Source organism: Streptopelia decaocto, assembly GCF_964273445.1.
Source record: "Streptopelia decaocto genome assembly, chromosome: 2".
In the NCBI taxonomy this organism is placed as follows: Eukaryota; Metazoa; Chordata; class Aves; order Columbiformes; family Columbidae; genus Streptopelia; species Streptopelia decaocto.
In genome coordinates, this window is record NC_138655.1 from 14802643 (window position 1) to 14874731 (window position 72089).

The 72089-nt window shown below is 40.6% G+C and overlaps 1 protein-coding gene across 1 annotated transcript; it reads left to right on the forward strand.

Annotated features, from left to right (window-relative positions):
• Positions 1–354: 354 nt before the first annotated feature.
• ENPP2 (ectonucleotide pyrophosphatase/phosphodiesterase 2) lies at positions 355–55541 on the forward strand (the record flags this gene model as incomplete). Its single annotated transcript, XM_082046026.1, is given in 27 exon segments — positions 355–468; positions 470–511; positions 513–545; positions 843–945; positions 6780–6935; positions 9087–9212; positions 11194–11254; positions 11843–11940; positions 12425–12504; positions 13593–13712; positions 22930–22985; positions 24971–25036; positions 25769–25841; positions 34381–34492; positions 35985–36110; positions 38429–38460; positions 39263–39390; positions 41461–41548; positions 41691–41778; positions 42452–42624; positions 42910–42961; positions 44157–44293; positions 44780–44915; positions 46120–46197; positions 48880–49012; positions 49631–49787; positions 54929–55541. Coding segments are annotated over 27 exon segments (2739 nt in total). The 3' UTR covers positions 55100–55541.
• Positions 55542–72089: the final 16548 nt, after the last annotated feature.

The window sequence follows — 72089 nt, forward strand, 5'->3', positions numbered from 1 at the left end:
CGGCAGGGTCAGCAGCTGCGGCCGCCTTGTCGCCCCGTGCGCCGATCGCACCGCCCGCAGCGCCGGGTGACACGGGAGGATGGCATCGCGATTTGCATTTTGCAGCTCCGAGTGAGCTTCCCCCTCCTTCTCTGAGCCAGATGGACACGCATTTGGTTTCTCTTTTAACCATGTTACTTTTGCGAGGAGAATAAAGGAGCAGGAGCAGCTCTTGGCCGCGGCAGCAGGAGCCAGCCCGGCTCTGCCAGAGGAAACCACATAAAAGCGGGTGTGTGTGTTTGGGGGGAGGGCGCAGCGAGGGGATGATGCCTGGAGCTTCTTGCAGTCGGAGCTGTGATTTGTGAGTGAAACATGATGAAATCACCCCCTGGACAAATCACACGAGCCTGTCAACCTCACCAGGTGGGATTACTTGTAGCTAATAGCCCGAACTCCCAGAGCAAACAGAGCCCTGCGCTCACTATAAAGAAAAGGGGACGGTGCCGCTCCGGTTTCTCGCCAGTTCTCTAGTTATGGCTCACAAGGGCTGCGGCCACTCGCACCAGGTAGGGGAGGAGAGGAGCGTGTTTGCTTTTAGAGGAGGAGTAGCCCGTCGTCCTACAAAAAAAAAAAAAAAAAGGAGCGTTTCAGCTTCAGAAAGAGATGTTTTATTCATAAACCCCTTCTGGTTTGTGTTACTCTCCAACGGTGACGCTGTCAGCTGCTGCTTCAGTGATGGGAACTGCAGGGCTGGGGAGCTCGAATGTACAGAGGAACATCTCTGCCCCTTTAATCGTAATGCTCGTAGCTCCAAAGTCCTGCTTTTTGCCCAGTTTGCTCACTTTGCTGTTTTACTTTTGCAGGTTATATCTTTATTTGCTTTTGCCTTTGGAGTAAATGTCTGCATGGGATTTACAACACATCGATTTAGGAGATCTGAAGAATGGGATGAGGGTCCGGTATCAGGTACAGTAACAGACATGAATTGTACATCGCAATACCCTTGTGCTATATACTGTGGTTAGAAACCACTCTTGCTCTGAAACAGTAGTTTGCTTGTTCCTTTTCCCTCTAGGATATAGGGAAGAATAAATAACTCGCCGAGCCTGAGTCAGTTGACCTTTGGGACTCACCTATAGGTCTCCTATTTACTTAAACTTTTGCTCTGTGTGCATGTGACTACGGAAAATCTAGCTTATTTTAGGACTGAGCACTGTCAGTCTCACAGAGACCGATCTCATCACCTCCTCCGTAGCATTTACTGTTTTGTGCTCTGCACAGTTTCCTTCTAGAGCTAAGAGAAACTCCCCGATGGGTTTAAGGGTACTGGTTTTATTTTGGTAGCTATTAAAGTGGTTTCTGGAAACTTGATTAATGCTTTCAAGAGGCACTGGTGAGAAAAGCTTTCGGGATTTCTGTGGCTCCTGAGGTCATGCTGGTTTGTGAACAGTAGACGGCAGACAGCTGACGGCGGAGAGGGCCGGGGGGAGCGGAGCGGAGCGGAGCAGGTGTTCGCACAGATGTGCTGTCACCCAGTCGTCTGGTTTTCTTTCGCCTCCTACTTATTTCTTTGGAGGAAAGCAAGAACATGCCACAGGACGGACTGTTGTTTGTGTTCTGGGGCTGTATAGGGTTTTGTGAGCTCAGGCATAGTTCAAGCGGAAAAATATATGAAATGGAAAACTGGTCTTTTTTTTTTTTTTTTTTTTAAAGAAAAAAAAGTAGGCTTGACTTGTGTCTCTGTTCTTTCATTTGGCAGGAGAAAGGAAGCCTGTAGTCATTGGCTTAGGGCTGGTTAATGTAACTGCAGTGAAATGGTTTCATTTGCAATACCCATTTGTAATGATAGGTTATGAATTTTAATTCTAAATTTGTTTACCAGGGCCTGAGTTTGTTGTGTTCCTGGAAACAAATCTGTGTCCCTCTCTCCCTGTCTTTCACAGGAATTGGTGGTCACTGGGCAGAGGCATTTTAGGTAGCCAAAATGATAGCGGCTGTTGCTTTTTGATCTATATACAACAGTAAAAAAAAAAAAAATTGATTGAAAACCAAATACATTTATATTTTTATCTTGTAGTGTGTTGACTGCAGAGCAGTTGCGTAGTGTGTGTAATAGTGACGTGAAGGATTTGCGTTTCATGTATTCCAACACCTGCCTGCCAGGTGCTTTGTTTTCACTGGTGACCATCTCGGCTTTAGGGCAGGGCTGCTGGGACAGTTTTTACTGGAGTCCCAAACGTCTGATATTGGGGACCCATTGCAGGCCACCAGTGCCAGCTCTGCTGAGCCAACCAGCAACATTCAACACTGCCAGGGCTGGGATCAGTAGCTGTTTCCAATAGCAGGAGGCTTGGCTTAGCTCAGCATTCCAGGAAAATAGAGAGAAATACAGGATCGCTTGCAAGAGGGCAGAAAATGGGGTAGTTTTGGTAGTCTACTGAGAATTTGCTTACAAGTGGGACTGGACCAGCACCTGGCACTGAAGTAGTCCAGTCCACAGTGTAACAACAGAAAAGTAAAGAAGGGTTTGTCCTTTCTGTGTTTATGCAGCTTCGTTACTTTTATTGTAGTTTAAAAAAAAAAAAGGGTGTGATAGCAAAGGATAAAGTATTATAGTCACATTAGTCTAAAGGAGAGAGTAAAAGTACTAAAAGTACCGTGATCAAAGAAATTATTTAAGCTTTCCTGATTGCACAGCTTCATGAGAAATCCAGTGCAATCAAATATTCAGAATAAAGGATTGGTATAAATGGTTTTTTAACTTCACTCTGCCTCTTGGCTTATTTATTTCCAAGTTTCTTCATGTTTAGAGTTAATTATTTTGGACTGACAAAACACTCTCTTTACCAACCATTATTGTATAGACCAATTTGTTATTTCTCCAGAGGTATGCCAGGATTGTAAGAAAATTCAGTTTTCATCTAGCATACAGCTCTTCTTTGAGTCAAACCCAATGTGAGTCTTTTTTCCTAGTCCCTTATAAATGCAAGTCACATAACTACCGTAGTGCCTAAAACACATCTTGTTCTTTTTACAGTGTACAGGTACATAAGCCTCTATAGATTTGAGATGTTTAATATTTGTACCTAACAAATTATTTTGTTGAAATACTTTTTTTACTTAAAATTTCTGAAAGACTTTAGAGAACCAAGGCTCCTGTTTCTTCATAACTTTGCCTCTGTAACTTATTTGCTTTATGAGCTTTGTAGACACCTTTGAAATCACTTTCATGGAAAATGGCCTTAGTAGTCTCTTGAAGCATGTTCCTTGGACATGATAGGCTGATAGCTTAAATTTTGGAAGGAGAAACACTAAAGCTTTTCTGTCCCTTGTCTCACTGGATTTTCAAGGATGTCATTAAAACTGGGGTCATATCTTTCTTGTATTGGAACAGTCAGGATATATTTTTTACTTTGTGATGTTTCATGGAAATTTTATTCATGGCAATAACATTCTGCAAAAATGAAATGCAAGTTTATAATATGAATGTTATCTAGCAAAACTGGTGTTCCAGGTGTTTTCTGTAGGTATTTGGTTGATCCATATAATTTCCATATAGGATCTACAGGATCCAAAATGGCAAATCCTTACCAGGTAGTCTCCTTCCTGTAATGACTGTGTAAGAATGTTCATACTCTGTAACCCTATGACTGAAGTACTACTGGAAGTAAATGGATTTAATTTTTTTTTTTAAATATTGTAATCATATAGAATCAGAGCAAGTAGTCTGATATAGCACTTTCCAAGGTAAATGTAACACATTTAAAATGGAAATGTAAAAACCTCCATGCACTGAGTTGGGAAGGCACTATTGCCCTATGTAACTTTTCTCTCTAAGCTATGACGTAAGACAATCCTCAAATGGTTGTTTTGAGCTTAGGTGGCAAAAAGTGCATGGAATGTGGAATGTGAAAAGCTTTATATATTAAACAAAGAGAGGAGGATCTTCATTTTGAGGTCCTTCTGCCTGCTGCATGGTCTGATTGCATGAGCTGTGGAATGATGCAGAAATTTTGAAAAGGTTTTTGAAATTGCATATATTTGTTCTGTACAGGGTTTCTGTTCGTTTGAAAATGCTCGCCAGGGACTGAGCTCCTTATGATATATTTTCAAACTATTCTGCATGCACCAATACCCATGTCATGGCATTGTGCACGACCTGAAAATCATGGTCTGGCTGTAAAGGCAAGGTCAAGCTGATAAACAAAGAATGATCTTAATGTTTTCGGAGATCAGAGGAATTAAACCAACTCCTTCTACGTGTTGCTTTATGGAAAGTGTCCTACACTGACTGAGGAGGTGTGACTTGAATTTGCTAAGTAATTTGGGGTAATTCATCACATCAGTAGTAAAGCGGTTGTCAAGAGATGTAAACAAGTAACAGACAAGGTAGCTAGGCTACACCTTTCTTATGAAATGGAAATCCTACTTGCAGTTACAGAAGATGGAGCTAGAGGGGACTTTGAACAGCTATGTAGACCGTCTCTATATCCCAAGACACAGTCAGCTATCACTGAAGTGCTCCTGACAGATCTTGGTCTAACCTGTCCTTCCAAATCTCCAAGGCGAGATTTCACAGCCTGTGGGCAATTTGTTCCAGTGGTTTCCTGATAAATGAGCTGCTCTTTACAGCAGTTACGCATTCCTTGAGCTGCAGTTGACTTTGTCCTTTATGTAATCTGCAGTCAGATTTACACCTTCTCTTTCCTAAATGCATATTGACATGTGATTTTTTTAACTTTCTGAAATGACGTCCCTCTCATCCCTTTGAAATGAAGAGGGCAATGCCAGTGTGAGGGACAGGTAGTGTATGCACTAGTATGTAATGCCTTTGAGGCCACAGTACTTTTGATTTGCAGCTTACTGGATCTGTGATTCCATATTACCTAGCTTCCAAAAGAAAAGTTGTAGAAGAGGTTAAATAACATGGAAATATTTTTTTAGTAACAGATTTTCAGAAGCATTTGACAGGAAGCAGCTGTCATTAAGAATAAGGAACAAGACTTTATCTATCTGAATATCTGAGTGTCAGCATGCTTTGAAACACTTTTCATGTGATTAATTTCTAACATAGCTTTTTGACCTATTTATGTGAGCAAAGAAAAGACTGATCTGTGTGTTGCCAGCATAGATACATGACCTTTAGCTCCTTAGAACTCCAGATGGCCAAAATATTGATGACTCATTAAGAGCATGCTTGCAGGGTATGTACCTGGAGGCTCTGACTTCACAGTGTGTATGACGTTACTTGCTCTGAGAATTACTGACCTGACTGAAGAAAACACAAAGGCAGAGAGAGAGAGACACAGTTGTCTACTACTACGTTTTCTAGAAGTCATACACATGTGCATTGCCACTGCCATGATCCATGACTGCAGCCATGGTAGGTTTGTTTTTCTTGCTTATTATCTTGCTGTAGGGTTGATTTGCTGCCAGGTTTGCTCCCTGTAGTAGTTTATATTGGTGTCCAACCAGTGCCAGTGCCACTCCAAGGGCAGTGATGGAGTAGTAGTGCTGGGGATGGGAGCTGATGGGACATCAGCTACTACAAGGTCACCTCCAAACTCTCCCTTCATCTTCTTTTCCATCCATTCTCACAGTGTTGGGATAATGCCATCTTGTTTGCGAAGAGATTTCCCCTCGGTTTATGTGGAGACTAAGCTTTCAGCTATGTAAAAGATTCGGGGAAAAATATGTAAGAGAAGAACAGAGCAACTGTTTCCCAAAAATGCCATTGCATCAATCCTCTTAAAATCATACTGCTAATCATGGTTTGCCAAAACCAAACCATGGTTTAAAAGAAAACAAACCCCAAGACAATTTCAAAGACATAATTTCAATAGGTCTCTCCAGGAACAGAAGGCATTGTGAAATTTTCCTTGGAATACCTCTGTTTTTAAAGAATAACATACAGTTGTTATTTTATTTCATAAAATACAATTAACCCTAGAGAGTAGCATACAATTTTCCTACTTCATATTAGATGCTATGTAGGATTGTCTTATAGGAAAAGTATATAGAATATATAAAATGCTAAGTCTTGAGAAAAAAGCAGAGAAGTACATATCAGCTTTGACAGTAAGGGCCCTACTAATAAACAGATTGATGTCTAATACTTTATTAATGGTTTTCAGTCTGGCAGTCCTCAATTTAGTTTTACACATCAAGTATATTGATTTCTTACATAAGTCTATATTTTCTTAATATTTTATAATTGAATACTCTGCAGAAGCCCACCAAAAAGCCTTGCTTCGCTTCTCCGTTAGTTTATAGTTTTCTTTCACACTTGACATTGATTTGGCGCCTTCCAGAATACCAAACCAAGTTCTGCTGACTGCATGTAGATTAATTGCCGTCCTTTCCTATGCAAACTGCCCAGCCAGCCATGAAAATGTCACTTGGTTTTTCTGAAAACAAAAGCCTACTTCTGAGGAATAGCTGCAGCCCCTGGAGTGGGGCCTTGGAGATTTCAGTACTTTTCTACTAATGATTGCTTGATTGTTACAGAGGTAAAGCCAGGGCTATTTCTTTTCAGAACATTATCAGGGCTTCTTCCTCCTTTCCACCTCCCTGCCTTTTTTTTTTTTTTAATTCCCCAAAAGAGCAACCTTTTTCAAATTTGTTCTTTTTTTCTGTTTGTTTGGTTTTGTTACTTCAAGCAACCCTTCTCCTCTCCCTGCTCTCTTCCCTTTCCCATAGCAGGCACCTGAGGTCTCACTCATCCGAGTGGCTCAGGGCTGAGCCGCCCATCCCACCGCTGCCAGCCTAACAGATGTTGCCCTGTTTCTTGTTCCACACAGTCCTGTCAGATTCCCCCTGGATCAGCACCTCTGGCTCCTGCAAAAACAGATGCTTTGAACTTCAAGAGGCAGAGCCTCCTGGCTGCCGCTGTGACAACCTGTGCAAGAGCTACAACAGCTGCTGCTTCGACTTTGATGAGCTGTGCTTAAAGACAGGTATGATGGGTCTCCTGTCTCACACCACCAGGCACTGCTGATACCTGGTTCACGCCAGGGGTCAGAATCTGCCTGATAAACCAGTGTTCCCTCTCCTCCTCACCTCACCTTGCCTTGCCGGGCAGGCTCAGCTCAGCCCAAAATGCAGCCCATGTTTCCTTGGGAGGAGCAATAGGGATAGGCAGCTCTCGCTCCTCACTGCTGGGCTTGGGCTATGGTTTCCAGGGCAGAAAAAGCAGATTATTATTCATATTACATGAAAAGTAGATATTTGATACTCAATTAAAAGCAATAATCAGTGTTCAGGCACCAGTCTGACCACCAGGTTACAGTGAGAAAAGCAGTGGTAAAGGTTGGAGATTGGTCAGTCTGGGTCAACCACCCTTTTTTTCTCCCAAGTGATAACTTCATATTGGAGCAATTCTTGCTCACTTGTGGGCTGTGCATTGCAGTTTCTCATGAAGGTGCCTTGGAAGTGAGGAGTGTTTCAAGTGATGTGGGTCCTCTTGGAGCAAGCCGGAGGTGACAGGCCGGGCTTGTTACCCTTGCCCCAGACTCTGATTTCCAGATGCCAAAATGCTTATAACATACAGGTAAAAACGTTTGACTTCAGTTCATTGAACCCTGGGGAATGGAAATACAGAACTGGGTTCATTTTCTTCTTTTTTTTTTTTTTTTTTTTTTTTTCATGAGTCATAGGCAAGGAAAACTTCAAAGCCAGCCATGAGTTATGTTTCACTTCTTAGCATAGTGCATTTAAATTATTAGTTGTACCCATCTCCTTGAATGTTTGCACAGTGGTCAGAGTTGACACAGGTGCCTTCTACTTTTGCCATTAAACATTTCATTGATTTATCAAAGAATCACACTTACTAAGCAGCCAATAGAGAAGTCTAGTGGTTAAAAATATCGTTACCCATGGATGTGCCATGCTTGAGAGTCCTGACTTCTCCAGTTCTATTGTAATGATATTATTTTAATAACTTGGTACCAAAAAATGGTGAGCTAATCCAGTATGAAAAACTACTTTGGTTCCAGGCCGAAAACTTCTGCATTTTAGGCTGATGCTGGTTTGCTCCTGATGTAAATAACTGTAGAATGAGATGTTCTTCTTGGAGACTTTCAGCACAACACAAGATGTTTGCTACCAAAGGGTAGATTTTCAGTTCCTCAGCCTCCTATGTGCAGTGCACCATGACCACATATGTGTATGGACACCTGCATAGCTCTTGGGACTGTTGTGTGAATTGTCATGTGTTCCCATTGGCATTTATTAAGGCAACTATCACATGTACAGTCTGTAAAAATTACATATTTATAAAACAAAAAAAAAAAAACAAATGAGAAAGGAGAAAAGGGGGTAAAAGGCATTGCTCTGATGTGATGTGTTTTTACTGGGTGCATGTTCTCAGAAGTTGTTTTTAAAGTTTCTAGTTGGCTGGGCCAGGATGTGGAAAACCATACGCTTACATCCTTAGGCCCTATTCTAAACTACAGCAATGTAGTACCCCTGAGAGAGCACCCTTATTTAGTCAGGCCCTTAGATCCTAATTTCATTCACAAGATGAGAAGAGCTGGAGTGTTTTAAGGCATCTGTGCCATGCTCTTCCTTGAAGAACAGCTCTTGTTCTCATAACTTTGCAGTTGGTGCTGAATCTCACCCTGTGGGTGAGGAACTGGTGGGAGTTAAGCATCAATTTGCATCCACATAGTCTCTTTTCAACTCTCTCTTATTTCCTACAGATTGAATTTGAGGACTTAAGTAGTTGGGAATTGAAGAATGGATTACCTAAGAAACACCAGAATTCTTAGTTTGTGCTTCAGGCTCCACTATTTATCTGTCAAGATCCTTTCTTGTCTCCTCCTTTCCACTTCTTCTGGCACTGAGGTTGTACAAAGCCTGGAGCACAGCACCTGAGGGTAGCAGAAGCACTTGTGTGTGGGTGGAGGAGCCCTCCTGCACTTGCGGGACACAGGAGTCCTTTTTGTTTCTGGTTGACATGCCTACTTCAGAGGTCTTGAAATCACTAAAATGGGGCCATAAACTTTACATCCAACTTTAACGACTAGAGTGTTGTCATTATGGCTTGAGTGAGTACTTTTTGTTTTGATTATAATCTCTCATTCTTGCTTACCTTGTGCATATTTTAGCTCGAGGCTGGGAATGTACCAAAGATCGCTGTGGAGAAACCAGGAATGATGACAATGCTTGTCACTGCTCTGAAGACTGCTTAAGTAGAGGAGATTGTTGTACTAATTACCAAGTCGTTTGCAAAGGTACGGCTTTGGTCTTTCTACCTCTTATCTTTCCAAACCCGACAGAAGGCAGCCCTGTGGGTAAAGAGTTTTCTTCTACAGGAGGAACCCTCTCCTTGGTTTGCTCTAATTTTTCAGAAGAGGGGGGGAAGAATGGGGAATAGCATTTGTAATTTTTGGGGCACTAGCAGAAGTGAATACTTCTAATTTTTTGATGGCAGAAGGATATTGTCTTTGCCTGTAGAGATACTGATAGAAAGAGAAGAGGCATAGGTGGATAAAGAAGAGTTTAAAGTGAAATACAAAACTGTTCAGATGCATTTGTCTGCATCCCAGGGAAAGCAGGGAAATCTGATGGTTTCAGAATGGAGCATTCCTAGATATGTTATCTCTGCCGCAAAGACCTGTCCCCACCCCCACCACAGAAGCTGCTGTTCAAACTACTTGGCCTAATATCTGTAGGCTTTGTTTCTCATGGGAGGAGTAGCGAGAACGGCCTTCGGATGACCATGTCACCTTCTAGGCACACCATGGCTGCTGTACAGCTGGCACTGGTTGGTGGGCGAATGTGCTGTGAAGGCTTAATTTTCATCTTCTGTCCTGATCCTTTGGAGTGTGTCCTACCTTCTGTAATGTCTCCCATTCAGATAAAGTCTTCTGATGCTTGATAATGAGCTCTAAAGGTTCTCGCTTTCGTATCTTGGCTAGTTCTTATTTTTTTCATTGATTAACTTTACTGGTGGAAGGGTTAGAGTTTGAAATTTTTCTTCCACACCATTTTGACCAACTGTAAATGGTCAGAAAACTATAACAGTCCAGATCTATACACCGAAAATGGGCTTTTCTTCTTTACCTGAGTTGTCCTGTTAGGAATCCAAATAAAATATGTATCTTCCAGCAGGTCCCCACAGATTGTTCTTTCCCTTCCCAAAGAAACCCAAGGCTCAGACCACCTAAATACTGGTATAGCTTTGTTACTGCCTTTTTTTGTGAGCTTCCTCTTGCAAGGGTCAAAATAGATGAATTTACATGTCTCCAGCTTTAATATACATAATCTTTGTTTAATTGGCTAATAACCAATTATCTCAATGACCCTGGCACTCTGACAGGAGTAAGCCTTATGTGAGAACAGTGTTTCCTCTTTATTCGTGCATTTGCCTAGCTGAGGATTGTGTGTGTGTTTAGTTTTGCGTTGTGTTTTGTTTTGTTTTGTTTTCTTGGAAATTGTCCCTCCACCTCCTGTCATGGTCAGCTGGAATTGCTGCAGTACATGTTTCCTGCAGATCTTTTCTATGGTGCTTTTTGTTTTGTTCTTTTAATTGAACTGCAGTTCCTTTAATAGTGTCAGGTTCAGGAAGTGAGCCTCATTAGCTAATAATTTGTTTTTCAATTGACCTGTGAAAGTGCAAGTCATAAGCCACTCTATAGTCAGCATTCAGCAGTGAAAACCTTAAGAAAATAGTTGATTACATAAAGTAATTTTAACTAATCTGGCTCTGAAAGAGTATTAATGCTTTTTTTAGCTGTGTTTGAATTTCACCTGATCCATGAGCTGATCAGCTCTCTAAACAAGCTGGAAACTATTTAGGGTTGTTTTTCTTTCCTGGAATGAATTTTGTTTTGTGTCTTTAGCCAGCTGAATCAGCTCATGGAGACAGCAGAGCTGGTGGGGAAGGGGGTGGGAATTCACGGCCAGAAGCAGCACTACCACTGTGCCTAAAGCATTACTACTGTGTCCTGTGGTCAAAAGGATACTTTAAATTCTAGTTTTAAGAACTAGTCCTAGGAGTGCAGGTTTGGATGTTCTTGTTGAATGGAGTATAACCAGATAATTTGTTCAGCGTTGTGAAAAGACCTGTTCATTACTCATGGGAAGTAAGGCAAGACAGTCTATTAACTGGAACTAGACTTTCTTTTTTTGACACTTTCTGTGAAGCCTATAAATATGTCCACAGATTTTGTTGTTGTTGTTGTTGAAACTCCCATGTGACTTTTCTGGTAGGAGAAACCCACTGGGTGGATGATGACTGTGAAGAGATAAAGGCTCCTGAGTGTCCAGCAGGGTAAGTGTTTTACACACAACTGCAAAGTGCAACAAGGCCAATGGTCTGTGTCATTAGGATAGTCTGGAGGAGATAGGAGCCCCTACTTCTCTTGGTGACAGTGACAGCTGCTTACCCCCACAGCAGATGACTAACATTAAAAGCCCAGGTGTGTCCATCCAGGACACATCTCTGCCTGCTCAGTGTCAACTCTCAGTAGCATTAGGAAAAAAAAATGTAATGAAATAACCTGAAATACTGTCATCTTTACTATGTGAGAACGAGCTCTGATTCTCAGAGCACACTCAAAATGCCACATGCTTCTGTTTGCGGAGAGAGAAGGCCAGCTGCCACGAGACATGTGGTTTTTAACTACAGATTGTATGCTAGGGTGGGTACTCATGCATACTTATTTTACTTTGCCATCTACTTCTGTACAGACGACTTTTTGGGCTATATGCTTTTAGCTACTCAGGAAAGAAGTCTTCTATAGACATACAGCATATGCAGTAACTGTACTTTAGATTCTCTGGAGTCTCAGTGAGCAAGTGGAAATAAAACAAAATAAATTGAAATTTTGCCTTTCACACCTGCTGCTTTTGCCTTTAGCTTTGTTCGGCCTCCTTTGATTATCTTCTCTGTTGATGGTTTCCGCGCATCATATATGAAAAAAGGGAACAAGGTCATGCCCAATATTGAAAAACTGAGTGAGTATATCTCTTTTCTTACAATAAACAAAAGACAATCTCTTGCAGCCCAGTTGTTTTCAATGTTGATTGAGTAACAGAAGTCAGCGTATACGTGTTGACCCTCACATTTGTGTAGCTGTCTGAGGTTCTGCGGCCAAAGCTCATTGTGAAACTGTGGCTTTAGTATATTTGTCCCTTAAAATTAGCCTGCATTTTCTCATGTTGTTTTACTTAGCAAGATACTTCCAATGTCTCTGAAAGGAGGCTAGCTCAGAAAGAACACACTCTGTGGAAATGCAGCTGGTTCTGTAGTACTCTGGCTGCATTATTTCAGTTATTTGCTGTGAAGTACAAAGAGTGCACAAGTGGATTTACTACTGTCTTACAGGAAGGCCTACCAATGTTAAGCAGCAGAATGTTCATTTAAATCAGTTAAAATTTAACCAATTTCTTCTGAGAGCTTCACTTTCTAATGTTTGCTTTCCCTATCGATTTTTTTCAGGATCTTGCGGAACACATTCTCCTTACATGAGACCTGTCTATCCTACAAAAACCTTCCCCAACTTGTATACTCTTGCTACAGTAAGTCCCTGGGAAGGACTTTTTGATGATAAAATGTTGTATTGCAGTAGAAATGTGAGGGTTGTGGGAAGCAAGGGGTTTTTTTTGTTTGTTTTTGTGTTGTTTGTTTGTTTTGTTTTCTCTTTGGCCTGCAGTTATGTTAAGAATTTTCTTCAGTATTTTTAAGTCCTGAGATAAAGTGTATCTCACCACTATACACTGTGTTGTAGCTTTCCTGTTCTTTCTTATACCTGCTTTTGCAGCTATTTGTACTGCTGTGTAATTACAGGTGCCAGCTTTTCTAGGGGGAAAATAATAGCCCTGAAATCCTACTCAGAACACAACCAACAGTTGTTCCTTCAGTGGAGTAACCGTCTCCACTCTGGGATGCAAATGCTCCTGGGTGACAGTGACAGTGCTCTCAAAGCTGGGCCAAGGGACTTCCTACCTGCAGCTGCATTTTTTTTTTCTCCTCCTTTTTTTTGATTCCTGCCGCCTCTGAACACATGTTAAATGGGAGGAAAAAGGAAGGGACAGATAAACAAAGGATGGGAGAAGCCTGGGCGAAAGGGATAATACCAGAAACCTCTTACATTGCCTTTGCTGCTGGACAAATTGTGATATAAGGCCATAGCTTTGGGTGACTTGCCTCACTTTTTTTTCTTGGAAATAACTTATCTCACAAAGGCTCTGGTGAAGATAAAACATTATAAAATGGAAGCGCTAAGTGTTACTCTTGCAACCAGAGAATGAATTACTGTTTCCAGAAAGGGAATTCATGAAGAGGAACTGAAAGTTCAAATCAATCTTCTTTTCATAAACTTTTGCTTACTTTAGATGGCCTCAAACTAACTTTTAAGCAGTGAGAAAGTACTTCAAAGTATCAAGTAACAGGAGTTTTTGTGCTTTTTAGCATAATTCAATCATCTCCTACTGCTTTCATTACTACAGCCAGTTTTAAATGTGCTTATCTTAAAAATACAGCCTTTTCTGGTGTGCAGTTAGAAAGATACCTGTTTTAAAATCATTTAGTGGTATTTGCAGATAGCTGTGAAGAGCTGGATTTGTGTGCATTAGAGTTTAACTAATTAATCTACTTTTGCACAAAGGGACTCTATCCTGAATCACATGGAATTGTTGGCAATTCGATGTATGACCCAGTGTTTGATGCCAGCTTCAGTCTTCGAGGGCGAGAGAAATTCAATCACAGATGGTGGGGAGGTCAACCAGTAAGTTTCAGATTCCCTTCTCTTTATTCCCTCCTCCCACTCCTCCCTTCCCTCTGTTCTGTGGAACATGGCCAATAATAATTTAAAAAATACATCTGTGAACAATTTGTACCTAATCTTCCCCCCTGGCTAGCCCTGTCTATCAATTTAATGTAACATTTTGAGTTGGCTTTTGCTTTTCAGAATAATAAAGCCATTGATTATGGAAAGGTGCTTGCATTGATAAGTATAAATTAGATGTGGCTAGGAAAAAAACCTCACTTCAGGCAACAGTTTAACATAAATTACTGTATTTTCGTCATCGTAGCATAATGTTTCCTTTTCATTATGGGTTTCCCAGGTTTTCATCCTAGTAATGTTCTTGTGGCAGTTTTAGTATTAATGTTCTGTCAGAGTAGCATGGAACATAATTATTATTTGCTAAGCCCACAAGCAATCGCTGTTACCTGACTTGCTGCAGAGGCTGGAGAACTTTGTGAATTCATTTATGCTTTGAGCAGAGCAGCTGTGGCTGAACTAGGTCTTCTCTCTAAGGCTAGTGTGGGACTTGTGTTCTCTAGCTCTGAATCTTTATTCTGGGCAAAGAAATGGCCTCCTTCAAAGTATTCTGCATTACTCCTGCTAAGAAGGTCCTTTTGCTTCTGCTGCACTTTCCCTCATTAGTGCACCCTGTGGTGGTTTGCTTTGCCAACAGAAGCAGGTTTAAACTAAAGTAGTAAGTTTTATGTGCAAGCAGCCAAGATGCATGCACGTTTCATTGCACTGATTGCTTAGGGAACTATAGTTTAAAAGCTCCCTGGCTGGTTATCCCCACAAAAGAGTGAGGTGGGGAAATCAGAAGGGATTTGGGAACACCATAATTCATCATTGCTGTTTGCTAAAGTGATCAGTGTCATCCCTCAAATCTCTTAAGACAGAAATATCCCAAGAGACTAAAAGAAGTAACTCGGATGGTTTCAGGCTTAGCAAGTGTGCATGTGTTATTTGTCTGCATGTGGTTTTAGTCTGCAACAAAAGTGACACAAGACAATTTAGAGCTTCAGGCAGATGTGTGACAAGCAGATGTGTCTGACTGCAGCTGAGCCAGAATGAGGTATTTGTGCTCTTGTAAAATTTGTCATCATAACAGTGAGTGTAGTCACTCCCTTGCCCAGCTATGACCCGGGTTAGCTTTTAGCCTGGGCTGTGTGGAAAGGACGGGGTGACGAATGTGCCCAGCTATTGTCCTCCTAGATACGAGTGAAGAAGCAGGATCAAACCTAGGAGCAGTGAAAGGGTAACATCTTCATCTCAGCTACAACCAGAGCCACCCAGCTAAAAGCCCTGCATGCTGCCATCAGGCATCCAGTACACGAACAATATTGTGTCTCAACTGCTGTGTGACAACTTGTTAAGCAGCTGTACTTTAATTATGCATTGCAAATGTAATTGTGCATCTTACCCTAACCATTATTGTGTAGGAGTTAGTGGGGAACTAATAATTTGGGACTGTACAAATGTCTCTATTTTTAAACTATGATTTTTTTAAGTACAATATGAGTCTATAAATACTTTATCACCTGCTGTGTTGAGTAGGGAATACTGGTAATTCCCACACCATCCATTAGAAACACTCATGCTGCTCCAGAGAATGAAAAGTTTTTTCTGGATTCTAAACAAGAGTCAGGAAAAACGTCAGCTGAGAAGAGTTCAAGATAGTTACACAACAGTAGATGACTATATGCTGGATGAAATCCTCAGAGGACAGGGGGGAGTGTTGCATACAAAAGTAAGGACGATTAAAATAAAGCAGCTGATCTGAAGAAGTGTTAAAAAGGAAAAACACACAAATAATGTAATAAACTGGAAATGTCTTTGAAGAACTCAAAACAAATGTATAGAGGAAAGGCTGTAATTCAATCTCCACACATTTGATATGTGGGAAAGCTCGAAGTTGGGCCAACCTGATGAAGTGGCCATAGTAGCTGGGTAAGGAGATTGTAGATCTCTTGCAGAACTATGATATAAACGATACTTCCTCTGCATGTGGAGGAATTGCACATTTGATAAAATAATTGCAGATCTTGATAAAAGAAAAAATTATCTCCATCCATATACGGATTAGATACAGTACCTTTCAACTCCTTCTTATAATTTTCTCTAAATTCACATTGACATATACTGCCAAATATAGCTGGGTATAGAAAGACAAGCCAGAATTAAGGTAGCAAGGAGGGAAATCTGGTCTGCTTATCACAGAAATCTTATCTGTCATATCAGATATTAATCTGGGTCTTTTTTTTAGATCTTGGGTCTCAAACTGGAGTACTCAAACAACTTCAGAGTGGTACTTCGTTTGCACAGAATTGAGCATTATTATGTTTCTGCCCAGGAAGGCAGAAAAAGTGTCTTGGACCCTCAGTCTCGTATTATGGCTAAAACTGCCTAGAAGACAGTGTTATTTAATGTTGGTAATTTCTGAAACTCCTCCTTTTTGCTGGAAACTGGCCTGTTGTATATGGCTTTGTTAAAATGTGGGGGTTTTGGTGTTTTTTTTTTTTTTTCCATTTTTAATTACTTGTTCAAAGGCTCAGCATCTTGCTGGGAAACAGCCAGATTAGCATGGACTTCAGTGGGATTTGGCAGACGAGTAGCTGAATGTTTGTACACCAGGAATTATGAGAAACTAATTTTAAGAGCATTAGGAAAAGGAGAAGGGGGGAGAAGGTAGCTTGGAAGTGTTTCGAGGAGCTCTAGCTGGTTGTGGGACTTCGTGAAACCCAGTCAGCTGATCTAGTGTACAACTTTGATTTATTATATAAGCTTTAAACCACCTTGTTTTCAAAACAAAAGTGTTTGATAGGAAACAGGCACAAAACCACTCCTCCTGTTGCTACAGTATCTCGCAGAAATGGTGAGTGTCAGGGCTCATATTCCCAAGGGGGAAACTAAGTTTGCTGCTCATTTTTCATGACACTAAGACTCTTTTTTTTCATCCCAAGTAACCTTAAGCACTATATTAGGCCCCAGCTGCCTTTGGCTTCTCTTAAGCTGTAGTTTTCCATGTCTTGATTTGGTGTAGTGAGCTGAGGCTTACACTAAAGAAAATACATTGCTTTTTTTTTTAGTGATCTTTGTGATCTTTAGAAATAATCCATTGGCCTCCTCAAGGTCAGAAGATGACAGGTATAAAACTGTCAGTTTGTGGTTAATGGGAACAGAGAGGTTCCTTCAGAATGTAACCCAGCTTGGATCTGAGTTTGGCTCCAAAGACACCCCTTTCGTCAGAAATTAAAGTATTAAATGTTGTTTAAGGCACGTTGCATGAAGCTTTATTATCACTGTCAACCTTTTAGAGTGAATACAACCTTCAATAAAGTTGTTGAGGTAATCCTTAAAAAGGGCCATGACATGACGTTCTTAGGTAAGTGACAGCATGTTGAGAAGCTGTCTTCACAGTCTGCAAGATATGCCTGTAGACACTGATTGCTACACATCTTAACTGGATATTCCTTATTTTATATAGATTTCATGTTCTATATCTATCTTTGGGATAGATATAGAACATGTTGCTTTCCTGTTTATTGGAAACTTATTGGTTTTGACTAATGATAACATGAAAATAATAAGTTCTTTCTGTACTGGCTTAGTCAGGCTGAACGTTGATGGGATAGTTACGTCTGAGGAGCCCAGGCTCTGCAGAAAGCTGTCATCTGCCTTTTTGTCCTGAACGCATTTTGCAATCACTTTGTCGATTGGTGAGGGAAGCAGAAGGAAACATGTCTATAATTGTCTAAGTATTTATTTTTGTCTAGCTTGAGCCATGAACAAGCAACAGGGCTTGTTGAGTCTGCCTAATTATTTAATAGGCTTCCTGTACCAAAATTTTCTGTCTAGGCAAGAAGGCAATGCTCAGAACAAAAGCAAACTCAGAGCTTTGAAAACTGAGTAAGGAGTGTGGAAGTGGCTACTCTATGTTTTACCTTGTTGACAGGACAAATTGCAAATGGTGCAGGAGTGTAACATTTGGCACCACCCTGGTAGCAATTCTGCATGTTTGCACCAATCTGGTATGCATTTCTTCACCTGGGAAATGCTGTAGTTTCCCCCTTCCCACCTTTACCTGGACGTGGAAGGGATTTCCCATTTGTGCACTCCCAGCTCTCTGACACAGTGAGTGTACGTGCTTCCTCCGCTCTTGGCATGAATCTCCTTCCCTGGCTGGCGAGCACAAGCATGTTTGCACAACTCAGCCCAAGGGCTGGACTTCAGAGCCATCCCTCCCATCAGCCCTGACCCGAAATGAGCTGCTGCTGGTCCTTCCATAGTGCAACAAATACGGGGCAGCCTTTGTGAAGGTGTGGGCTCTTATTTATTCATGGAAGATTAGAAGTAGAGAGGTGCCCCTCTTTCTGTGCACGTTATCGAAGACAATTCAACAGGTATCTTGAATAACTCTGTGTAGTGTCTGTGTGCAAATTTGTCTAGTGGTAAGAAGGGAGAATTCAGGATTTCCATGTTCCGTATGGCATTGCCAACTCAATAGTGCTTAGCCTGTCTATTTCTATCAATAAATAAAGGAGAAGATTTGTAGTCAGTCAATCCAGAGGATATAAAAATGACAGTAATTCAACTTACAGGATATGTTTCATATACATGTAGAAAAGCGTGTGTATTATTTGCCAATGTACTAGGGCTGAATCTGTGGGCCCATAATTTAACAGGTCTTTCTGCATTGGAAAAGTTAGATATTTGCTAATTCCTTTGTTGTGGTATGAAGACAGAGTAGTTAATCTTTTTTTAAAATATTTATTCTCCTTCTCTCTGCTTAAGCAAATTAATTCAGAAATATGGTCTTTATATAGCTTGTAATGCAATGAGGCTTGTCCCATATGCAAACCAGGGGCGTACATCTGACAGAGTTAAACAGTTGACTATAAAATTCTAACACATTAACAGTTAAAACCAACATATTTACATATGACAAATAAATTACATAAGCTCACAAACGGTACTGACCTTGCAGCACCTAACACAGCAAACTTGATAAGTGACCTGAACAGATGTGACCAGTCATAGAGCGTATATAGCACATTGCATTTACTTGCTCAGTACTGGAACATCTAGGATTAATTAACTTTCAGGCTGTGACTCAAGCCAACAGAGAGGAAATAGAATAACTCTTGTTTCCTTCTTAATTTTGGTTGTTTTGAGTAGACAAGGTTGAGAGGGCATCAGCTAACTATTTTTTTTTTTTCCCCTGTTCTACATTGGCTGACAGCATAGACCCATGTTAGCCTGCAAGAAGTATGACTTGTAGTTTGAGTTGGAAAACAACAAATTTAAAGACAGTGAGAGATGTTCACTGGTGATGAGGCGGCAGTAACCGTTTGCCATGCTTTTCTGCTACAGTTGCTGTCCTATAGCTGATGGTGGTAAGGAAACTTATGTTCTCCTATCAGCTGCTCCAGTCCATTATGTAATTTTATCTAGCCTGTAAAGAGTCTGGCTAACCAAGGGCTAGTAGAGACTGCTACCACTAGATTCATGAGCAGTCACAATTCTAAAACACACTGGAAATTTTATTTAAAGCTTGTTCAATGCAGATAGAAATTCTTCTACCTAGATGACTGCTGCTTATCTGCATGTTTAAAGATGACTTTGCAAGTGTATCATTATGAGTAGCAGCTTAAGGTATGATGTTAAATAGTGTTGAATGTTCTTATTTTAATTTGAAATAAACCAAAGGTGTGTGGGTGGTTTTTTTTTTTTTTTTTGTTTGTGTTTGTTTTGTTTTTTTTTTTTTCTTAAAAAAAATAAAAGGAGAGGGGAAGGTCCAGTCGCATTTTGTTGTAACCTTGAGCTGAACCAAGAGCTACCTGGAAAACTCAGGATGGAGTCGTTCAGGCTCACTTCTCAGATGTTGTTTAGAGTTTGACTTCAGTGGATCACTGTCTTTGCTGTTGAGCTTATTTCGAGTGCAGCAGATACGTGTCCTCATCCAAACACTGATGCCAATGCAAATGACTGGGGAGCAGGGAGGGTGCAGTTTTTCCCTGTCTGAAGTCAGCCTGGGTGCCTCTGAATTTCTCTCCTTTACTGCTCACTTGGGAGTGCCCAGTTAGGAGTGATCTCCACTTGCATTACTCCTGGTTCAGAAAGGTGTTCACGCTGTTTTCACATGGCACTCATGAAGCACACTTTATGCTTGTCAGGAATGAAAAAATAGCTGCCACCTTCTTGCAGGCATGCTGGGTACCTTGGCAATGAACACAGGGCCTAATTATTCATCTGTCAAGATGACTGCAGTTTTACTTGGTTGGCCTTTTGGCACATGCTTAAAAGTACTGCCTAAATAGACAGAGTCATGGGTGATTTCAGCAGTGCTAAGTCAGGAGCAGCACAGATCTGGGCTGATTTGGCCAAAAAGGCAGGCAGGACCACTTGGACTTGTGCAAACCAAAGCACTAGAAAGTCAAGCTAGAGTAACAGATGCTAAAATCCAAATACTGAATTCCCTGGATTTAGTTTATTAGTACCTTCCCAAACATAGCTGCAAAATCATTTAAACCTTAGCAGGAACACAAACACTTCCAAAGAAAAAAAAAAAAGTCGGCTGCAGCTCTGCAGGGACAATGGTTTTCCAAGTACAGCAAGACTGAAAAGCGTAACAGCAGTGGAGCTGACACTCCTCATGCTGAATTTGTACTTGAACTCTTTTATCTGCCTGATGGGGTTCTACTCTAAGAATAAATCTGCAATGCAAAGCAAAACAAAATTGCTTTAATTGTGGGCCCCTTTTCACCTGGGAAACACATGAAACACTAAAGAACATGGAGTAGCTTCTGCCCTAGTTAGGTAGAGGGTCCAGGCTGAAGTTATATATCCTGTGCTGATTTATGTGATACAAACAAGCCTGTGGATGCATCCTTGCATTGCACTCACACCTCTCACTGCAGCGTATGGGCTAAAACAAAAAGAAGGAAATTCAGGCTAGACACGAGGAAGACATTTTTCACAATGAGGGTGGTGAAACAGTGAACAAGTTGCCCAAAGAGGTGATAGATGCCCCACCCCTGGAGATATCCCAGGCCAGGCTGGACGGGGCTCTGAGCAACCTGATCTGGTTGCAGATGTCCCTGCTCATGGCAGGGGGGTTGGACTAGATGAGCTTTAAATTTCCCTTCTGACCCAAACTATTCTATGATTCTATCATCAGTGGGTTGTAAGCACACTTCCTCATCTCTCCTTTTCACCTGCATCTTTCTGTCCTGACAGGGCCAGTATTATGCGACCATTTCAAAACAATATCCCCGGGGATATTGGGGGAGGAGGATATTTTGCAGCCACATCATGTTATGGTCCATGTCACCATGCAAACCCCAGTGCTGATGGAAATCTGGGGCTGCAGAGGCTGTGGTAGATGCCTGGGGGGCTCCACATTTGGTGGCAGCTTGAGCATAGATTTATGTGAACCAACTCTGAAATCAGACTTCTGAGAAGAAACACCTGAAAGCAGAGAAGGATGGGCTGCAAACCTGTGGCCATTCTGCTCCTTCTCTTTCTGCATTTATTTAGTAAACCACCATTTCTGTAGAGTTACTACAGATATATTCTCCCCTGGAAAAGATGATACGTTACCAAAAAGTCAGAATGCAATGAAAACAAAAGATCTTTTATAGCCGTGATTTCAGTTTCACTGGATTGAGTCCAGTAAGATTTGGAAGAGTAGAAGATGAGAGATAAGGAGTATGTCCAGGGTGCTGGAAAGGAAAAGATGACCAGTTTTCCCATAAATAAGATAACAACATCCAAATTTAATTGCTGTTAAATATAGTCTCAGACTGTGCCAAATTTATTTCAATTTAGACTGATGCATTGGTAATTCAGGCACAATATTTGAATAATACGTACCCAGATGACAGTTTATAAGTGCCTGTTGAACAAGGTTGAGGGGTCTTAAAAGTATTTTCAGAAAGTTGATTTAAAGTAAACCAAAGATTTTGTAATTATTAAACAATGGAACTATGTTTTGGCCTAATTTTCTCATGAAACAGATAAATTGCAGTTTGCATAAATAATGGGAAGAAATAATCTAGTTGTGTACATAATGCTGGCCTTTAAGACATTACCTTTTTTAAAATGAGTTTTGATATAATTTGGATAGTTCCTTGCAAGAGAAATTTAGTTCTGTAGAGCTACAAACTGATATTGTTTGCTTTCCTTGATTGTTGACCTTTCTGACATTTGGTCATTCTCATTCTCCTGTCTTGTATAGCTATTCATAGAACAGAAAATAGAAAGAGGAGAGAGAAGAGAGAGAAAGGTAACATAGAAAATGAGGGGTACGGTGTGGCTTTCATTAGAGAAAGATCAAACAAACCAAGTATACTCTTGCTCGGAAAGAAATAAATAGAGGGGAATATCATTAATGCTGTGTAGAAGTGGGAAGAGAAAGGATTAATAACCTGTTTAGTATCAGAACAGTACCATAACCCAGTGAAACTGTCAGGTTTAAACCAAACCAAAATAAAAATACGCTTGTGCAGTGTATGACTACATTGTAGAACTTTCTGCTATAAACTAATTTATAGCCAGAAAAGTATATTGGATTTAAAGGATTGAAAAAAATGATTTGAAAAATTCATGGGGATTGATTCCATCATTTCCATCAATCACCGCTTCAGGTGAGCTGAAAAAGTTCTTAAACATCTATGACAGAAGGGGTCCCTCCCTACTTCCTTGAGATCCCCGCTCACTCATCTGCATTCTTGTTTTAGTACTCTTTCCTAATGCATTTTTTGTTGATGGCTGCTGATGGTAGAATATGGGGAAAGAAAGACATTTATTCACATGCTGGTTAGTGTCAAGCCATGTTCTTACCCTACTGAGTATCCTCCAAAACTTGAATGCTAAAAGGCTCAGGTGAGTAATGGCTGGTTTTTGAAAATTAAATGGAACACTGGAGAAATTCCTCGCCATAAACCTTAATGCTTTGTGTTAAAAGCAACACTGGGATTTAGGGGTGAAAGTCTACAGGGAAGGACCTCGTCCACTGCTACAGAATTTGCATAGGTTTGTCACTCCATGGGTTTGAATTAGGGACACAGGCTGAAAACTGCAATTTTTACTTCTAGGCTCTGGGTAGAAGAATGTGTCTTGATAACAGTTTCTTTTGATTTTTGAGGGTCATTAAAGATCTGAACACATTCTAATCTTCTTATATTTTCCTCATTAGATTTGGATTACTGCAGCCAAGCAAGGGGTGAAAGCTGGCACGTTCTTCTGGTCTGTGTAAGTGCCCTTTCTTTTCTGGAGATTTGTAACTAATATTTCAGAATTAATTTGATGCAAGGGTTTATTAAGTCTTTTTCCTTACTCGAAGCATTTAGTAACTTGGAGACCATACCTGTAACCCTCCTTTATTTCACTTGTGCAATGTTTCTGATAACTAAACCTGGTGCTACAGGTTGCTTCTTTAAGTTCGTACACTGATTTTTAGCATTGTCTGAAGAAAATATGTGTGATTATGTGAAAAATTATTTAATTTCATGGTGTGTTGTTTTGCCTCCTTAGTATTGCTAGCAACGTTTCCCAGTCCTCTGAGTGTTTGTGGAAGACTCTTTTATTGTCCTCTTATGTCATCTGACATCAACAGCATAATTGACTCAAAAACCTAACTCATTCATTTTACAATCCAGTCTGACCTTTGAGTTAGATATCCAGTTTTTCTTTCCTAAAAGTCAGCCTTGAGTATCCTTGCTGTTCATTCTTTTATTTAATAGTTCCAAATTATTTTCCTTTGTCTCAGCTAAGATGTATCTTCCTAACCAAAAATGAATTAATTTTTATAATTTCTGAGTTCTGAAGAATTCATGGGGATCAATCTCTCTATTCCATTTTAGTGGCAGAACAGCAGGATCCAATAAAGTGGGCAAACTGTCAAGGTTGAAGTACTAAGGGGGTTTGCCTATTTTTTGCGATTCCTTTAGGAATAATACTCTTTACTACTCCAAACATCATATAGCATTGGTTTTGTCATATGAATGATATGTCATGTGAATGGAAATATAAGGGAGTAAGACAGAAACTTCATGTATGAAAGAAATAAATATACCTTAAAACTGTATTATTTACTTTGGGACACAGAATATTTTTGGGAGAATTTTCAGGCAAACTCTTTTAGGAAAACAGAACTGTTGAAAACATCTTAGTCACAAATGACTTAATTGAAATAATGTTTGGTTTTTTTTGATATTGCACAACTAATAGAAATTTCAAAACTGGGCAATACCCAAGATTATTTTTCTGCTTTACGATATTACCTTGTTTGTAAATTTTAGCAAGTTCTCTGTGTAGCTGGAGACTAAAGACCACTGTTGTACAAGGTATTAAAAGCTAACTTGCTTCAAAATGGCTGTTGGCATCTCTGTTTATCAGATGTTTCCAAATAATGCTGAATTCAATTCAGCATGGTGAATCCAAGATGGTTGTGTTTGATTCCTGCCTTGGGAGTCTGCTATTGATCTAGTGGAATCTGGACTGACTTTGCTTTTGTCTTAAAATAAGTGCGTGGTCTCTGGCCTGCCAAGCTTTCCTGAGATGAGATATTTGGAACTTGAACAGCTGTTTGTAAGGTTAGTCACTCTCATAGCAAGAACTTGGCCTCAGCCGAGTAAGAAGTCTCAGGATACAAGCGGCAAAATGATTCTGTTCTGCAGAGGGAGAAACTGTCAAAGCTGTGCAAGTCACTATGTGATGGCCTGATGTTTCAGATTGCTCCATTTTGATTTACCCCAGCCCAGCCCTCAGTTCAGTTACTATTAATTCAATGGGAACTTTTCCATTGTCTTCAAGATGACCAGAGCAGGATGGTTGTTTAAACCTGTACTGATGTGAGCAATTTAATGGTTTATACTCATGCCAGCCAACCAATGGTAACACCATTGTGCATGAAGAAGGTTCATCTGGGTTAAAGCTATGAGAATGGATCTTTATTCACTCATATTTTGAGCAGTTCGATTTACTGCCTTGAGCTCTGACTCCAGTTAAAAAAAAATAATAACCTTTTGTTGTTGTTGTTTTTGAATATGTGGACATCCAGGAGAACTTAAATTGCCTCTGTTTGCAAAATAAGAATCAGTATCAACCTAGAAATAAGATAGAGCATACTGAAAGCAATTGATTTGAATCACGTCAGAATCAGTTCAAAACAAGACTTTATTAATGCTTTTTGTATTCTATGATAACAAGGTATATTTTTGTATTTTGTGGTCCAGTGTCATCCCCCATGAGCGCAGAATTTTAACAATACTGCAGTGGCTAACCCTTCCAGACAACGAAAGGTAATTCACTCATTGTCTTCTGCTGTTAGGTAACTGCTAGCTTGACTTCTCTTTAAAAGTACCTGGAAGAGTAAGGGGAAATTTAATTCTAAAGATATTTTTTGTCTATTACCTGCTGTCGTTGATTTAAGATTTTGTTTTGGGTTTTGTGTTTAGTTTTGTGGCATTTGGTTTTTTTTATTTGTTTATTTTTTAATCTCCACTTTTAAACATCAGCATTTTGATTCTTCTCAATAAATCTATGGTATGAATTTATTCCTCATCAAGAGGCATTTAGTTTACATGGATTAACTCGGATTGTTCTTATCCTACTGAGTTTGTAAAGGTTTAACAGCCTTACAGGCAATGGCAGTTGCAGAACTGGACCCTGAGGACTGGGAAAATGTTAAGATTTTAATTAGGAGTATTTTGTAGTACACAAGTTCCCACATGCTGCTGGCGGCAAAGCTCAGGCGAGCTGCTGTTGTGATCTGTCCTACAAGACTTAGAAAGAACGTGTGTCCTCAGATGGTGCCCCATGTGCCTCCCTGCATGTGTTCTTGGATTTAATAAAACTGTAGAACAACTAATTGCTTAATCATACTGTGGAAACATGACTGAAAAACAGTTCTTTTTCCATAAAGCGAACTCTCATTGGAAGCTTGACTTGATTTGACTTGACCTAATAGGTATGTGGTTTTTTTGTTGTTGCTGAAGGAAAGCTATCCTGAACAAAACCTTGCTTTCTTTCAGGCCTTATGTTTATGCTTTCTACTCTGAGCAACCAGATGCTGCTGGCCACAGATACGGTCCTTTCAACTCAGAGGTTAGTACAGACTCTCTCCTGCAGAAAAAGCACGTGTCTCAGATACGTTTTTGGAATAATTGTCGCTGCTCAGGAGTATAATTTTTAGCAACGTTTTTCCTCCGGTTTCTGCAGTATGCTTCCCCTCTGCCAGAGAAAGCAAAGTTATTGTCTAAAGGATTTATCATGTGGGATTCACTTCAGAGAGAAGGAACTGCCCGTGCCTTTCAGGAGGCTGATTCTCTGTTATATGATGATGCAAATGGAAAGATTTATTTGGCAAAGACAGGAGTGCAACAGCATAATTTAACTTTCCTCTAACAATTTATCCTTCTTAAAAGTAATAAAAATATAACACAGAAAATATTGAGGAAAAATGCAGAGGAGAAAAACCTTTGTTTAAAGCTGACAGCCTGCAGTAGCCAAAGTAATAATTCCAGTCTGTCATGAACTGTAAAAAGCTGCTATTTCCAGTCTCATATAGGCCCTATGGGGGTTCAGAAAGCTTTGCCAGTACTATTCCCTCAGGACAGGGCTGTTGAGTTTGGTTAAAGTTTTGAAGCACCATGAGGTATTTTAATAAAAATTTATGTGCAAAACACTACAGCGGTTTAACCCCTTCTTTGAGCTTTGGGTAGCTGCCTGGGACCAATGCTTCCCTGCCAACAATGTCCAGGTGACAACAACTTAAAGACTCTGCACTTGTCTGGGATTTGTGGGCAGGAAAAGTAAATTCTGCGCCTGAATACCCTACTGCTTCGGGTGGCTTGGGGTTGGCATCTCTGATATCTCTGACATCTGGCAAAGGTCTCCTAGTTTCAGAGCAAATGTATGCCTGCAGATTCCCATCACAAGACTTTGAGTTTTTATACATGCTTTAAAAGGGTATTCAAAGATTGCAAATCTTTGAGAACTGAAAAGAGTGTCAGAGACCTACTCTTTGGAAGCTGATACAAATCTCTCTGAGCAGCCAGGTACCCAGCAGTAGTGTCTTACTTGTTTAGTATACATCTGATAGCTGTTCTCTGCTGGAGAAGTGAGGAAAGAGAAGCAGCGTTAATCTTTTTTAATATGCTTGAGTTATTTGGGCTGTTTAAACAAGTTTGCAGCAGTTATGAACCTGCTGTGGGTGTCATCCCTGTTGGAACAGCGTGAGCTGTGGTCCCAGAGCAGCGAGTGTGAGGAATTGCTCCAAACCAGTGCTGAAACACCACAGTGGATAGGAAGTAGTCCTCCTTTTTCTGCATAAGCAGTAATTTAAACCTGCCAGCACTCTTGCTTAATTGACAGTGATTGGTATACATCTCTGTGTTTTCCCTTGGCTCAGAACAGGAGAGGTGTCTGACTCCGTAAAGCAAGTTATTGGTAATGAGAGCTCTCTGATTCATGGATATATTACTCAATGATGCTTCACAGCTCTTCTTATTGAAGTGTTACAGATGTGTGGGTTATGACTGACAACTCTGATTTTATTTATCTGTAGACAACCATTTCCTTCTGAACAGAGTTGTGGGGCTCTTTCCCTGGACTTAACGGAGACTAAGAAGATGCTGGCATGACACCTGTCCTCTAAATTGTAGTCTTTAACAAATCATTTTAGCATCCAATGTGCTAATATATTTTCAGGTTAATTATAAGTGTCTAAAGAGTGACGTGTAAATGTATCATCATAGTAAAAGTCAATATAAAAGCAAAAAGCCCCCAAAGGCTCTTATTGTTTGGGGGATCTTTTGGATGGTTATCTGAAGGTTGACCTCTAATTGCAAAGCAAAGCCTAGGCTCTTAAAAAGTGTGAATTAGTAGCTTATGAAAGTTTTACAAATAAATTGATTTATGCTATTTGTGTTAAACACAAGAATAGCATGAAATTGATTTTTAGCAAATTGAGAACAGACGAGTTAGCAGATGAGCATGGGTTTGCAGTTCAAACAGTGGCCATAACTTTGTGAATGGAAATTTAAATAAATGAATACAGCTGTGTAAGTATACAGACCCTGAGACTTGCTAGAGGCCCGGTTTCAGGATAGAAAAGCTAGGAAGTATGTTATATTATTTCTCTTGACACTGTTTTCAATATAATTTTAGGAGCTATAAAAGGTACATAAATCAGCTGGGAAGAAAGTCCTTAAAGGGATCCCTTGCAGCTGTTTCCTTGATACCAAGTGCACAACCTCCCTGTGAAATCATTCTTTTCTTGTATATAGCTGGCAGCAGTTAGACAGTTGGAGTGCTTCATTTTCCTTCGTGCAAAGGCAAATCAGCCAAACAACATTTGAAAACAAGCTCTTAATAATTCTGTGTTATATTTAAAATGACCTTTGTGTTTCTTTTTTTGAAGAGCGGATATTTTGTGCTGAGTTTTTCTTGCTGAATTTAGTATCTTGAGGAATAGTTCTATGCATTGAAAACCTCAAAATCTTTCAAATGTCCATTAGAGTAAAGGGAATGTTTACTAGAGCTTATGAGACCAAATAATGTTCCAAATGTATTTTAAATGTATCATATTAAAGGTCTAATGGCATCCATTCCTGATAATTTTCAGCTTCCAGACTTCAACAGATCACAAGTAGAGCTTCACAGGACATACATAAGAGTCTATATGCAGAGTGTCTTGAAAACTCTAAATAAAGGGACTTGGAAGCACTTAAACTTTATTGGTGAATTGCCAGTGTTGTTGATATAAATGGAATACAGATCATGTCCAGTGTCCACTACTGTAACTTTGCATGTCTTCCAACATTATGAATTTTGGTGTAAAGTACTAGATTGTTTAGGTTTAGGAGATTTTGGTTTGGTGGTGTTTTGTGGTTTATTTGGTTGTGTTTTTGTTGTTGTTTTGTTGGGGTTTTTTCGTTGGTTGTTTTGGTTTTGGTTGGTTTTGGGGTTTTATTTGTGGGACATGAATAACTTCTAAGAAGTATTTCAGTGGGTTCTATTACATTTCCAGGAGTAGTTATGGGAGTTATCAAATATGTGCTTGCTTTTGATTTACTTCTGCATTTTTTTTCCTTCCCTCTGTGCTTCTGCAGTTGAACTCTGGTAGGTTGGTCCGCCCGGGTCAAGAAGCAGAGCTTTGGCTGCCTAGTTACCCTTGTGATGTTACAGTTCCCTTCTGTAAGCGGGGAGAGATTAGTTTCCCTCCTCCATAACTCTGTTCTGACACTTCTCAAGCAAGACTAAGATTTGGCTGGTTAATAAGAACTTGGCTTTTTTTTTTTTTTTTTTCTCCTAGCTAACTTTTAAAAAAAATTAAATATTCTAGAAATATACTACCATAAGAGCTCTAAAACACATCCAAGTCTGGCATTGCTAAGCCGTTCCTGCTGCTCCTCTAACACACTATCTTGAGACGGCCGTTTCCAGTGTTCAGACCTGGGTCTCCTGCGCTCGCGTGTTTCTGCATTGTGGAGCTCGCTCTGAGCCGATTCCGGGACAGTAAAACGAGAATCCTTCCTTCCCCTGCCGCTCATCAGGACTGCACAAAGCTTGAAGCGTTTTAAAAACACAGAAAACTCTGGTGCTGCTTTATTAAAATGCCTTTCTGGAGAGAGACGAATGAGACTGGACTAGAAACTCCTTTCCAGCTGCTTGCCTTGGAAGCAATGAAACAGCATGGCAGATGGTAACATCCCCTTCCTCCCCTTCCCTGTTCACGTAGCTCTGTAACTGAACATCTGTGAGAAGCTAAGTACACAGAACTTAAATATCATCGTAAATCTCCGACTCTTCTCAACCCCACTCAGCATGCCCCGTTATACGCAGCATATCGTAGTTACTGTCTCCTGATAGGCATCATCTATCAGAAACTCACAGGCAATCCTGAGCAGTGCCAAGAGCCTGCAACTTTGTCAAAGTCAGTGAGAGTGGTATGGTTTAAAATTACAAGCAAGCTGATTAATTGGATAGTATTTTTTTCCAGTTATGTCTTATTTTTTTTCTCTTTTACAAGTCTGTCTCAGGTATTCATGAATTTATGACCAATAGTATTAGTTAATTAGATGCCACACTGGAAGTGCTAGGAAATTAAATTCTCAAATTGCTCAAAAAGCTGGTAACAAGGCAGGTAGCAGTGCAGCTTTGTGCCCCTGCTCTGCCTTGCCCAGCTGAAGGATACAAGCTCCATGCTGAGACTCACCTTTGTAGCTTTGTCCTACAGACCTGCAGTCCCCAGACAGTGGCTGGTGGGGTTCTGGTGATTCCAGTGGGGTGCATGGCCTGGCATACAATGGTGGCACCTGATAATGCTACTGCTGACGCTGCTTCAGCCAAAAAGTGGGTGCAGGAAAACTTGCAGAAAGCCATTTGGACAGGACAGGCTCTAGTACTCACTCGTACCTGAACCATCATCCAAGTGAAATGTTGCGTTTCCACCAGCACCCTACCCCAGACACTCATTAAATTGTATGCAATGAATTTTACTTAAATTGAAATAGTTTATTTAATTTTGATAATATTGACGGATTAATATTTGATCAATGATCCCCTCCATAAAACTTTGTCTTTTCAAAACCAGAAGCCCCACCTATCTTCTGAAACACCAATTTCACTTGCTTTTATGCTGTCTGCTCTCATAACTGCTGTTCTGCTTTCAGTACAATTTAGTGGATTCCTCCTTAAAAAGAGATAGATCCTAAATTGTCCAAACCCCTAATTTTTTAGAAAGGCCACAGCATTTATGCTTCAGGATTATCTAGCACAGGTAGCTTTACTATCTGATGTGAGCCAAGACAGGCTTTTTTTCTGAGTCCAGACATCTCTCCCCGCCAGTACAGGAGAGTAGTTATGGCTCCCCTCTTACTCCGCCTAAGAGACCTAAGAGAAAGCTTCCTCCTAAGAGGAGACAGGAAAGACCAGTTGCAGCTCCAAAGGAAAGAAGAAGAAAAGTACATAGAGTGGATCAATATGCCGTGGAAGGTCGCCGGAAGAAAGTAAGTTTACATATGTTCCAAAATTTTATGATGGAAGTGCCACTTTTTAGGCACTACTCTAGCTTTACTTTTTTCAACTTGGGAGTTCGTTCTGTGCTTCAGGCTGAGATTTTTCAGACAAAACTTCTATAAATGTTCTGAAGGACCCAAAGGAAAGCAGCCAAACAAGACCAAACCTTCTGGGAGCTATGGTTTTCTTGTTTCAGACTCTGTTTGCACTAAGGAAAGTCATCTATATAATCTCTTTATATTTTTAAATCCAGCCATCAGCTGGAGGCAGTGTCAGATAAATCCCTGGGAAGACACTACCAGTGTTTCTAACCCTTCTGAGCTATTACAAATTCTGCAATATGTTGTAACCTGCTTAAGTCCCCAGTTCACGGAAGCCTGGTGATGATTTGAGATTCTGTGTCTAGATGTCGTGGTTGTGGAGAAGTCCTGAAAATGTGACTCAAAATCTAAAAAGGAAAGAACTTTTAAAAAATTGTTTAAAAAAAAAAAATATATATATATAAATATATCTTAAAGCCAGTTTGTGACTTTGGAGGGTAGAGGATTCTCAATTACATGATTTCTGGATGCTGTATTTGCCATACAAGTGGTACATAATCTGTTTTCACAAGAAAAAAGATCAAATAGAAATTGCTTTGCTAGGCAAAGGTGCAAGTGGAGGAAAAGTATATTCCTTAGTGTACTGGCTTTCTCCATCTGGCACTAACAGCCTAGAAGGGGCTGTAGGCCACTTCAGTATTATATTAATTTCAGATATTTAACTAAGTAATTCAAAAAGTCTTAAAATAAACAAGCTAAATATTTATCCTTTAGGCTTTAAACAAAAGCCTTAACACTCCACTGTATCCTACAAGAGGCTCTAATCACTCATCTCAATAGTTTTTTTTGTGGGGGGTCTTTTTTGACTTGTTGCATGATTCAACTAAAATCAGCTATTTTGAGACCAGTTCTTTAAAGGCATGGCAGACAGGAACACATTAAAAATTATCAGGTATAAGAAAACCAGAATTTTTCAGACAACTTTTAGCACAGATACACCTGAGAGGAGAACTGATAATGGCCATGGATGATATTGCCATTACTCATTAATTTGCCATTCCGAGTTGTACCCCTCTGGCATGAAGTATAGCAGATAGCTTGACACATTCCTACCAATGTGAGCATATGCAACTCTTGCTTTTTTCCCTTTCTTCTTCTGGATAAAAAGGTCATCTAAAATGCGTCCCTAAAGGACTCTTTCTGATAAGTCAACAGTGAAAATTTATCACTATTATTTCAGAAAAAAAATCCTACTATTACACAATAGTTCCCATCTTATCTGCAAGTTAATCTTCTGGTGCTGTTTGAGAGCAATCAAATATAGTAGAGGCTGGATCCTACCAGTTGAGAAAAAAAAACAAGGATAGAGTGAAATTCTTTCTTCCTTCCAATCAAGCTTCTTCTATGGGAAAACTCAAGCAAATTCAGTTGTGGTCTGTATGTCTCAGATGCTATACCCAATGCTTTCACAACAGTACTAGCTCCTTCTTGTAGCACCATCTTAGAGATCCATAGATCTTGAAAGATAAAATGTTTCTCTACAGCCTTCCAAAGTCTTGACATCAATATATTAGGTGTAGAAAGAGTGGAAGAGTTTTATTTGTTTATCAATAACTCTGCATCTGGGAAAGAACATGGGCTGCAAGAGTAGCACATCCACATGAAGAATCCTTGCCAAAATGTGCCACCTACAACCAGCCTTAGGCTGCAAAGACCATTTTGGGAAAAATGTGAGCATCTTATAGCATGATGAAAGATTGCTGAATTTAAAAACTGAAGAGGGACAGAATGCAATGGGATGAATAAATATTGGTGAGGGCCTTTCTGAGAGTGACTATGAACACAGTCAAGCAGTAAAAACTGCAAAGTTGGAGGTTTGGGGTTTTTTTTGTGGTTTTCTGTGGGAGTTTCTTGTTTCTTTTAAGAACAGGATTTTTCATTTATATTGACTTTCTTACATTCTTAGAAATGTCTCTGCAGGTTTACAGATTAAATTGGTGAAGAGGGTAGCTAAACAACATTACCATCACTTGAATTCCTTGAAATGTCTGGAAGTATTGTTGCTTTATTTCTTTTTATTATTATTTTTTTTTTAAAGAATCCTCAAGCTTGCCGACAAAAGTAAATATTAATGGGAAACCCATCTGGATTTGCAACTTCCTTGAATAAGCTTTGGATTCTGAGTAAAAACTATATTTCCTTATATGATTGATAATCTACAAATAGAGTTTCATAAAAATAGAATTCCTAATCATTGAAGAAATTCTTTGTATTTGAGAGTGGAAGAACGATGAAACAGACAATTTTCATTTTTTTCTAAACTCAAAATGTTTCAAAGTTTTAACTAAACTGACTACTTAGGATTTCCTGAATTAAAATATTTCAAAATTCTACCCTTTGCCTGAACCACTTCCGTATGTTGCAGAAACTGTTCCTCCTGTTCCCCACTGTGATTCCACCTCCCATGAACCACTTCTCCATGTATTTATAGTGCCACAGGGGAGATGATATTTCTTGTCTCATCTTAAAACCTATCTGATTTGTTTAACATCCATCGCTTAATGACTTAGGTAGAGGGAGAATTTCTGAGCCATCTCATTCTGGGTCAAGCTAACGTGGTGTTTATTTTTTCTTCTCAGAAAATTCTGCCAAAATCTAGTGTTTTTCTCATCCAAAATTTGTTAGCATTCTGTCTGTCACTAGGAGGACGTTTTGTTGCAGATACTTGGACCCGCCAAATCAAACAGACAAGTGAGGAGAAGCTGGCATATAGTGACAAGAAATGTTTTCTTCTCAAAACCAAAACAAAATCAGAGTCCTCTGCCTAAAATCTGACTTTAAAAAGTTTCCCTTCTCTGTGCCATCTGGTAAAAAGAAATCTTTTATTTTCTTATAGCTGAAAACGCAATCCTGTGAACATGTCTTGGTGTTTTCTGTTTTGTTTCTTGACGAAAAGGAAACTTAAATGAAGGAGTCACAGTGCTGCATCCATGTCTGATGGGGCCTTCTGACAGTTTTGCCAAAACTGTCATCTGGGATGTTGGAAACTCTTGGCTTTGAAGCTGAAGAACGTTCCCTCTGAGCCCCGTGTGCTACTCCAGCGACTTGCATGCTGTCATCCTCCTGTCAGGTGTCCTTCGAAGAAAATTTCATTAAGTGACTTCGCATACAAATGCCAAGTCCTAAGCTTCATTTCATGTTCACATAAAATAGCCTTTTTAAAATATACATCTAAATGTGTGGATAAGAAACAAACTGAACCCCAAAGTCACATGCATTTTTCTAATATCTATTCTTAGTTTTACCAAATGTACACATGTCCATGGGAGGCCTAGGATCAGCCATAAAGATCTCGTGCTTTCTTGTGTCAACATCTCAGCAAGGTTTTCTCATGACGCAATCACAGTGTGGATCTAGGAAAGGAAATGCTACAATAATTGCAGGTGTAACAGCTCAGCCAAGGCTTTGCCTCTTGACCTGGATGGCCTGTCAGAGTTTTGCCAGAGCACCTCCCTTTGTAGAAGAAAGGGGAATATTGCAATGACAGAATTAACTTCTTTCCTTTCTGCATTTTTATACAGATGATGGTGAATCCCCTGAGGGAGATTGACAAGACAGTCGGACAGCTAATGGATGGACTGAAACAGTTGAAACTGCATCGATGTGTCAATGTCATATTTGTTGGTGATCATGGTAAAATAAACAATATTCTTTATCAGTATATAAATGCTTGAGCAATGTTGCTGTACATATAATAGGTGGCTTAAATGAAAGTTCCATTTAAGATATTTTTGCGCTGATTTTTTTCTGGTAGTTTAAATCCCCTCAACCAGCCAGTTTGTGGAGACTGGCCACTCAGTTCACCTGTTAATTGTCATTGGAGGACACTTCTCTTTTATAACAGTGATCCGGGTATTTACTGGCAGTGCTAACCTTTACTCATGCTTCTTTTGGTGCTTTCACAGACAATTTTACAAACAGCTTAACATTATAGTAATGTATGCAGTTTCTAAATTTCTTCAGTTCGTTAATAATGATGAAATAAGTGCTTGAGTGTGACAAAACATACTTGGCAAAACTATTTTATAGTGAAGCTCTCATTGCATGTATCGGAAGGCTATAATGTGTATAGAGTAACCTTTTTGGCAGTTTTTATGGAAGGAAAGGATTTAGTAGCACTGTTTTCCTTTTCATGAGGACAGGAGTAGGACTTGAGAGACATTTCCATGGCGGTTAGTGGGTCAAGTTATCCTACTACAAGAAAGAGTGGAATACCTGTAAGGGACGGTGTCCAGCTTGGATGGAAAATGTCATCAAAATAATGGAGGAAGGAGGAAAGTGGTAAAAAGATATTTCAGGGTCGGATGGAGAGTCACCCAAAAGCAGAGATATTATTTGACGGGTCTCATTCTTTTGGACATCAGGAGTAACTTTACAGTAGAAGAAACAGTAAATACTAGCAACGTCGAAAAGAAAAAGGAAGTTTTATTAAAGAAAAGCTGACCATGCTTGAGATAAATCTGTTTTTTTGCAAAACTTTTAAATGATGCTACCAAAGGTCCTGTTTTGTTTAGATCATTGGTTATGAAAGTCTCACAAGGACTGCTACATAAGCAATAAAATGGCATATGCCTCCTTTCTGGCTGTGGGGCGAGAAGGGTAAGGGACAGGAAGGATTTCCAGGGGAGGCAGTTTGGTGCAGAGAACCGCCTGTGACTGGCAATACATTCCTCCCCACCACAAACAGCTGTAGGAGAGAATTGTTTATCTGTGGCTGCCTTAGAACAGACCACCAACAGACAATACCTTTTGTATGTGACTTCTCTTAAAATCCTTTGTTTAAAAAAAAAAATAAAAAATCCCAAATTAGTACATTAAACTAGAAACAGACTTAGATTTTTCCATGAGCTTAGTTTACAGTTGTGTCAGTGCACACATGGTATATATGGTGACTGTTTCTATGTCGTTGAGACTGGTATTTCTCTTGTGTAGGCAAGTACTAAAATCATCCCTGGTTTGGCTCCTGCCGGTGACTGATGATGGAATTAGATGACTGGAAAGAACAAAAATAATATTAGTCATTCAAAATAAAAGAATACATAGGCTGATTGGGGTTGCTTTCTGTGCTGTTTTGGAAAACATGTTTATTTTCCAGCTGGATTAATTTTGCATTTTCTTTCCACAGGGATGGAAGACACTACGTGTGAAAGAACTGAATTTTTAAGCAACTATCTGACTAATGTGGAAGATATCATTTTGCTACCGGGATCTTTAGGCCGAATTCGCCCTAGGTCTAGCAATAACCTAAAATGTAAGTTAATTTAATTGTACCCCTTATGTCCTGAGAAATAGACTTCATCCCTTTCTTGGGCTGGTGTTGTCCAAAGGGTGTAAATTCACAGTGTATTGGTGGGACATTGAGAGGGAAGCCCAGTGAAGACCACCCACTTGCCCCCTTCCCAGTCTGTAGTTCACAGACCCCGCAGTGGTAGAGCTGTGTCAAGTGAAGGGGGGACATGTTCTGGGTTAAACCCATCCTTTTACGGCAAGGAATGGGATCTCTTGAAGCCAGTTTCACATGCTAGTTAACATGTCATTATGAGTTTATTCATGCACTTGTCCCCTCTGTCATCAAAAATGGGACTTGGGAGATCTCAGCACTGCATGGATTGGATATCTGGTACATTTTCTGAGCTAATGGAAAAAAATGAATGGTTAATCTTGAATTCAGTAGCTTCTTCATACTTTTGGCACAGATAAGAAGCAGCGTGGGTTGATAAACAGCAACAGGCTGGGGATGTTGAAGGATATAAGGGAGATTTAGAGCATGGATTCAGGGCCAACGTTGACAGTAGAACTTGCTGCTCTTTTGTACCATGCTGTTAGAAATTCACCCTGATGTGGTGTTTGGTATTAGCTGATCTTTGATGAGATGACTCAGGGCTCAAGTAAGAGTCCTCTGGTGGAGCTGACTCTGTGATTTAAAGTATTTCAGACCCAGCTGCCCCTGCTACCCTCTGCTGAAGACTGTTGCCTCCAGGGCAGTAGTACCAGGACGGGCTTGTGCCAGTGCTGTGGTTGCTCTGGTTCAGCATACTCAGGCAAACCTGGCTTTGCCAGCAGTTTAAGCTAACATGCAAACTGTGAAACTTATAATCTAACCATGTTTTTTGCAACATATGCTGCAGGGTGACAACATTTGGTAGAGAGGAAGATCAGATAGTTGGGACAGCCAGCTGACCCCTCATAACACTTTAGATATACTTTGGCTGAGGGCAGATTTCACAAAAAATTGTTCTTCAAAGATTTTCAGAGTAGTAGCAGAAATTGTAAGAATGTGCTAAAACTTTCTTAGATACTGATTTACGTATGCATTTGTTTTGTTACAAGCTATTTTACCTGGGTATTTATGCTCTAGGAATATGGGACGAGTGTGTAAAGTCTGTTGAAAATAGTGTTGTACATTGATAAAACTCATTAGTCTGGCATAAAGACTGAATTCTTACACTTCACAGTCTACTGAAAACTTGTGTTTCAGTTCTGAGAAGTTTGTTTTTTGTTTTGTTTTGTTTTTAAATATTTCAATCCTTGAATTCCCAAATTGCTGAGAAAACCCAGTTTTCTTTGGAGGATGAATGGCAATATCTTCCAAAAAGACCAGCTACTCTGACTGACCTCTGAGTCATGCTATTGCTGTTGCCACAATATCATTGCCTTCTTTTGGCCTCTGTCCACAGCTGCCTACTTTGAATGTTGGCAATTCCTTATAGATCAGCAGTTTGAACACAGAACGAAGAAACATATTCCTTAGTTTTAAAACTGGAATTTGCCCCCTTAAATGGCAAATTACCAACTTTTTTTACTCCTCCTCCATTTTCCTATCGATAACACTGCCTTTAGGCCTGCAGACACACCTTCGCAATGGATAAGCCTGTAGCTTGTGTTTTGAGATTCACTAGAGCTCATTTCAAGCTCAGCCAGATTGTGCCTTAAGCAGCCAAATCAATAATAGTTAAGCAAGAGATTTTCACAAATGTTTGTTTCTCTTTTTTTTTTTCTTTTTTTCCACCATTCTGGAAGAAGATGGAGTTAGCGTGGACCATTGCTGCTTTTGGGTTTTCTACATCTTATATGTCCCTTTAATAGTGCAAAGGCATATCCAGAATACTTTACTGTGGCTTGTCACTTACTCTGTGAAATGTTAAAAGACTCAAAAAATGCTACATATTTACCTTACTCTGCTTCTAAGGAAGTGTACGTTGGCATTCAAATGTGCTTTCCAAGTTATTCAAGGAAAAGCTTTGTGTTTGAGGATGACTTTGATTTTAAAGGAAAGCTGTCACAGGACTGGAAATTATATGTTTTCAGAAAATAGGATAAATATTAAGCTAAGCTCCAAGTCATAAAAACATGAGCAACATTACCTAAGCAACTAAAATATCACTAAGTATGCACACTTAAACTTTAGTTCACATTCAGGATATTTTATCTGATATATACGGTATAATTTTAGTAAAGATCCAGCCAAGTTTTAGGAAAATGCTGCTGTAAAACTACATTATTACTGTGTTTCTCTGCAAATTGTTCATCTTTTATATTTTTGTCTTTTTTTTTTTCTTTGCTTAACAGATGACCCTAAAGTGATTGTTGCCAACCTTACAGTAAGTATTTAGGACTAGGAGGTATCTCTGTCTGTACTTTACTGCTTACTTCGCATCTTTATTTAGGGCATTATTGAGCATTCTCTTCTCACTCTTCAGGCAGGAAAACCAACCATTAACATGAATAAAGAGTGTTAAATGGTGCCCTTCATGAGTACAGATTAATGTTTGTCATAAATCCCACTGTTTGCTGTTGTAGTAGCTTTTATAACTTTTTTGGGCAGTGCAAAGCCAGAATCTTCCTCACCGTCGTGACTCCCTGAATTGAGTCTATTTATTCGTTCCTTCAGAAATGGAAAGTAATCTTTTAGGGTAAATATTTTACTAGCATTTTGAAGACACTGAAAAACTTCATTTGATAGGTTTCAACTATAACCTTGCTTTTAAAGGAAAAAAATGTTTGAAATAAAAGCTGATTAAAAAAAATATATAGAAATTTCTAACCAGATGGCTTTAAATATATCTGCAGTGTTTTGAGCATTCAGCTTTCCTCTGAAACTTAAACTTTGGTCCAGTATAGAATAAAACGCATCTGTGAGCTAAGTAAGTGTGATGTTTTGCATGATGCTTTCAAAAGACTGTCATGAGAATGAAGCTCTCCAAATATATCTTTGAATGACTCCCCAGGCCCTGCTTTTACGCAAATACTGCAAAGAAAGGGCTGGCCCATGTACTCTAGATGTACACTTTGTCTTCAAGACATCATCAGTAATGACCATAACAGCTTGATTTCTGTAATTCACGGTTTATGCGTGTCTCAGCTAACTGACAGCAGTGTCGTTTGTAACCATTTATTTTTCAGTGTAGAAAGCCAGACCAGCACTTCAAGCCCTACTTGAAACAGCACCTGCCTAAACGCTTGCACTATGCTTACAACCGAAGAATTGAGGACGTCCATTTACTGGTGGATCGCAAATGGCATGTCGCAAGGTAATCTCTTGCTTTTGCTTCCATCCTGATTTTTCAGCCTTTTTTTGTTGTTGTTTTTTCTGAGGAAACAAGACACCTGGGATTGCCCCGTCTGTCAGCATCCTGCTCCTGTACCCTGTGAGCAAAAGGAGTTTTGAACTCCTGGTGAAGTTCAATCACTTTTAGTGCAGGGGCATGTGATTCCAAACACAAAATTGTTTGGGAAAAACAGAAGCTGAACAGGGGGTAGAAAACCAGACTGGTTTCTTCAAGCAGTTGTGTGGGTTTTCATTGATTAGCTCAAGTACAGGAGCTGATAAGCTTTTTTAATGACGTGCAAGCATATTCCAACCAGGAAGCAGGGAGTATGAGAGGGAGGGGAAGGCACATGTGACCAGGGGATGTTAGGGAACAAGAGGCTGCGTGGATGACAAGGGTGAATGGAAAGAAAATAGAGATATTCGCAGAGTGGGTGAACGCCTGAGAACATGTAGAAGGGTATGACAGGGTGGACATCAAAGTGCCAGCAGAATATTGTGTTGCAAAGGAAATCCACAGAAAAACAGGATGCTTTGGCTCAGAGAAAACCCTGTTTTGCATTGTTCTTCCTCATACACCTCTGAATTTTCAGTAATAAAATATGGGTAATATTTAATATTCTTAGCTAAAAATTGAGCAAGGAAAAACAAGTTGACACAGAAATGTATAGAGTGAACAGGAGATGTGTAACCTTTTTTTATGAGTTGTGCATCCCTTTCTGGTTTAACACATATTCTTTTTCTTGCTTGGGTCTTCCAACACACGTTGTGTATTACAGTATGAGAATGGCTGGGTCTTCATGCATAAAGCTGACTCTGGTTCTTGGAAGATGACACAGCTTTTGGCTCATGGTAGTCTGTTATGAGCTTTAAATTATAGTATGCTTTTTTTGCCCATACAGCTGCCAGGCAAACACACAGTGTGTTGTAAGTGCTTTTTAACATCTGTGCTTATCTTTCTGTGAATTATGCAAGGATCGCTCTGCTGAAGCAGTGAAAGAGAAACCCCAGTTGCTTTCTTGCATAACTCTACAAGCTGGCTGGCTGGTTGCCTCGTACAGTTTCTGTGGCTTGGGTTTTCAAAGAATCATACTCTGAGTTTTAAGGCCTATAAAAGTTTTAGTTTTAAGCATTTTACTGGAACTGATGGGATGGCCCAAGTTGATTTACACTTAGTAATTTCTTGTTAATTACATCAGACTTTCTTTGGCTTATTTGTTCATTTTCTGAAATCTCATTCACCAATAATACATTTGGTAACGTAATTCATTGTATATTCACAGCCAGGAAAATGGTAGTTACAGAACTGATTGCTGTAACTCTAGTAATTTGCAAGGCTAGAATCAAACTTTGGCTGAACATCATTTTATTGCAGATGAAGAAATTGACTTGTAGGATAATCTGGTCCATTACATGTATTGCCTGCACATGGCCCTCATAAAACTGTAAAATGTACTCTGGAACAAGCTGGTACTATGACACGATACTTATTTTTCCACATATTTTCTAAAAGAAAATACTCAGTAACAAGCTGATAATTAGCATTCCTATGATACAGCATGTATTTTCTCAGCTATTTGTCTTCATTGCAATCTTTATCTTTTCCCTCCAGCTTTGTTTCTGCTCCCTGTTTTTTTGTTTGTTTATTGGGTGGAAGGCAAACAGGTGAAAGCATTTTGCAGCATTGTAATATCACAAAAGTGCTTTCTTAGAACCCTCTTTTGGCCTTTTGAGGATTGGAATAGAGTGATCCAAAATATCTCCAGTCTGTAGAAGATGTGATATGAGAAAGTCCAAGAAAATAAGTAAATAGATGTTAAAGTTGTTATCAATGAGTAAGAGTTGGCTCTTAAGATTGCACCCTCTTATAGTAAGAAGAGAGGGAGAAACCCTGGGGTTGTTGGATGAGCCTCCTGTCCCCACTACTGCTAATCAAGAGAGATGAGCAATGCACTGTTTTGTGACCTTATCCCTCCTACCTCCAAAGTACGTTGCCCGGTCAGCCACCATATCTACAGCTTTGAGGAAATATTCCAATATTTTTTCAATTTAGGAAAGCTGTGGATGTCTACAAGAAACCAACAGGAAAATGTTTCTTCCATGGAGACCATGGCTATGACAACAAGATAAACAGCATGCAGGTATAAGCAATGCAGTAACCTTTGTGGGAGGGTCATTGAAGGCAGAAGAAATTGGAAGTCTCTAAAATGTCAATATTCACTGAAAAAAACCTTCTACTTATTAATGCTTTTCTTTGTATTCTTGTCTCTCTTATTTTTTAAGACTGTCTTTATAGGTTATGGCCCTACGTTCAAATACAAGACCAAAGTACCTCCTTTTGAAAATATTGAACTTTACAACGTCATGTGTGGTAAGCTCTCTGCCTGAGGAGTTGTAAGAGAAACACTCTGTTTTAGCTAGCCGGGTTTTGTTCGGGTACCCATGAGCTTATAACCTGACTTCCAGCATCCTTTCTCCAGTCCCCCCTTCCCAAGCCCTTGCCTTTTAGCCAGGAGGGCTGAAGGCACTTCTCAGGTGCCTCGGCTTGTTCTCCTCCAGCAGCTGACCAGTAAAGGCCATTACCACAGTTTTGCTGTGAGTGCCTTGGCAGAGACCAAATTGCACCACAACAGTGTCGTGTCCACACCTCCTTAGTTTAGGAAGGAAGTTTCTGTTCAGAGGCTGCTTCTGTACCTATGTGTCTCATGGAGCATCTGTAAAGCAGGTGATTAATAACACTCTGGTGTAAGGTCAAGACATTGACTGTAAGATTGCACTGGAAGCTGCAGAAATAGTTATAAAAACCCTGTTTTCTTGTGCCTTGATGCAAATTAACCTTTTTGTCATAAAGACCACCATACTATTCCGGCAGCATGTGCAATTTTATGATTTGGACAAAACATTAGTATTTTTATGACATTGAAAGTGTTCATTAACATATTGTCAATGTAAACAGTATTGCAAGTGAATGTCTTAGGTGATTGGAGATGCTACTGAATATATGTTTACCATCTAATCATCGTTTGTCTTTGGTGGTTCCATAGATCTGCTTGGATTGAAGCCTGCTCCTAATAATGGCACCCATGGAAGTTTAAATCACCTGCTGAGAGCCAATATTTATAAACCAACTGTGCCAGATGAAGTTGCTAAACCACTCTATCCTGTTGCTCTACCTTCTGCATCTGATTTTGATATAGGATGTACATGTGATGATAAGGTAGGTGTTTAGGGTCTGCTGATGCTTCCACGATTAGCAATAGTTGCCTAGTAAAGTTGTAGGATTTTTGCCTATTTTGAGAGGACTTGATCTCTTAGAATTCCCCAGATCCTTCCTGTGAAGTGTTTGTGCCCTTTTGGAACAATTATGTTTTCTTGTAAAACAGGAAACAAAAAAAATTGTGGTTGTTTTATAGTGCTAGTTTTGCTTTGCTACATGCCTAGTAAAACAAGATGTCAGAATGTTCCAGTGATTCTAATCTTGTTCCTTTTTTCTGTTCTTGAGAAGAACAAGTTGGATGAACTTAACAAGCGCTTTCATGTCAAAGGAACAGAAGGTAAGAGTCTGGTGCCTCAGTTAATAAAAGCTATTTTTGTTTTGTTTTGCAAGTTACTGCTGCTGTATTTTATGACAGGCTCTAGCACCCATTCTTGGATCTTCCTGCCTTTAGTTGGTAATTCTCTTCTCCCTCATGCTACATCATACATATTTAGTTGAAGTTATTCATGTGCAGGAGAAAAAGATGACTTAAGCTTCACTTGAATAAAGCAAGTTTATCATCTTTGTGCTTAAACAAGGCTTTTCCGACTTTTCTTTATTGTGTCCTACAAAAATATCCTCTATTTGGACTCAAACACCAGTAAAACATGCCCTTTTCTTTCAGGTTACATGCCTATCTGTGAGCAGTGTTAGGCCACTTTCCGTATTTCTATGTTTTGATTTCCAAAAGCGAGCCAAACCTGTCTGCCAAATGGTTATCAAAATCAATGAACCGGGCAGCACAATGCAAGATTAGACAGGAAATATATTTTTCCTCTATTCTTTCAATGATGTTTTTGCCTTTTTTATAAACAAGCCTGTTAGAGGTATCTAAGGACATTTAACCATAACATATCACCAAGACAGAAGAAAAGCAAGTATTGCAGAGTTGGGGGTGTCTTTTTGTAGCCAAATTTAGGAAAAGGGTTTGTTTGTATGTTTGTTTTCTTTGATATTACTGACAGAAAATAGCACATCAGTCTTCAGAACATCGTCTGTATCGGAAAAGCGGAAAAAACATACTCTTTTAGTGAGTGAGCACTTTTGCCTCCCTTTTGAGAGGGACTTTACAAAAAAGCATAGGGAGGAGAGAAAGGCTGGAGAAGAGTGGCAGGAGTGATGGGATAGGTGCTGATTTAAAGCAACAATAAAAGTGCTTATTACCACATGTATGACTGAAATGTGCACACAGAGATGGAGTGGAGTCCCCTTTGGCTGGAGAAACATCCTGTCTCCATGCTATAAACCCAATGAGCTTTCAAGTGCAGAAGGGACTTTTAGCCTCCAAGTGGGTTGTGAGCTTGGAAGGTGGATCCCAAGCAAAACTACTGAAAATTACTGAAACTATTGCTGCTCTCTCTGTTACGAGATTCCCTTAGCAGTTACTCAGGGTCAGTATCTCATTAAGGATCACTGTAGTATCAGCATGTATTACTTTATCATCTTTAAAGTTTTCAGTAGTCAATGTAAATGTAATTTCTTCTGATCTGTAGAGAAACATCTTCTATATGGGCGCCCCGCAGTACTGTACCGCACGAAATACAACATCTTGCATCACCATGACTTTGAAAGTGGCTACAGCGAAACATTCCTGATGCCTCTCTGGACGTCCTACACTGTTTCCAAACAGGTCAGTGCAGTCTTTGCTCTTGAAAAAATGCTTAAGAAATCCTGGGCAAATCTGTTCATTACCTCTTTTCTTAAAGCCCTAAAGTTCCCCTTCCTCAAGCAGATTTTTCCAACCAGAAATCATGTCAAGTGCCATTGTAAAAAATGCCAAAATCCTTCTTTTTCCTTCAGGAGGGAAGAATTTTAAGGAAGAAGGATTGTATATTTCTTTTCCTGTTTTCATTTGCTTTTTAGTTTTTGCATGATGGGAGTTTATTTTATTATGATGGAGTAGTCAGTTACTTCATTTTAATTGTTTTGCTTGATGACGTCAGCTACCTGAAGGAGGGGATCTGCAGCAGATACAGGAACAGAATTTGATTGTACAGCTAGGTGGTTTATTTTACTCCATACAAGGCCTTCCATGTAATCCATTGACTGTATGAAATAATTTTCTTTTAGCCATAAATGCTGAAATTACTTCTCATTTCTGTCCATGTTAATGCAGGCAGAAGTCTCAGGTGTCCCAGAGCATCTGGCCAGCTGTGTGAGGCCCGACCTCCGCATCTCTCCAGGGAACAGTCAGAGCTGCGCAGCCTACAGAGGCGACAAACAGCTCTCCTACGGCTTCCTTTTCCCTCCTCGTAAGTTCAGATAGCTTTTTAATACCTAGAGGTTTTGTAGGGGTTTTTTTGTTGTTGTTAGGGAAAATGCTAGGTACGAAACCCTCCCCTCACCAGATATAAACAGACTAAGGCTTTTTTTGCAATAGTTGGGAAAGAATATAGGTAGGAACGATTTAATTTCCCCCCACTGTGGAGTGATTTCTTCCTCCATGATGTCTTCTCCTCAGAGGGGCTGCTCCTGCACCAGTGTCACATGTGGGGCTCAAGGGGGTGGATACACTATTCTTGCTGAGGACCAAGGGCCCAATGCCACAAGTTCCCATCACATCTTTGGTCCCTCTGCTCCACAAGAGATGCTCCAAACCAGTGCCTTGCTTCATGCATCGAAACAATGAAGTGTCCCAGTTCAGTTAATAAGAGTAAAGGTGAAAAATGAATTGCAGAGAGCCGAAGTCCAAGCTAGAAGACAATCTTCCGAAACTGGCCCTTTCAAGTCAGTGTATAGATACCGGCTTATGTGAACTGGGAATCTAGTCAGAGTTTTACATTTTGAATTCAACCAGCAGTAGGATCAACATATATTTAATTTAAAAATCAAAATGAGACTCTTGCATACTGTAAAAATTCCTGCCATCCTACAGAAATAGTGTTAGTATTAACAGAAAATCCGTGTGAATGAGCGTCCTGCATTGTCTTGGTGCAGTTACACTGGTTCAGTCTTGGAGCAATGATCTTCTGGGATTAGTAAATGTTTAAGGGACACAACTGTCTCACAGTTGTGAACTTCATTGCTCTGCCTTCCTCACTCAGTGACTGAAATATTTTATAGGCGACTTGTGATATGGAATTTCTGGTGCAGAGGCTTGCTAGAAGATAATCCCGCACTCCTCTCCCTGCAAATTGTTTGGCTCTTTTGTAAAAGCTTGCAGGGCAGCTCTCTGACTTTTGAGACTGCAAAAATTGATGAGCTATAAAAATATTTTGAACTGGTTGATAGTTGAAGCAAAGATAAATTCCTCACTTTCCATGCTCAGCCGTCACATTAAAGACTAATTTTATGCATATAATGTGCACTTCTCAATATAGCATTCAGATTGCTGTTTAGATTACAGTATTCCCTTCGGACAGCATTCTCTCTGAAGCCATTTTTCAAAACATTTTTATAGTATTTGAATTTCTGATATTTCACCTTATTAACACTTTTCTTTTTTATTGCTTTCAGAATTAAGTTCCTCTGCAGAAGCAAAATACGATGCTTTTCTAATAACAAATATCATTCCAATGTATCCTGCTTTCAAAAGTAAGTGCCCTTTCAATGGCTTTACTTGTCTTTCCCAACATATGTGTGTTGTGGTTTGGTGTTGGTTTTGTTTGTTTGTTTGTTTGTTTTTAATATGTACGTTGGACTATGGAATGAATTAATGGGAGAAGTTTGCAATGTAAAGTTCAGTTACCTGTAGCCAGCAGATAATACATGTGGACACCAGTTCTAGGTACGGGCAAGCAAAATACCACAAGAAAGGCTCAAGTTTTTAGAAAGGTTTATGTTCCTTGGTGCCTGGCTAAGGTAAGAGCACAGACATGCTGTAGTTCAGAAGTTTTGCTTCATGCCACAGTAATGCAGTTTGTACAAGACCATTCAGGTTTTCTTGTCTGTAGCCCAAGCTGGTGCAAAATATACTTGGGCAACATGGTTTTACTTCTCAATAAACCACCTGGGAGCGTGTACAAGCCTGGGAGTGTGCACTTAGCATGTTGTTGCAGCTCAGGAATGAGTGATTATTTTTTATTTTTCTATCCATGCCCTTAGAGAGAGACCAAACGTATTTATTAGCTATAAAGAAAAAGGAAGAGGAAACCAATTTATAGAAAATGAGGAATGACTTAAACCTAGCTGAAGATTTCAATGCTGCAGGGATATAGCATTAACATTTCTTTTGTCTGCACATCTCTTTTTCTCTCTAGTTTTGCCAAGAGGTAGGAAAACCATCAGACTATTCTGGTGGCAATTTTGCCTTGGCAAGGATCGAGAAGACTTGGAAGAATCTCAAGAGCCTGTTCTTGTGAGATTTCCAATTCAGATTTTAGGCCAGAGAGGTTTGGATAAACATCAAAGCCTATGGGAGGCTTTTTCTTTTTAACCAGAAAAGAGTGTTTTTAACTGAAAAACCTCTTGAGTAGGAACAAGTGGTGATGTTTGCTGGAAATTTGAGCAAAGACACTTAACTGATTACAGACTGCAAAATTATTGGGGATTTCCCACTCTCAAATCACTTCATAAAAATGCTCTTCATGCTAATGTTAGTCTAAGCAAATTAGCTGAGATGCTAATCATAGAAGAACAACCCAGCAGCAGCAACTCATTTTGCCTGGTGGCCTTCCTCTTCTTCACAAGCAGATGAAGGATTCCCTGAGAACAAATGTTGGAACTAATATCATTCCTAGGGAATTATGAACCACTGTTTGTGTGCAGGCTGCAATGCTGAGAGCTGATTATAAGCTCATTATACAAAGTTTTTGCCACAACAGGGAAAATCTGAGGTGGCAGTTTTATGCTATGCTGGCTTTGGTGACAGTGCTGGCTGCACAGGTCCCCTCCTCTGCTTTGTTTAACTAATTCACTATCCCATCCCCCAGGCAATCATTCGGCATCCATCTTTCCTACAGTGGGTCTGGCTTATGCAGCTCCTGCTTTGCTGGAGCTGCAGGATGATGCCCCTGGGCTGCCCCACCTTGCACTGGCAGTGAGAACTGGAGTGGGGAACTCATTCATCTGGAAAACTCGGGGGGGGGAAACAAGAAAAACACAAACAAACAAAAAAATCCAAACCCACTTTCCTTGTTGGGCAGTTTTTATTGTTAAGGCTGATGCACTGGAGGAGCAAGCAGCTGGAAGAGTGATACTTATGGCCAAGTGGTTACCGCAGCTGAGGTTCTTGTTTGACCATTACTTGTGGGGCAGGGAGTTCATGTGGCACTGAGCAGCCTTAGGACAAGGAGTTCTGAGGAACTAGCTGAGGCTGGTGTGTTGCCCTCAGTGTCAGAAAACCACGGACTTGACTGCCTGAGCTAGGCAGACAAAAGTTAACCTTTTACAAGGCTGAGATGTTTTGATTACACACACTTCTGTTAGTGTTAAAATAAAAACAAAACAAAAACATAAACCCAAACAACCACTCCCCCCCCCAGAAAAAAGAAAAAAAAAAACAAACCAAAAAACCAAAAAAAACCCACAGCATAAAAAAACCCAAAACAAACAAACAAACCCCACCAACCACACCCCACCCCCTAAAACCAGATAGAGAACACTGTAGCTGGAGGTAGCAGTGTATTCCCCATCTCTGCAAGCATCTTGTTAAGGCTGAATAGGGCATGTGGAAGAAAGTGTGTGTGTCATGCTCTTCCCAAAAGCTGCTGTGATGAGATGCCATTCCATAATCTGGTTATCCTTGACAGCACCTAATTTAAAACTCAGACATTTAATGAGAATTTAACTGGAAGAATATGACCTTTGTATTTCCCTTTCTTTTAAAATGTTTGGGTTTTGCTTTTAATCATGGTGGTGTTTCCTTTATAGAATTAAAAAAACAAAACCAAACCCCCAGCACCACCACAGCAGCATTCCCTGTAACTAGATAAGAAAGACAAAGGAAGTGTTTACAGGGACATCAAAAGCATGTGAATAGCTGTTTCTACTGCTTGGTGAGGGAACAGCAGGCTCTCTGTGCAATGTCTATGGCAATGCCAGCCTGGGAGTGGTACCATGCATTTCCTTTATCACTGCTTGGGGGGAAAAAATCAACTGTCTGAATAGGCTTTATTGACTAAACTGAATGAAGCTGCAGTAAATCTGTAATGCTTAGTCTTCAGTTTCCCCTGCCGTCGTGTGAATGATGTCCACTGGATTTTTATTTTAATGGGAAAAAAAATGTATAATCTTGACATGTTTTGACTTAGCCTATTTTTTTTTTCTTCCCTACAGAGGTATGGAACTATTTCCAGAGGGTTTTGGTGAAGAGATATGCCACCGAACGAAATGGAGTCAATGTTATAAGCGGGCCAATCTTTGACTATGACTATGATGGTTTACATGACACACCCGACAAAATAAAACAGTAAGTGTTTGTCTTTAAATTGGTTTGCTGTTGCTCCTCTTGATGGCGGCTTTATCTTAATTAATTGCCTGCATAATATTCAGTTTCTGGGAGGAGATACAATTTTCTCTTTCTAAAATTGTTGTTCATCAAGACTGAACGCCCCTGTAGGTAGGACAGTGGTAAAAAAATAAGAAAAGAGCAATTCAGCAGGTTACTGTTCACCTTGACTTTGGAAGTAAATATTCATTCATCCTTGAGATCAAGCTGAATCATGTTCCAAATAAATTATTTTCTCTAAAATTCTCTGGAACTTAGAAGCTGACAACTGAATATCAGAGCAAACCACAGCAGTGCTATTGAGTTAGGTACTCAAGTCTTTCATTAATTCAGTAATGCATTCTCTCTGTGTCTCTGAACTGAAGAAGCCTTTCAGCACTGGTGTGTGGTATTGCTATAGCACAATATCAAAACATGAGCTAATTGAATGCTCATTTGCAGAGTGTGTTTAGCAATCAAACACATCTCAACAACATACGTGTGTCCTCACACGTAGGGGAGGAAACACCATGCTGTTTGTGAAACCTTCTTCTGGACAGGCTTATTCTTTGTGGATAAACGCTTGCTTTATTCCCCCAGGTTTGTGGAAGGCAGTGCCATCCCCGTTCCTACTCATTACTATGCCATCATAACCAGCTGCTTAGATTTCACTCAGCCAGCCGACAAGTGTGATGGACCACTCTCTGTTCTCTCATACATCCTTCCCCACCGGCCTGACAATGACGAGAGCTGCAATGTAAGTTCTGCTGCACTACTCTGGCCCTGTGGTAAATATATCCTTGAGGCATGTGAAACCCCATTGCTATTAGATGCTAGTGCTCTCTGATGTCTTCAATGAAAGCACAGAGTATTGACTCTAGAAAGTACCGTGTTCAACTCATTTGACAAAAGCACTCCTCCATGATATCAGAGAAAATATGGAAGTAATGGAAGTATTCCTGCACTTAAAATTGTCCGGGAGAACTGACATACAGTAGGCTGGCAGTAAACAACCTGTAGGCTTCTGTGTTTTGGCAGACCCTGTCAGTGTAACCTCAGAGCAGATTGGGGGGAGGTTGTCTGTGTAGATGCATTGTGCTGGCAGCCAGCCTGATGTTTTTATTGAGGACTGTTTCCATATGCAGGTACAATATCATCTGTCTGTTATGGCAATCTTAGTGCATCAGACAGCACATCCAACCCACACAGTATTAAAACTATATGCTAAAACCTGCTGAGGGTAGAGTGCCAGCTCTTGCTGTTTCCAGCATGTCTTGATCCAAGGGAAAAGTTTGGATTCTTACTAACAGAGATGACCAGACGTCCTCCTGGTTCCTTTCCTATCTTCTTTCAGGATGCAAGATCCTATAGCATAAGAATCTTGGTGAAGTACAAAAGCTTTGGTCTGGTCAGCACTGCAGAAAGTAACAGGCACACTCGTCAGCTGATGGTGCGGCAGGAGAGCAGTTGGGTCCCCCCGGCGCTCTGCAGGGACAGCAGTCCCCAGGCAGCTCTGCTGAGACTTGTCCTTCCGCCTGAACTTGTTCTCCCATTACACAGCTGTGCAGATTCCTGCACACAGACGCTTCACTATAGGCTGCCAGGAGACTGTTTCCTGAATGAACGCATTAATATTATGAATTTTGTATTGGCACAAAAAGTTAAGACTCCTGTTCCAGCTACAGGCAGAAATAGTCATTCCAGCTCTGCACACAATTCACCTGGAACACCGTCTCTTTCTCATTCATCAAACGTCGCCTGCTTTTAGGTCCCACTTTTTAAAACCATGTTTTGGAGCAGTATCTGTCTCTCTTAAGCAGGTCTGGCTTCACCCTGTTTAGGCACAGATGTCTTCCACCAGAGGTCTTGGAAAGTCCTATCTATATTTCATCGTGGTTTTCCTCTGGACTGCGTTCCTCTGAATCAAGGTCCAGCTGGTGATCTGGAAGTTACTAATCTGGCAGTTATTAGTGCCTCTGTCCTTGTATCGCTGCCCATATGTAATTTTATAACAAAGTCAATTTTATTCCTCCCTATATTGTGTATCACGGTCCTCTTGAACAGCTGAAATCTTTCTTACAAGCTACTTAGAATAACGGCCTCTTTTACTCTTTGATTTCTTATATTCCAACATAGGCTTCTTTCCTCTGTAGGTCATGCTAGTTATGCTGTGTTTATTTACAGTTCTGGGATGAACTTCAGTGCTACGACAAGGTCATCAGCAGATACTGGTCTGTGGTTTTTACATAGCAGAGAACCTCTCCAAAAATATTTAAATGTACCTCTTGAATGAAAATACAGTTAGGTAAAATTTTGCCATTCAAATGCATCGTCGGTCTTACTTTTGCACATGGTGTTCCGTCATATCGATTCAAAGAACTGGTTGTGTAAAACCTCACGTACTTCATGGATAAAATGCATGGGATAATATAAGAATTTTTCCTTAACCTCTCCACAGTTTTCTTTTAAGATCTGTAGAAACATAAACTTTTCCCCTCACTCTGCTCTTGTTGCACACTCTTCCTCTCTCTTCACATGGCTGTTGGAGAACACCACTGCTCTTCTCATTTGAATATGTTCCATTTCCAAACTCTGTTTATTCATGGTGAGGTTATATCCATTTATTCTTGTGTCAACATTTTTCTACGGCTTAAATAGTCCTTCACTGGGCTTCTTTGGGATTTACCCTAGTGATGATTTATGATGATTCTCAAGGCATATACTTCTCTCTATTCATGGGAGACCCAGGATTTTTTGCATTTCTTGTAAAAGAGGGTGAGCATTTTAGTGGCCTTTGTATGCATCTGTTCTGGTCTGGAACATGAGTGAGACAAAGTACTTCAGCTGAGATCTCAAAATAAAAATGGTTTTCTTTCCACTGAACACAACTCCACTGATACTATGTAGGATTTGCTTTTTCCACAGCTGGGTTATAATGGTGGTTCACAATCATGCATAACCAGTACACCCAGGTCCTTATCATCTATCTGCTGTTTCACCTAGAGGAGCTCCCAGCTTAGCAGACATTTTTGCCATCAATGTGAATAACCCAGTTTCATACTATATCAGGGACTCCCCCATCTGCATCCTCTAATACGCTATTCCGGTCTTCCTCTATGTTCACAGGAGCTCCCAAGCATGTATAAAGACATTACACAAAATCCTTTCCAAGACCAAAGCTGCGGGAACCCTGTTAGAAACTTCCTCCAGATCATTATTTTCCCTTTCAGCAAAACCTTTAAATTTCTCTCTTATTAAGTGAGTTCCTCACCCACTTGTTTATACTCTGATCATGTTCAGCTTTCCAGCTAGTAATTTGATATCCAGAGAGATTCTTGTACATAATACATCGAGAGTGTCCAGAAGAGGGGTATGAAGTTAGTGAAGGGTTTGGAGAGGAAGGAGCAGCTAAGGTCACTTGATTTGTTCAACCTGGAGAAGAGGAGACTGAGGGGAGACCTCATTGTGGTTAAAGCTTCCTCACAAGAGGAGGAGGAGGGGCAGGCACCAAACTCTTCTCTCTAGTGACAAACGACAGAACCCGAGGGAATGTCAGGAAGATGTGCCAGCGGAGGTTTAGACTGGACATTAGGAAAAAGTTCTTCACCCAGAGGGTGCTGGAGCACTGGAACAGGCTCCCCAGGGAAGTGTCACGGCCCCAAGCCTGACAGTGTTCAAGAAGAGACTGGACAACACCCTCAGACACATGGTGTGAACTGTGGGGTTGTCATATGCAGGGACAGCAGCTGGACTTGATGATCCTTGTGGGTCCCTTCCGACTAAGGACTGAGGACATTCTATAATATGTGGTATCTTTTCCAGTGGTTTTTAGGTTAGCCTTCTAACTGATTGTCTGTTTCTATTTATCTGCATGTTTTCTGTTGTTTTTTCCTTCTACTACTCACTGTACTATTGAGGTGAGACTAACCATCACAGATAGATAAAAGATCATTTTAAATGTATACACTTCATTTGTCATGCTGCAGTAATATAATAACGTGGTAGCTGATCACTGTGTTTAAAATCCTTGCTGCTGGACCTGAGATTTCAAGGACCAGTTATGGAATGGAAAAACTAAAACCTAGATCAGTTGATTGATTTTCTGGGGTCATGCAAATGCTGTCTTGCTGGACTTGGTTTAAAAACAACCTCACAGTCCTGTGATATATTCATATTGCAGACCTTTCGCACGCTCTTAGGAGTCCTCCTTATAACAAAAAACTGAGCTTTGCAGCAACAAGACTTCCCTCTGACGTCTATAAAATACAGATTTCCTGCTCGGAATGAAGACTTGAAGACAAAACAAATGTCACAGTGGTTGCATGTGCAGTAACAACCCTGCTGAGGCCTATTTGCAGAGTAGCAGCCTGATCACCAGGCTTAAGTCTGAGCTGGAGGCTTCCAACAGCTGCAGCTTTCCTGGAGCATGGCATGATCCCTTCTCTTCCCTCTTAATTGGTATCTTTCTTTTTGTGTTCCACGATCCCTTCTCTTCCCTCTTAATTGGCATCTTTCTTTTTGTGTTCCACGATCCCTTCTCTTCCCTCTTAATTGGCATCTTTCTTTTTGTGTTCCACGATCCCTTCTCTTCCCTCTTAATTGGCATCTTTCTTTTTGTGTTCCAGACCTAGTTTTGGACCTCAGGTTGCTAGTGACCTGGAGAGGAAACATGGTTTGGAGCTGAAAAGCTTCAAAACAGACAATCGCTGACTGGGTCATGGACCTTTGCTGTAGAGCAGCCAGCTGTGACCTAGCTGGTACTTGATGTCCTCTCTGTGCAAAAGATCACGCTCACCCACCTGGCCCTTGTGGGGTGACCCAGAGCCTGGTCTATGGCATATCTACTGCGCTGGGTAGGCTCTGGCATTGCTGAAGCTTAGTCTTGAAGGGTGAGGGATCTCTTTGCAGAAGGACCTGGCCGAGACAGTCAGAAAGGGGCTCATTTTCAGGAGCAAGATCAGAAATAGAGTTTTATCAGTCAGATTTCCAAGATACATGGGATCCAAATGTCTGTAGGCACAACCTTGCTTTCCTAACTTGCTTTCCTGACAGTGGCGTAGATGTACCAGCCTGAGAGGCCAAAAGTCCTGTTTACTCTGTCCTTTTCCCACATCCGCTCCCTGCCGTGCCGACCCAGGGTTGGCCGCAGTGCTCATGGGACGTGTCACTGGGCTGGTTAATGCACTCAAACAGCCAGGAACGGCAGCGTTTTGCAGGGCTGATTTTCTGATGTGTCAGTGAGTTACAAGGCACACAGCAGCAACCACTCTGGCAGCATCACTTTCTTTTTTTCCCTAATTGGGAAGTGCTTAGTGAAAGTCTTTTTTCTGTCAGTGAAGAGCATGTATATTCTGATAATAGGATTTTACAGGTACCAACATAAATCATAGTTCCAACTGTGTAATGAACCATAATGGTCTCCTGACAGTAAAGTGGAAAGATTAAAATAAAGTTGTGTTAAATAAGGTGCTCGTCAGATGAGAAAAACATGCAGGTTCAAAGCTACACAGGCTAGAGTTTTGGCTTTCATAATACACAGCTGATTAATATGGAGCTCTTTCTGTGAGATAAAAAAGTATGTAGCGACCAATGTATCTTCTAAAAGCATATGGCTGTTCTTTGAAACACCTGCAACGTAGGGCCATCTTTTCCCAGACAACTATGGTCATCTTCTCAACCCCATCCTAAAGTGGGTCACAAAATAAAACTGTGGGAATCATCTTGCATGTTAAGTTTAAAATCCATTTTTGTGGAACTTGTTTACCTTAGTCGTTCTTGAATAGGGCACAGAGATTGTCCAAATGGACCCAATCTTTAGAAAAGTTGCATTTGCTTTCAGAGCTGACTTTTGACGTGACATGTTATGAAACTTGGTTGGTTTTTTTTTTCACATTTCAGAGCTTGGAGGATGAATCAAAGTGGGTTGAAGATCTTCTTAAGATGCACACTGCGCGTGTGCGCGACATCGAACAGCTCACAAGCTTGGACTTCTTCCGAAAGACCAGTCGCAGCTACACAGAAATCCTCTCCCTAAAGACATACCTTCATACATTCGAAAGTGAAATTTAGCTTTCTAACTTTACTCAGTGCATCCTTTTATTCAACCGGTGTATATTTTTATATTGTTTTTATATTTATTAATTTGAAACCAGGACATTAAAAATATTAGTATTTTAATCCTGTATCAAATCTTAAATATTAAACCCTTGTGTCATTTGTTTTGTTTCTCTAATGTTTAATATAGGTATGTTGCTTGGTTTATTTAGTAGCGCTTGTAATACTGCAGCTTGAGTCCTTACTCCAAGCTTTTAAGTGGTGCTGCAGGATTTGGTACATGCATCAAGGAAATATTAATTTCCCATGCTCCTTTACCACACTTGTAGTCCTGTACTGTGTATCAAAATACTGAACATGTAAAATTACATTCATTTACTGTTAACTATGTGACAGACATATTTAAACTCTATAGACAAATAGCATCTTAAATATAATAAACCACACGTTCAGTTTTTTTAATGTGTTTTGGTTTCCTTTCGCAGGGACATTCAGAGGGCCTTGCAGGCAGCTGAGTGCTGCCAGATCTCTCTTATTCACTGGGCAGAGCCCTTTTCAAGGGCTGAGGTTTGCTGGTAAGAGGACCACTGGTGCCCAGGTGCCCTGCCCTGGTACCCAGCAGTGACACCATCAAACAGACACCCAGAGTAGTCATTATGGGTTAAGCTTTGCCACAGGGGCAGACCTGGGAGGGGAGGTTGGCTGGTATCATAAGCTACCAGCAGTACCGCAAGACTTTGGCTTTGAGCCAAGGGAAGGATGTGAGGTGATAACATCTGCTGTCACCAGTCAGGCTGTGTCACATGCCTTCTCTGGCACTGCTGCCCTGGGCTGGTTCCTGGGAATCCCTGTTCCATCATCTTTTGCTTTGAGGGAAGCTGAGGCAAGGCAGATGTTGATGGAGGTGACATTGCTAAACCCCCAGCAGTGGGCTTTTACCAGGGAGGAGAAAATCTGATTTTCATCATCTTGTTCTGATAGCCAGAATTTGCAGAGTTTTTGCCTAATCTGAGGCTGAGTCCAAAGCTTAATCATATAATCATTTTGGTTGGAAGAGACCCTTAAGATAATTGAGTCCAACCATAACCTAATTCTAGAACTAAACCATGTCCCTAAGAACCTCATCTATGTGTCTTTCAAACACCTCCAGGGATGGTGACTCCATCACTTCATTGGGCAGCCTGTTCCAGTGCCTGACAACTCTTTCTGTGAAGAAATTTTTCCTAAAATTCAATCTAAATCTCCCCAGTGCAACTTGAGGCCATTTCTTCTCATCGAATTGCTTGTTACTTAGGAGAAGAGACCAATACACTCCATGCTACAACCTCCTTTCAGGTAGTTGTAGACAGTGATAAGGTCTCCCCTCAGCCTCCTTTTCTCCAGGCTGAACAGCCCCAGTTCCCTTAACTGGTCCTCATAAGATTTGTGCTCCAGACCCCTCACCAGCTTCATTGCCCTAAATGCCAGCCCTCATTCTTAACGGAAGCCCCTTGGCCTGATTGTACATATAGAACTTCTGGCACTGTAAATCCCATACAGTGCACATGATTTACGACCATCTCTTACCTGGTCAAGTGGGTCGGGTCTCTGTTGGCTACTTCTGTGCGATCACAGTTTCATAATCCTGGTAAGCCCCTACAAGTGACACTGATGGCACAGCCCAAAGCCAATGGAAGAGACACTGTTGTATACTGGTGTCTAGATAATGGCCTGATTTGGCTTGGACAGCTTTTATAGAAGGCATATCGTATGGAGCATTACTGCTAGTGTAGTTAGGTGATGTAAAAGATAAACTATTGTCCAAGGCTGAACCTACTAGTGGCACTATTACAAAGCCGTTGTTTGAGGTGACAGATTTCCCTCTGTCTATCGAAGTGGTTTGTGTCTATTTTCTCTTAGAGGTTTGCAAATGCTGGAGGGAAGTGGGAAGGGCTGCAAAACGTCTTCTCAGCCATGTACACAGACAAATAGCCAGGACTCCTAAGAAAAATTAATCTGGCATAATTTTAGCAACTTGCATCCCTGTAGTATCCATATAAGACAAAGCAGTAAACTGGAATTAATTGTGTTAACACTGATAAAGTTTTTGTGACCAGTAGACAAAATTTTATTGTTCCAGGTGCCAAATTCTGTTTAAATTAGAAGAGCACAAGATTTGAATTCTTATATATCACCCCAAAATGATAAGATGGAAATTCTAACAATTTTACAAACCTCTGGGAAACATCCTATTCTTGCAAGTTGAAAATTGTCTCTTGTGGTTGTCTAGTAGCACAGGAATATTTTTCTGTAAGCTTTTGGCAGGGCTTCCTGCCATTATAAACTTTACATTCTTACATGTGCTACAAAGGGTATTTCCTCTGGATTTAAAAACAGTTTCAGTTAAGACCTAATTTCTCCAACACAGACTTTAGCCATGATATAATGTGGTTGTTCATAAACTAAACCGAAGACCACCACTACTGTGTTGCTTTGACATTCATCTGTTGCTTTATTTGTTTGCGTTTTTAACGCAATCTAACAAATGATGCAATTCTTTTCTTTTCTCCCAAAATAAGATGACGTTTTTACCAAAGGAACATTTAAGCTCTGAAAGATACTCTTCTTCTTGTGTTCAGAGAAATTTGCTTTTGAAATACCAAAAGTGATGATTGTTGGGAGAGAGTTTCACTCCATCTCGGTTTCACTAAAGAATGACAATTAGTGTCTAGGGAAATGTGATTTTTTTACTCAGTTGTTTACTGGGAGAATAAATACTAGTAATTTACTTCTGTTCTGCTCTCTTTGTTCCTTGATCCTGTGCTCTTGTATGGTATTGCTGTTTAATCTTACCACGCTGGAAGAAGTAGCTGTGCTGGAGAATGATTGTGGTGACTTCTGCACATTGCGTGGTGTGTGTGTGTGTTGTTTGTTTGTTTGGTGGGGTTGTTTGTTTGTTGCGGTTTTTTGTTTGCTTGTTTTGTTTTTTGTTTTGTTTTGGGTTTTTTTTGTTTTGTTTGTTTGTGGGGTTTTTTTGTTCTGGTTGAAAGATGCTTTGTCAACACAAAAGCTCCAGGGCAAAAGTGAAGCCTTATAAATCCTAAGCAACACAAGCTCTGCAGGAACAACAGACATTTTTAAGTAAACTTGTCGTTTCCCCTTGGTATTCTCAGGGTGAACGTTAGCTGAGGGCAGTGGGTGGGAAGGAACCCCTCTGCTTTCCATTCCTGTTAGACCATTTGAAAATATGAAATACCATTTGCTTCTGTTACGTGTTTCCTTTTCTTTATATTACTCTGGCTTCTGCAAGAGGTCCATTGAGGAGAACAGGCACTGAGTTTTCTGTTGAGCAAACACCAGTTTTGAGAGTTTGGGTAATTGCTATTTGCAATTGGTGATGTAAATTTGAGCCATGTTTAATGAGTTAGAGGCAGTTTAGTTGAGCAATTGCCAAGGCAACAAAAGCTGTAGGTGTCCTGCACACCCAACAAAGTCCTTTTGCTCTGGGAAAAATCCTCCATAGGTAGTTACGCAACTGGAATATCCCTGCTACAGGAAACTGTTACTTTTTTTTTTTACTCCTTTTTTTCACAGTAACATACCAAAGCAAAATCCTTAATAGATAAATACTGAAAGCACATTAGGTAACCTGAATAACAGTGCGGTTACAATGCCAAAATTAAAGTGAGAGTCACCATCATACTGGCAGCAGTGACATACTTAATTACCGCTGATTATATTCTGTCCTGGTCAGTTAACAGCTTGATTAAATTCATACTTTCTTCTTGCTGCTAATTCCCTGTTCTTAATTTCCAGCTTTTATCCCTTTAAGGTGTTAGGTGCAGTGTTAAAACAGTTTCTGCACTCACTTGGACCCTGGCACTGTTTTGGTTATAAGAGATCAGTTTTTTCAGCTCCAGATGAACTAGAAACTAAACATAATCATCAAGTCTGTGCTGTCTTGCGAACGTTTTCCAGTATCCACAGGGCTATCGTGTGAGTAAATTTAAATATTCACGTTTAATTAGGCCAATCTTGCTGTGTCCCTGGAGGCTGCTCCAAAACAATCCTGCCATAGTCCCCAGCTTCTCAGCGCTTTTTATGCAAACAGTCGGTCAACTTGATTGTATCAAGATTTTAACAAGTGAAAACACACACTTTTTGTAGGAGAGGCCAGAAAACAAAAGCAGTGATAAAGAGATAAGCAAGGAAGTTTCCCACTTCAGGAGACAGAAGAGGCTGAACAGGTTGAAGGCCCAGGAGATGCTGCCAGAAGGGAATGAGAAGATTTATTTGGCAAGTTTATGAAGTCCATGTTCCCCCCGCATCTGTCTTCTTCTGATAGATCAGTCCATCACATGCAGCAGACGAAATAGCTCCCCAGCTCCTGCACAGAGCCAGGAAGGGCAGGCTGAGGGAGTTCCCCTCTGAAAGGTGTTGCTAGTTGCAGGAGCAGAACATGAACTCCAAAAGCGTCGAGGCCTGTGCAGTGAGGACAGAGTGCAGGATCCAACCTGAAGGAAGTAAATTCATAGCAGCTGGAGCTGACATTCCAGTCAGCCCTTCCCTTCAGTTCCTTCAATCTCACGTCCACCTTGAACATATTTCATTAACTTTAATTTTTTAAATCTGCATTGCAGAGTCTTGCAACTTAGCTCAGCTGCTCTCTGCAGGAGACAGAGGGGATATTGCTCCTGGTGCTAAGCAGCATAAACCCGGGCTTTCCCAGAGCAGGGGGTGGTGTGTGGGTGGTGCGGATCTGCCACCTCCCCTCTGCTCCTGCACGCTGCTTTTCAAACATGCTTCGCGTTACTCTGCTGTTTTGGCACAGAGAAACAAATGAAACTTCTCAGCCTTCCTGGGAGGCAGTTGTTAACACAGGCACGGATGAAACTGTGGCACAGAGAGGCTGAATAATATATTTAAGTGTAAGTATATGGTAAGCCCAGTAAAGCTGGTCACAGCACTCCTGTGTTGGGTTGAATATGTGACATTTTAAAATTACTTCTTGTAGTGCTACCACTGGTCAGAGAGTACAGGGTAAATTTAGTAAAGCAGAAGCTTCAGAATCATGTGTCTGAAATAAAATTTGAATACAGGACTATAGAAACAAAACTCCCTCCCTTTGGGGACGGTAAATCTATCAACCCCCTCCATCAAAATGCTTGTGGTAGGGCTGGTTCCTTACCAGAGTCCTCCCTTCTCTCCAGAGGGATGCCACACTATGTGTCTCTCCAGCCTCTCTGTAGTCCTAGTCCAGCCTGGATTTGTGACTCTAGTTTCCATTTCCCTCACTGCCATCCCAGACAACCATCGTACTTGACCTGAGATACATGGTACAGTCATGGTAACACAAGTATTCTCTGATCAGAATAGACCTGCTGGCAAATGATCAGCACCACGTTAACTGTACATCTTCCAAGTGGGGCCATATGTGTTTGAAGTGTTTAAAGTTCAGCCCTTGTTCAAGACAGGAGGGGAAAAAAAAAGGGCATTTTAAACATTGTGGAAAAATACCTAATCTCCTTTCTTTGCACTTGTTGTGTAAATACAAGATAAGAGCAGTATCCCCAAGGTTACCGCAAACAGCCTGTCACTACAGAGTACAAGCTAACATTTACTAAAATGTATGTTGACATAAAAAGCAGCATTGCCACAGACAACCGTGGTAAACAAAACCACAGGTTGCTTTGCCTCTACAAGTCAAAAAAGTTTGGGATGTAACCTATTCAGACCTGCCCTCGCAACAAAAAGTCCCTGCCCTGCTTTAGCATCCAGAGTATGTGCACAGGTATTCTGGAGCTTTACCTTACCCTCTGTTTTATAAATAAAGGTCACCCTGGTTTCATCTGCAGGTTTCATCATGGAGAGATCAGCAGGCAAAGTCAGTAATTGCGGATTAGCAGAGCTGTGATTGATTGACATTAAAACTGGAATTTACTAGAAAAAAGATGGGATTATTTGCCATCAGCAAATGCCTCAACAGAAAAAGATGACAGCCTTTTCAGGGGATATTTTCCTGAGAACTTTTCTGTTTCCTGGCTATATGCAGAAAGTAGGGAGTTATTTCATCTGTTGTATGTGAAGGCCTGATCTGTCAGAAGAGGTTGGATGCAGGGGAAACAGTGACTTCATAAACCTGTCAAATAAATCTTCTGCAGCCCTGATTCCCTTCTGGCAGCATCTCCTGGACCTTCAACCTGTTCAGCCTCTTCTGCTTCCTGAAGTGGGAAACTTCCTCTCTTATCTCCTTATCACAGCTATTTTTTTATTTTTTTGCTCACCTCCCTGTTTTTTTCCAGCTTTGATGTGCTCATCATCTGCAAATAGCTCTGGTGTTAGCCCAGCCAGTGCAGTTTCTGAGCACACGTGTATCCCTGCAGGAGGCACTGCCACCATCTCTTCCACCTCTTGGTTCTGTCAGGTCTTACAGGTTCCACCTGCAGAACAGAGAATGCAGAAAATCCTGATACATGCCTACTTTCTTCTCAAGTACAGTTAAAACCCCAGGGCAAACTTTTGCAGGTAACAACCCTGTTCATGGTATTTAAGGTGGTGACCTTTACCTATCTATGTGGCTTTGTATGGAGGCATTTAATGTCACAGAAAAAGAAGTTTACAGAAAAATATTTCATTTGGTTTCTTTATTTTGTTGAAAATGGAAATCATTATATGAAGCATGCTCAGCTGACCTGGCAGCCATCCAGTCTGAACTAGGGATGCAATTCCATAGCTTTCACCTTCCATGCCTCATGATCTATTTCTAGCCATTCTCAAAAGGTTTCCATATGCATTCATGAAACCTGGGAGCCCTCCTGTGGTCGAAAAAATGAGATATTCTTCTGGCTGTTACCCCAAATCTGATATAGTCAATCCAATTTTAAACTTTATCGTTGGAGTATCCATTGAGAACAGCTTCAATCAATTAAAAAAGTTGAGATGAACTCCTGGGTCTTTAGTGGATGAACTTATTACATCTTTGCTGCCTTTGGCCTTATCTGATGCTGTCCACATCTCTTTTCCAAGGTTGGGGGATTGCCTGACAGTCTGCCTGTTACTTCATCTTTCTTGCCTCCTCCTGCCTCTCCACTGTCCTGCACAGGCGTGTCCTGTTCTAGCCAGGTTCTCTCCACCAGTCTGTCTAAGGACCTTCTAGTTGTGCATTAAATAATATGATTAAGGTATATTCCATGTTTGTCGTCTCATTGTCTTCCAACCTGGAGAAGTATGAGATTCAGAGGGCATTGGTGCACCTACCTAATTTTCATGTTGTGCTGAAACTGGAGAAAAGGATTTATGGTTCCTCAGGGAGTTAATGTTGTGGTCTTTGTCCAGCCCTCCAGAAAAATTCTGTTTCCACATGGGCAAGAGCTTGCTTCTTAACAGCGTTTTGTTGAGAAGCAAAACTGTCAGTTATCTGCAGGAGGTTTATGAGGGAGTAAGAAAGGATGAGATGAAAATAGGTCCGGGCAAGAAGATAATAACCCCTTTGATTTTGCCTTTAATTATGCTGATGCTTTATGTTCTTCCCTGCTGTACAACCAAAGAGAGGAACAGACAGTTGTGAACACCCATGGCACCATGTCTGTTTGTGCTCTGCATCACAGATCCCAGCATAGTCCATTGGAAATGTTGGATTGACTACATGGAGTGACTGGCAGAGAAGGACTGAGATCCTCAGCTCTTCCCAGTCCCTTCTCTGCCTTGGAATATGTAAAGGCAGATGGGTGGATATTCATGAGGGTAAATACTTCAAGGCTTGTCATTTGTAACATAATGCAGCACATACCACAAGGGCTTGAAAAAATTTTGAAGCTTCAAACCTGTACTACTCTTACAACAGTTGAAGATATGAAGGAACATGCAAAATCCCACCCGGAATTTCAGCACCAGGTATGAACTTGAGTAGGTCTTCCAAAACAAACTGAGGATGGCACAGAGTTTGCAGCTTTGCTTATGTCATAGACATGGCCTGACAGAGAAAAAAGTATCCAAAACTGCACAGTCTTAGCACCTGCACTTCTGAATTTCAGTCAAAAGGCTGCACAAATATTTTCAGAAATAAGACTGTTTCTGACCACTGCATCCCAATTTGACACTGAAGGCAAGTGGTCTAGGAAACTGTTATTGTAGTAAGAACTGCAACAAGCATGAGCTCCAGTAGAGTTAAGCTGTTGGCCTCACTGCTTTAACTGGAAGCTGGATCAGGAACAGTAATGATAAAAAATGACAAGCCTAAATGTGGTCATGGTCAGATTATATCTTCTTATCCCTTTTGTGTCAACATCATTCTTATCTTAACAAGCTCGCCTTCCTCTCTGGTATTTAAATAATCCACCCACTCCTTCCCTAAATGTATTTTTTTGTTGTTTTTTTTTTAAGCTGTAAGCACTTTTCTTCTGAATAAGAAAAGAAACTGTTGCAACTGATTCCTGGAAAGGAGGCTTGTTTAGTTTTTGTATTTATTTTGTGGATTTAGATTTATGGGAGTGTATGCCTACATTTTATGCCCTGGGTACCTTTGCTTAATTCTAGTTCTACAATATGAATGGCATACAGATGATGGTATTTCTAATTCTCATAGTTACATGTACACCAACAAATAAAGCTTGCACAAAGATAATCATTCTCCAGCAGCCACTTAGTCCATCCCCACTTAATCTAGTGTTGATTTTTGCCTAAGGATATATTCTTGTGGGATTTTCTGGAACGGTTTAACAAGTCACCACCTCCAGCAGAAGGTTAAGTTTCTTGGCATTGCAGAAGTGGATTGTGTGATGTTTCTGGGCTCTATGGACTCTTTCAGCTGCACTGAGCTGCCTGAATAAATTATTTGTTCCTCTCCCTGCAAGGGTTATTGTTTCTTCAGTGCTTGCAGAATTGCTCCCCACTAACCCACTCCAGTTGCAGTAACAGATTATTTCACTGAACAGTTTAAAATCTAGAGATCTACTCATGTGGCTCATTTTCCTTGGAAATGAGTTGGGTCTAGTCTAGTTGGGTCTAGCTAGAAAACCAAAAAGAGCAGTAATCAGTGATGGAGAGATCCAGTTGATGTAGTAGAGACTATAGATATACAACTACCTGAAAGAAGATTATAACAAGGTGGGTGTCAGTCTCTTCTCCCAAGTAACGAGACAGAACAAGAGGAAATGGCCTCAAGTTGTGCCAGGGGAGGTTCAGATTGGATATTAGGAAAAAATTCTTCATTGAAAGGGCTGTCAGGCACTGGAACAGGTTGCCCAGGGAAGTGGTGGAGTCACCATCCCTGGAGGTGTGTAAAAGACTTATAGGTGAGGTTCTTAGGGACATAGTTTAGAGGTGGACTTGGCAGCATTGGGTTAGTGATTGGACTTGATGATCTTAAAGGCCTTTTCTGACCAAAACAATTCTATGTTGGTGCAAGATTGTCCTGTAGTGCTACAAGACAGTTGAACCTGTTGAACAACGCATTGCTACGCGAAAGAATGGCCTTACCTACCTTAAGGTTTTGCGTGCTCTCAGCTCTGACCATCTCCTGGCTCTTCATCCTGGGGCTGCTCTTGAAAGCAGTAAGTGAGGGCTCAGCTGAGGGACTGTCAGTACAAAGTAAACCTCTACTGCCCTACATGAAAGGTAAAAATTAGTGTGTCTGTAGAGAACACCTGTGTGTCAAAGAGTATGTCCTTAGCTGCAGTGGGGCACAGTTAGGCAACTTTTTCTTGCTATGCTTTTTTCTGACTAGCTATGTCCCTGCTTATTGCAGGGGGTTGGACTAGATGACCCTTAAAGGTCCCTTCCAACCCAAATCATCCTATGATTCTAACTATCTCTTGCTTAAGAGAACTTCATACCAAAGCATCAGGACTTTGCATGTGCTAAGGGCATTATTCTAGTATTTAAGGAAGTTGCCTAACTGCCTGTTTGCTCAGTTAGACACATGACTTTATTTTTAATGGTGCTGGCAGTTTCCATTAACTCCAATATGATTCTTTACTTGTCCGTAAGCTCTGAAAATAAGGCCCTGGCTTTGCTGAGCTCTCTGTTCAGCAAAGCATTTCCAGAGCTGCATAAGTTCAGGTATGTGTCAGTATTTGATGCAACTGCTGGGAATGCCCTGTGTATGAAAAATACACCTCTCTATGGAGTGACAACTATTTCTGGCCTGGTAATGTGATCATGCCATTTGTGTGATATCCTCCCTTCAACATCCTTCGTCTCTGTGGATCTGTTTCAACCCATATAACCACTGGGAAAAGACCTGAAAAAATCTGGGTCCAACAGGTGTCATAAATACAGGCCACGGTCCACCAAGTGCTTTCCTTGGGAAAGGACCTTTGCAAATTAATGTGCATAAACTGGTGGATCACAGACGTGTTACTCAGGAGGAAGCAGAAGATGCAAACACTACGGATATGTTTTGGCATCTGTATGTTCTTGTACATCGTGTATATGCCACTTTTCTGAAAAGAAACAACTAGCCATGAAGCTGTGAGGAGAGATGCACCCAACATTTTCTGTGCTGTTTCACACCTTGCTTCTGGCTGAAGATCCTCTCACTGAACCTTTCAAGCTCCTTCTAGACAATATCGTATTTTTATGTTCACTTTTTTTTACCTTTTCAGTGGGTATATTTGCAAGGCTGAAAGAACCAGAGAAGCCATTTTTGCAACACTTGACTACAAGTGCCCGTGTTTGCAGGATCTCTTCTTCAAAATGTGCTTAGCATTTGAATGTAAGAGCTCCTGATTCATCTGTATTCTCTTTGATACCCTCTATTTGCAATGCAAAGAGCAGTATTTCCCTCTGAAAGGTGCTTAATCTCTTCTGCCTTTCATCCTGATTTTATGCTGAATTATCTTTAGATGACAACTCTCCACTGTGAATTATTTTTTGTCCTTCCTGCTCAGGTAGAGCATTGCCAAGCCATTTACTAACCATATTTATTGAGGGAACAAGGAGATTAGTTTTATATTGCATCCTACATGTGGTCAAAACTTGGGATTTTCCTGGTTATCCAAGCTGTACAAATTAGTGAATTTGTAAGTGTAAAACAGTTTCAAGAAGTTCCTTTCCAACCAAAAGGAATTTCAGTGCTCCAGACCTTTCTAGGAAAGATGAATATTTCATCCTGTACAACAAAGTTTTTTGCTAGGATAGATGAACACTGCCTGTTACAGCAAAATAGATTGAATCACTCTAAATAAGTTTTTTCTTTCTGCTCTGGTCAGTTATTCAAAACTCAAAGTCTCAAAGTCTGGTTAAGAGGAAGAACCGGTAATGTTCCTCTCATACCGTTTATTTCCAGGGCAGTCTTCTGTAATTTAGCCTGGTATTCAAGAAGATGGTTGCAGAGAGGGACGAACTATCTATGGCACACACAGAGCCTGCCTGGGACTCCTGGATGCTCTGAACATGCTGGAGCTGTGAGCATAGCACCCTGCTACATCCCAGGGCCCCAGATCAGATGCAGAAGACGGGCATGGCACATCTACTGTCTGCTAGGACCAGAGCTGTGTCCAAAGCCTCTGAAAGCCAGGACCAAGAGGCAGCAGTGACCAGGTCTTCAATGTGGAAGCTGCCTGGACAAACTTCCCAGCTGGAAAAAGAAGAGAGACTGCAGGAAACAAGGCCCCAAGTTAGCTCTAATTAAACTGAAACTAAAGTGTTGTGTTTTCTAGATAAAGCAAAGAAGAAAACTTCTCAGTGTCTTTACTTTTTTGTATAGACACTTAGCCCTTTGCAGAACAACTCCTGGGCAAAATACTGGGTATTGTACCTGGATACGATGGATATGTTGTACCATGTGACTGCCTTGGCTTTAAATATATGTCTGTAATTGGAATGTGGATTCAACCAGTCATATCAAATCTGTGTGTGTAATCCAGCAGGATACTTAAGTGTGTGCTTAGCTCACATCTGTATACTTAAATCCCTTTGGTTTTTGAGGGCACTTAAACATGTGTTTAAAGCTATAAAGCATTTTTCTACCTTGGGTTTTACTTCAGAGGAGAAATACACTGGGATGTTGAAAAAAAAAATATTTATAAACTGTAAATCTTCATATCTTTTGGTTCGCCTGCTGTGTCTGCCTTCCCCTCTGCAAAACAGAGCAGTCACCTCATGTACTTTTGCTCGAGCATTGTGAGGATTACTCAGTGCTACAGTGCGCTTTGTAAGTGTAAAATGCTGTATCCTACTGTGGTCCCACTGTAGGTCCCAGATGTGGCTAAATTCTGCTCAAGGATAATTCCTGTTACTGTTGTAATAGGAGGCTTTGTGTTAAAATAGGTTTGGTCTCTTACCCTATGAATTAGAGGACTGAACTCTTGTACATAGTGATACCAGCTGTGACTGTGATACGTGTTCCTGTGGAAAGAAATCAGTTTCCAGTTTTCCAAGTCTGTCTAACCATGTCCTTGGCAAATCACTCAATCATTACTCCAGTTCCTAACTTATACTAAAAATAACATAGATTGATTTTCCAGAAATGGTAATGTATGGTTGAAAACAAATTCAATCTTTATAAGTAAGTATTATGTCTGACATGTAGAATTTGTATGTATAAATTTACTTGTCCATTGCATTTCTGTATAACTTCTGCATGCTGGAATAGTGATTGTTTGCTCCATTAGCTTGAGTTTATTCCAAAATGCATGGGTTTAGGGTTTTTTGTTTATTTTGCTGCTCTTTAAGTATTCTGAGCTGCGGTAAATTCTTATATTCATTGATTATGAAAGATAGCCTATAAAAGAAAATGAGGAAATAATTACGTATCTCCAAGAGTGCCTGCAAAACAGCAGTGATTTAAAAGGCTGATTAGTGTGCAGTGAATCTAGTATTTCATGGCCTATTAGGTAGTGAGCTTTCAGTAAAAACAAAGCAAGCAATCTTTGTCTGTTGAGTGAATATTTGGTATTATAAATTATTGAACAATATAAAAAATGACATATTTTTGTTAGATAAAATGCCTTGGCCTGAGTTTGTCAAGGAAGTTAAGAAAAGTGTTTCTGCTAAGGTTGGGGTGAGGGGGAAAAACAAAAGAGATTTTGGCATTTTGACTGCTACTTTGGTGTGGGCTGTTGACTGCTTTGTAGTGTTTGTGCTGATGCTGGTTTAGCACACAAGTTTCAAAGCTTACTAAAGCATCTCTTTAGCTATTCTAAAAATGCACACTTAAATTGCAAATGCCTTTCAAAATCTGGGGTTTTTTTCCTTGCATTTTTTTAAAGTAGTACTTTCATCTCAACAGATTTCTTCCCAATATAGACGAAATTTTAAATGTTGAACCATAGAAGATTTGTAAGCACTTAACACTCAAAGTAGTTCTTAAATGATCTTTAAATGTTGAATTAAAATCTCTGTTTACAATGAGGTAAAACATAAAACACACATGTAATAGGTATTAAAATTGCAAAATGTTAAGTAGTGTCCGGGCCAAAGATATAAATAAGCCAGAATCAATCTAGCATCTTTTCATATGCCAGTTAACCTGTTCTATATATATAGCTCAGTCTAGTTTTGACCTGTTAAATCTGTTCAAATATATCAGTAAAGCTAACGTGTTAAGAAAACAAGATGACCTCAAAACATAAATAATAGAGGTGTGGCTCATGGTGTTGGTTTTGTTTTCTTTTTTCATTAATGAAGAGGCTCAAGTCAAGTCCATTCTGCCTGCCCCCTTGGCCCCCAATTAAAAGATTAATTCAGAACACAAAAATCCTGAGATTTTTCTAAACTTTTTAGTAAAGCAAGTCTCCCACCTAAAACTTTCTTAAGCAATGCAGGCCATACATTAGGACATTAAATTTTCATTGAGCAACATTCCTTGAAATAACTGCTAGAGTGAGTAGAGTGAGAGAGGATTGTATGCTCTAAATAGGACTTTAATCTGGGAGCATATCTGAACAGTTTCCAAAGAAATGCCCAACCACTTTGCTCCCCCGTCTCATTGTCTTTGCCTGGGAAATGCTGTTGCAGCCATCTTGGCAAAGCAAGAGGGTGACATGAGGGAAATCCCAGAAGAGACCAGCCACCAAATAATCTAAGAATGGAAGAAAATCCTGGGAGATGAGGGAAGCCCCTGCAGTACATCTTGACAGCAGCATCACTCCTTGAAGCAAGACAGTGGTTGCAAGGAAGAACTCGGTAAGCTTTTTCTCCAGTTTCTTTTTCTGCATCAAAATATACAGAAATAGGGCTATATTTCCTGTCCCCCTTTTTCCAGGGCTTGTGTGCGCCTCTGAGCACTTTGCCCCACTGCCCTCCAAGGGTGCCCATAGGAGCTGTGGGGTGGCAGTGGGGCGAGCAGCCACACTCCCCAGCCAGCTAGGAACCAAGACAAAGTGGATCAAGCCATATGTGTTTGCAGTTTATTTCTAAGGCTACTTGCACCACAGTTTGGGAATCCCATCTTGTATACCAAAGAAAACATCGCATCCGAGCTGTATGAAATCCACAGTTCCTGGCCAGGATTGCCCGAGGGCATTTCCGTGGGGGAGAGCCAGGGCTCCAGCCAGACACAGCCCGAGCCCCAGCCCCAGCCTGGTATCGTGGGGTCACTGCCCAGTAACTCCCTCCTCTCTGGGCTGTCCCTTCATTGTGGCAGGAATGGGCAGCCAAGCCCTGTTTTGCAGAAACTTGTCTGTGGCTGCGTTTCTTCTTTTTCTGGCCAGCAACTGTTCTAATACTCCTTTGCCTGTTCACCTCTTTTTAGTTTTATTCCTGAGGAAGATGGACCACAAAATTATTCTTTTAAAACTTCTCATGGAACTAGGCAATACATTTTGTTTTGTCTTTTCAGTAATATTCAAAGCAAAAGAAAAAAATTGTTTGGAGAGGGTGGAATTGTGGTGATGGGCTAAAAGCCCTCACTGTCTTGTCTGGGTTTGAGCCTTGGCTCTGGGTGATGCTGGCTGTGAGAAGAGTGGGTGATAACCGATGCTCTCGAGAGGGTCTGTGCCTTTTCCTGAGATTGAGCATGCTCGGACACCAGAGATGCTTGTATCTCCATGGCCAGGCTTTACTGGAAGATAAATTATGGCGAGAAAGTTTCTAGGAAATCTGGGATTAAATTAAGAAGGTTTGTAAACAAGTCCTGCTCCTGCTCATTGTGTCCTTAGAGACAAGTCCTTTCTTTCAAGCCTGGGCTTAGTCCTGCTACCTCATATTTGCTTCTCCAGTTATCCAGCCCTCCTAGTTTCCTCTGGGCATCTGGGAAAAGCACATCACTGCATGTCCCACTTTCTGCTCTGCTGAAGGACTCCCACTTTGCCAAAGGAGGGACATCTCTTCTGCTCACAGCATCCTCCCGCCTGACAGTTTTCTCCCTTTCCCAGGATTTTCAGGGAGGATGCCATCTCCCTTCTCCATGGATGACTGTGCCTGACCCGCAACGCAGCAGCCAGGATGAGGCAAATTGGTAGCATTTCTCTCTGTTGCTCAGCCAAATCCTTTCAAAATAACGTAACATATTCGCATACAACCAGCTGTGAGCAAAACACATACCATCTGTCACAGCAATTTAAAACCACTGTTCTCATGGCCTGACTTCTTGGAAGTCATTGTAAATGCCATAGATCAATTTAGCATAGGAGTATGGACTTTGCAGTCGCTTTAAGGATGCCTCTGGTAGGGCAGATGAGCACATTTCCAGTGAGCACTAGCACTGACGTCAATAATCTTTCAAGGGTGGGGTGTCAGGCTGCATTAGAGGCTAAATGAACTGGCAGAAAACCTACAAAACCCAAGAGATTGTGTGCCTTTGTAAGGTCCCAGGCTCTGCCAAGTCGGAGATTGTGGGATCTGGACATGGAGAGTGAAGGACACATTGTGCTGGCCCCACTCATGCTGTCCACTTCTGCCTGATCCACTGCTGCCGACTGTGGGGACCAGGCATTGGCATGCAATTTGAAGGCCTGGGTTCAGTGTTTAATACATACAGTCTTGGGTAGGTCATACTTAGATTGCTTTTTGGGCTTCTGAGGCGCTCAGAGAAAGTGTACAAATCTGCAGGATGGCAGAGGGATCTGCAGAACATCTCCATCTGCCTGCACAGCTGAGTGGTGTGGCCTGAAATGCATCCTCCAGGACCCCAGGGCACTGTGTTTCTTACTTGGGATCTGTGGCAGGACAGGACTGTGCACACAGACAGAGAAGGTCCATCTCCACACCTTCCCTGCCGTGCACTGTCCCGTGGATGCTGCTGCCTGTCTCAGAGGCATCGAACAATGCTCCTTTCAGTAGGCATTTTTGAACGTTTAATGCGCACCAAATCATATCTCTACTGTTGCATTACTTTTTCTCCATTCTTCAGTTCTAAACTGCCATCTTCCTATGAAGATTTAAACACACAGTGATGTAATTATGACCTTTATCAACAACATTTGCAACCTCAACAGAAAGAAGATGTGTGCTTGTTCGACAAGGTCTGTTTCTCATGTATCTATCACAACCAACTGTGTTTCCTCCCTCCCCTTCACTCCAGTTCTTTACTAACTCAGCCCCATCTCAGCTATTCTGTTACTTTGCCTGTACCTGGTTCCAGGCAAATAAATCTGTAATTCCCTCAGTTGCCCTTGGTCACTTCCTCTGAAAACTGGCCAAATTTAAACCTTCTTACTATTCTGTATGTTTCTTGATACTCTAACAAACTGAAAATCACTGTTTAAAAACTCAGCTCCTGGGTGAGACGCTTGATTGAAACATACACACTTGCCACTATATTTAAGTCTGGTTTTTATGCCCTTTTTCATTATTGTGTTTCACCAGCACAATGTCAGGACAGTACAGCACTAAGAATTTTTTTCCCTCCAAATGGGGAAAAAAAAAGAAAAGGAAAAAATCCCAGAACTATCACAGAATGGTTAGGGTTGGTAGTCCAACCCAATTCATAGTTCTTCCACTTTTCCCATGTAACAGTGAAGAACTACTCTTAGGAGGCCTTTCTCCTGTGATACCCTTAGGAGAAAAAGTCCCTTCCCACTGTCATTCAGATGACCATACACCCCCTTTTGTATCCAGTTGCTTCCTGTTCCCCTCATCTACC